This window comes from Castanea sativa, chromosome 4 (assembly GCF_040712315.1).
Source record: "Castanea sativa cultivar Marrone di Chiusa Pesio chromosome 4, ASM4071231v1".
NCBI lineage: Eukaryota > Viridiplantae > Streptophyta > Magnoliopsida > Fagales > Fagaceae > Castanea > Castanea sativa.
In genome coordinates, this window is record NC_134016.1 from 29,788,762 (window position 1) to 29,860,850 (window position 72,089).

At 35.4% G+C, this 72,089-nt stretch overlaps 5 protein-coding genes across 6 annotated transcripts; 2 read left to right on the plus strand and 3 right to left on the minus strand.

Annotated features, from left to right (window-relative positions):
• Positions 1-773: 773 nt before the first annotated feature.
• On the minus strand, positions 774-2,386 carry LOC142632079 (uncharacterized). Its single transcript, XM_075806501.1, has 3 exons — positions 2,240-2,386; positions 1,893-2,067; positions 774-1,499 (listed from the first exon to the last, which is right to left on the minus strand). Exon 3 carries the CDS (start codon positions 1,483-1,485, stop codon positions 892-894), a length of 594 nt encoding a protein of 197 aa, XP_075662616.1. The 5' UTR covers positions 1,486-1,499; positions 1,893-2,067; positions 2,240-2,386; the 3' UTR covers positions 774-891.
• Positions 2,387-9,653: 7,267 nt separating this feature from the next.
• On the minus strand, positions 9,654-10,157 carry LOC142632691 (uncharacterized). The gene has a single exon (XM_075807056.1). The coding sequence runs from the start codon at positions 10,155-10,157 to the stop codon at positions 9,654-9,656; it is 504 nt and encodes a 167-aa protein (XP_075663171.1).
• A 17,185-nt stretch (positions 10,158-27,342) lies between these two features.
• Positions 27,343-29,950, minus strand: LOC142632063 (uncharacterized). Of its 2 annotated transcripts, none has more exons than XM_075806487.1 (3): positions 29,758-29,950; positions 29,399-29,583; positions 27,343-28,647 (listed from the first exon to the last, which is right to left on the minus strand). In XM_075806487.1, the coding sequence occupies exon 3, from the start codon at positions 28,631-28,633 to the stop codon at positions 27,662-27,664; it is 972 nt and encodes a 323-aa protein (XP_075662602.1). In that variant the 5' UTR covers positions 28,634-28,647; positions 29,399-29,583; positions 29,758-29,950; the 3' UTR covers positions 27,343-27,661. The 2 variants fall into 2 exon arrangements, with proteins under 2 accessions (XP_075662602.1, XP_075662601.1); XM_075806486.1 differs by having other exon boundaries at positions 27,343-28,655.
• A 12,535-nt stretch (positions 29,951-42,485) lies between these two features.
• LOC142632692 (uncharacterized) lies at positions 42,486-44,347 on the plus strand. Its single transcript, XM_075807057.1, has 4 exons — positions 42,486-42,651; positions 42,748-43,421; positions 43,764-43,997; positions 44,081-44,347. The coding sequence occupies exons 1-4, from the start codon at positions 42,486-42,488 to the stop codon at positions 44,345-44,347; spliced, it is 1,341 nt and encodes a 446-aa protein (XP_075663172.1).
• Positions 44,348-59,987: 15,640 nt separating this feature from the next.
• LOC142631049 (uncharacterized) lies at positions 59,988-60,941 on the plus strand. Its single transcript, XM_075805125.1, has one exon. It carries the CDS (start codon positions 60,203-60,205, stop codon positions 60,593-60,595), a length of 393 nt encoding a protein of 130 aa, XP_075661240.1. The 5' UTR covers positions 59,988-60,202; the 3' UTR covers positions 60,596-60,941.
• The last annotated feature ends 11,148 nt before the right edge of the window (positions 60,942-72,089 follow it).

Below are 72,089 nucleotides of genomic sequence, written 5' to 3' on the forward strand. Positions count from 1 at the left end.
CTTGTATATGAACTGGATTTTGAAAATAATGTCAAAGGGACATGAATACTTCTGCTTCTAAATCAATCCCTACGGGGATTGTACTCTGGAGCTCTTTGTTCTTTGGAGCTACAAAGGTTTTGCTGAACTGGCTTCTTTGCCATGTCTTAAAGGTAGGATGTAATTATTATATATTAGGCATTGTTTATTTGGTCTTGCAAAGGTAGTTTTAGCTTGTTTAACTTGAGGTACTTAGTATTTACGAGCATCCCAATAGTTCTGAACGGTATGCGTTTTAAAATCAATGTAACAATAAAATCTTACATTCTTTCATTGTAGAATATCCCAATATGGTCTTCACACCTGCTGTAAAAGTGTTTATAAGCATGCATTATCGGGTAACACTCAACAAACCCAAATCATAGATGTTTATGTGCTCGAATTTGTTGGATCAAGTTTGTCTATAGTTAAGAACCCGTTTACAAATTTTCAGATGCACAGAACTAGACCATTAGAGGAATTATCTGACCAGTTTAATCTTGATGTGATTGCATGGTGCTAAAATGAGATGTTCTGTTTGGCTTTGAGCTTGCCTGTGACACCGATTTTGGTTTTGCAGTCTTGTTGAAACATTCACTTCTGTGGGGATAGGTGATAATCATAGTTACAAACAACTGATATATGGAAATGGGAGCAGTGGTTGAGAGTTGAGACTACTTGAGAGCTTAAAAAACTTGGGACGGCTATAAAAGCACAGGGAAAAACCCAAGAACTCTCTTGCTCCCTAACAAAGATGGCTAAAACCTCCAAAACTCTGCAAAATGAAGATATTTACTAAAATACAAAGAATACTAACTGCTACTTCCTAACTGCAAAATGTTTGGGAAAAAAGTTAGGAAAGAACTGCAGAAATTATAGTCCTGAAAGATCTAGGACCTCATCAATCCAAGAAAAATCCTCAACAGCAAATTCAATATCGAAAGGAGGAAGAGCATATTCCTCTCCACATTCATCCCCAAGCGTAGGATAAGCATCAATGTCATCCATGAAATCCAAAAACGATTGTTCTTCTTCAAGATTTGGATCCACACTGCCTTCTTCTTTGTTTGAATTTCCAATTCGATTACCAACAAGAGCTAAATTAGAGCTGTATAGAACTGGTTCCAAATTGTCTTCTTCTTTGATTGAATTTCCAATTCCATTACCAAGTAGAGCTGGAGTAGAGGCCTCAAGCACAGATGATGGGGAGGATGGATGAGAAAACAAATCTTTACACTCTTTGGACATGGCACTCACATCAGTCGATAACGAATTCTTATTTGGAATCAAAATCTCCTTGACATTGCGCTTACCACCCATTGGCTTGAACTCATTTTTTTCTTCATCATCACTTGAAGATTCAGTGGCATAAGGATCAGAGTATATAATACGAATTTTCCTCATTGAGTTTTTCTTCAATGTGTCACAATTGTTGTCTTTGTTTATACATTTTTTGCGGTTAGCCATGTAAAGTCAAACCCCTAAAAATCCCAAAAAGGAAATACAATTAACAGGTACCCAAAAGCCCAAATTGAAAAAAATAGCAATGATTTCCGAGATTAGTGCCATAGAACTTAACTACAAAACATGTCCAGCACCCAAACAATATTTATTTATTTTTATTAAAAATAAAACAAAATACTGAAAATAGAATAAATAATCCTAAAACAAATTGAAACTCATGCCATTAATCACAAGTTAAACACGAAAACTATATTTGTTCCTACATTGAATAAGCAAAAATAAAACAAAATAGAATAAAAATCCTAAAACCCATTGAAACCCAAGCCAAGAATCATAAATTAAAAACAGAAATATTATTCGTTCCTACATTGAAAAAGCATCAACAAATAAATGGACGAAAACCCACATACCGTTTTGATCTTTATAGCATGGAAAAGGTTGGGAAAGTCTGTTTCAAGGTCTGACCATGGCACCAAGAAGTCAGGAACAAGAGGAACGTGATAAAGGCAGAGGCTGATTTAGAGCTCCATAATTATGTCCTCTGTTTCACACTCCTCTCTCTTTGTCTCTCTTGGGAAGCCTTCACTGTCTTGCCGGAGAGAGAGAGAGATACATGTTAGAGAAAAATAACAAAAAGAGAAACTCAAACATATATTCCAGAAAATTTGAATTTACTTTTTCTTTTCCGAAAAAGAAAAGGCAACATAGAAAAATCAAGAAAGCAAATTTTAACTTTCAAGTTTTGGTGCTCACGTACCCAAGTCTGTGAGTGATTTCTCTTTTTAGTAGCGTTCTTTTCTCTCTCACAATCTGTCTCTCTCTCTGTTCTCTTTCACTTTTCCTTTTGAGGAAAGGTACAAATACAAAGAGAGAACTATGAAGCCATTAAGCGAAGCCACAAAGCGCTTTGGGAGACCACTGTCCTAATCCTAGTTATACCATACCCATTTTAAATTTGATTGTTGTGTGTTACGAGAACTTTTATTTGTACAGGTAAAGTGAGTTCGATAAAACCGTAAAAAAGGTAAAGTTTGAGTCGTCGTATGTATGTATGATAGAAGTGGTGTGGTGATTGACCTCAATGCTATATGCTAATGGTTATCCCAAAGGTTCAACACAAATATACGAGAGTATTGGATCAGTTTTGCTTTAGAACACAAGAATTTTCTTTTCTAACTAATTTTAGTATGACTTGGATTGTTTCTTTTAAAAATAAAAAGTCTGAGTTGGATTTATAATTGATAAACATTTTTAGTAAAATCATTTTAGGTATTTTGTGTAATATGTAAAATTTTTCAAGCACAATCTATCAAAATTGATAGCTTAGCCATTGAAGCTATTGGCATCGGACACATGTGGACATATATGATATATCATATTTTTTATGGGCCCAGTGTAGTTGGACACTTGGACCCAAATCAAGTCTCTACTATTTTGGGCAACTAAAAATTATAACTTAAGGGGAGTTTGAAAGAGTAGTTTGAGTTATGTTGTTTGGGTGTTTTTGATATGAGAATACATTAGGTCCAGCGTTGATGTAAAGCAACTCTTTTACGCCACCAATAATAATGTGCCACGTCAGCTAATAACTTTAAACTTAATACACCTTATTACACACGATTATAACCCATAAAATATCCCAAAACTCAAGATCCCTCTCATCTTTGTTGCTCTCTCCCTCTCTCATCAAAACCCAGCGCCGATCTGCCAGAGCTTCTTTAACCAAAGCATTTAAGCTTTATATTTCAAATTCTGACATATCATTTGTGAGCACTGGAAGGCCAAGTACAGATTGCATGTTTCCTTCTTTTTTTGACAATATAGAATCCGGATTGAGCCAGCAAACACAATCAACAAAACCCCCTAATCATTCTGTGCATCTAGCAACAAAAACCCCAACAACCCAACCAACAAAAAACCCAGCAAATCCAACAAGTTTTAGCAAAAAAGAAGAAGAAACGAAGCCCAAATAATGAAACAAAACATAAAACAGCCCCACCCACACACACACACACACACACACACACACACACACACACACACACACACTCATTCATCACTTATTATTGGAGGACTGTTTATTGTTAAAATCACTCATCTTCTTCTTCTTCTTGTTGGTGGCAGATCTAGTAAGTTGGTGACGATGGTAGTGAATGAGAGGCCGATGAAGAGGAGGATCTTTGCCGATCTCCATGACTTCCATACCTTCCCCACCACTACCACCACCAATACCTAGGACAAGCAGCCCTTCAGAGTAAAGATGAGAGCTTTTCTGGAAAAACACACTCACCGCACGCTCTCGCACTCCGCCGCCGTGCTTCCCGATTTTTTGGACTCAGTTGTTGGAGCATCATCATTGGGTGATGGTAGATCAGCGCTGGGTTTTGATGAGAGGGAGAGAGCAACAGAGATGAGAGGGATCTTGAGTTTTGGGATATTTTGTAGGTTATAATCGTGTGTAATAAGGTGTATTAATTTTATAGTTATTGGCTGATGTGGCGCATTATTATTGGTGGCGTAAAAGAGCTGCTTTACGCCAACTCCGAACCTAATGTATTCTCTTTTGATATATGTGTTGGTGAAAAAGTGTGTAATATTGTTTAAAATGTGAAAAAGGTTGTTAGAACTAATGTACCAAACAAGCTATTAATAATTAAAAAAGTGTTGTATGCAATATACAAGAAAGATTAAACTAACCATAAAAAAGAAGGTTATATTACAAATTACAACTTCTAAATTTGACCAATATTTAATTTAATTCTCTATCTTCATTTTGGTTCGATCGAGTCTTTAAATTTTAAGTTTATTTAATTAAGGCCTCCACTTATACTAAGTGGGTTGCGCCAAAAACGAAATAGTTTTTTTTTTATCAAATTTTTAAATAAAAAATCCAACAAAACTAAAACAAAAATTAATTTTTAAATGAAACAAAAAGGCATATATATATATATATATTTTTTTTTTTTTTCAAATAGGGAATAAGATAAACACAGTTCATACATATTCAAACAACAAATTTCAATTTCTTAACAAATTACTGTATAAAGCCAAAAGTTTTATAGTAAAAAAGAAGTCAAATCTCACTCTCCACTATCATATACAAAACAAACAATGATGAAGCTCCACTATCAAATCGAAGAAAAACAAGCACAAAATGGAAGGAAGGTAAGGATGAAAAGGAACGGACTGAAACGACAACATTTCTGTCTAGATCTGGGTCGTCGTTAACCAGATATAGGTTGGCATAAGGAACTATGGTTGTGATGCTCTCGTCAACGAAGGAGGAAGTATCCCATAGTGCTATGGCAGTGGAATCTAATGTTGAATTGGTTGCAGTGATATTGGGGGTTAAGACTCAGTACACAAACCAACAATTTGATTCGTTGTGCTCTGAGACTAAGCAACGAGTCCCGATGGCTAAAATGATCATCTTCTTTAAGAGCTTTGCTTCAAGAAGCCTCTTTGCAGGCCCATTCTTGTGCACGGGAATGATGGTGGCGACTCCAAGTCCAAGGTTGGTTTTGGTTTTGGTTTTGGTTCCATTACTATGGCTATATTGTTATTATTTAAAGGGCATTTAATTAGATGTTTCAAAAGAGATCAAAGAGAGAGGGAGAGTTTATATTCTTTTAGATAAATCCTATTTTTTTATTAATCATTCAGATATTATTTTAGGTGAGAATTTCTATTTTTTATTTTCTTCAAAAGAAAAAAAAAATTATTAGTTAGTTGGAATTTTTAATTTAAAACATTCAAAGAAAACTAAAACGGCGCCATTTTGGTCAATCCTCTGACTGAAATAGATGAGAGAACTTAATTGAATAGTGTTAAAACTTAAAAAGACTAGATTGAATAAAAGTGACGTTGGGGAATTGAATTGAATTTTAGTCAAACACATATAATCGGACCCGCATCAATTTTCTAGCTTTTGTTGCCATAAAAGATTTCACAATTTAGAAGGTAGATAATAAAGTGATGTAATGATAAGTTAATATAAAAACCAATATTCCTCTGAAAAAAATAGAGCATAACCAATGAAAATCTCTCAATTTAACTATTATGAAAAAAAATCGAGGCTATTATTGTGTCTATGCCAATACTCTTTGGTTAAACCATAAGACCTCACAAGCTTGCGTTTGTAATCAATTAGTGGGGGCACCCAAAAAAAACAAAAAACAAGAAGAAGAAGAAGACAAAGTAGCATAACAAACCTGTGTTTTATCTAGGTAAAATGGAGTTATTCAGTAACTCTTGTTTAACTTAGTTTTAAGCTTTTGCATCGTACATTTTCATTATTTTTAATGTCATTCATTGTTTTTTATATAACTCATTTTGCCATTCATAGTTTGGGGTGGGGCAGCATGGGTTTTATGAAAAGATAGTAATAAAAGCATAATATGGGTGGTCACATCTACAATTCTTTCTTTGATTTTTTTTTTTCTTTTGGTTTTTTTTTTCTTGTTTTTATCAGATAGAAATTCACCATTTTTTATTGACAGTAGGTGTTGCTTTATTGATATATAAAATATACTAGTTGTTAACAAAATTAAAAATTAAACTTTGTGAAAAAAATTCAAATAAATGTATATGTAATTACTAGTTAATAAACATAACATCTTAAGAAAGATTGATTGAATTAACTATATTGTCAATTTAAAATGAGATGTTAGATAATTTGAATACAAAATTTTAATTAGTAGTTTTGCATCTAATCAAGCAAGTAGAATAAATTGTATATAAAAAATTAGTATTTAAATATATAAAAGTCATCAATTTAGTTCTCGCTTTAGGCCCCAAAATACATGGAGCCAGCCCTCATACCTTCAGAATATCCACAATGCAAGTAAACCCTTCAAAATGATCATAATGCCCTTAAAACTTCTAAAACCTCTAAAATAACTAAAATACCCCTAAAACATATAAAATGACAAAAATAGAGTAAAATATTTAAAGTGGCCAAAATAACCTTAAAAGCTCTAATATGATTAAAATATGCACTCTAAAACCTCCAAAATATCTAAATACCTTTAAAATCTCTAATAGAATTGAAATACCTTTAAAAAAATACACAAAAATAAATAAATAAATATATCAAAAACCCATTGAAATAACAAAAAGAATAAAGTTAGAGATACAAATTATTTTACAAAATTTTTTACAAACTGCTGATGTGGTAAGTGATTATTTATTTATTTATTTTTTTGAGAAGGTGGTAAGTGATTATTGGTAAATGAAAAAATGATATTAATAATGGACCTAGATTAAAACCAATAAGAGGTTGGTTACATCAACATTTTGTAAAAATGTTGTAAAATAGCTTGTGACTATAGTATTACTCTAACAAAAATACCTTCAAAAAATTTTACTTGACCAAACTATGCCTCAAATATTCAAGAATCATTCCCAAACTTTTCAAAGTGCAACAAAAGCTACTTTTGAGTGCCATTTTGAAAGTTTCAAATGTATGTAATTATACTTGTGAAACTAAGTTTAGCAGATAGTTTTTGTCAAGTTTATTACTAGTTTTTTTTTTTTTTTGGGTTTCGTTGTACACTTATTTTGATTTGCCTATTAATGAATTTTTCAATAAATTTATTTTGATTTTTCTTAGTTTTAACTTTTAAAGTTGTTTTAATTGTTATGTATTAATATTTTAAAGTATTGAGTTAAGATTTTTAATTATCATCTATAAAATAATATAGGAAAATTTGTGATTTTCGTATGAATTCGAAATCTAAAAATATTTCAAGAGCACTTTAAGATTTACACGTTTTCCCGTTAATATTACGTATTATGAATTACTAATAAAACCAAAATAGCATTGAAATTATTTAATTAGAATTCATATTACTAGGGAATTAATTCTTAAATCTTGAGAATTCTAATAATGAGAGGTTCAATATATATATATATATATATTTGGGAACATGACAACAGCTTTATGCATGGAGAAAACAAAGGGTTCAATTTTTATTTATTTAACTATTTTCTACTTATGTAGAGTAACTCACATAACCAGATGAGATGGAATGGATCCTGCAGCCTAGGTAACTCCATCACTTTAAGTAACACAACTAGCTAGTTGAGTTACAACCAACAAGATCAATTATATATATATACACACACACACCCAATCCTTGCATGCATGTAATGCTATCCATATCAAGTGCACAAATCAAGGGTGAATAAATGGCTATACAATCTTATGTAAATTAGTTTCCTTTGAATACCACTCAGTACCAATCAGTCCAACAAAGAGTTAGTTCCCAACAATTTACTATTAGAGGAGATGCAATGTGGATACTAGAGGGAAAGGTGAATAGGAAACAAGCAATGACTTGAATCCTATTGTGAGTGATATATTAATCTTTAGAATTTTTTTATTTTTAAAAAAGGTAAATTACAACTCACACACCTGTGGTTTGGTTGAAATTTAAGTTACCTGGCTTGTAGTTTGAAATTTGACACTTTACCCACCTAAAGTTAGTACAGTTAGAGTTCCATAACATACCTTTGTTAAAAACATGGTTAAATATGTAATTTTGCTCTACGTTTATGTCTCTCTCCCCCAAAAACATAAAATAAAAAAATAAAAAAACATAAAAGTAAAATATCAGATAAGATTAAAAAGGGTCAAATGGAACACTTTGATCATGGGATTTCATACCACATGTAAGCAATTTAAATTTTGGTCAAACCTTAAGTGGGTAAAGCGTCAAATTTCAAACCACATGTAGGCAACTTAAATTTCGGCTAAACCACAGGTGGGTAAGTTGTAATTTCCCCACCACCCCCCCCCCCCCCCCAAAAAAAAGAAAGATTTGTCTTACCTCCAATGTTCTTATGTGTTGGAAATGATACGTGCACTACATGTATTTTAAAATAGTCATGTGTTGACCTTATATCCTATCCAATGCACAATAATATTGACAGAAGTATTATCCCACTGAATAAGAAACCTTAATTTTAGATTTGTGAGACAAATTATTTCTATATATTGATTGAGTATACTTTCTTAATTCAACAGCAAAATGAAGATTTATTTAATGTTAACATTCACGTAGTACAAAATTGCTAAATAGAATTCAATTTACTATTTAAATTGGATGGAGAAGGAGCATTTCAAATATGCCGAGCAACCAAAGCACACTTATGCCATATTTGGTTGCCCTTGGGAATTGCCTTGGAAGCCCTTGATGAGTACTCTGGTAAGTGAACAATTGCCTTATCTAGATCATCGTGACAAGTTTTTCCCATTTTCTTAATAAGTTGCAGGCAGCATTTGTTAGACACTGGTAATTTCTCAAACATTCCAAGGAATATTTCTTTCCCACACTCAGGTTCAACTCTTCTAGCGCAATGTAGCAAGTGCAAGGGGAACCCTGGAACATGCTTTGGTGGGCTTATCTTTTTTTTAGCAAGTGAGGCCATGACTCCGCTTGCTAAGATCAAAGCCACCATGATGAAGATGTTGTTGAACTTTGCCATGGTGCAAAACTAGTACTAGCTTGCTAGAGATTCCTTAATTTCCTGTTTGATTAGATTGAGATTTTTAGGATGGTTTTCAAGAGTGAGTGATTGGTATTTTTATATGGGTGAGGAGAGGTCGTGAGATGATCTTGGATTTAGAAAACGGTTTTAAACTTTAATTTTGCATGAGTTACTTTCATTCATATTGTCCAAAATTTGGTGGGAGTTTCTATACTGCAATAAATACATAGATAAACACGTTTCTTTCATTTACTTTGTTTTAGAGTTACAAAAAAGCTAATAATATTGTATTTTCAAGTGTTTTGATACAAATTCCGAAATAACAATTTGTTTTATATTCAAAAGTTAATTTGTTTTCTATTTTATTTCAAATACTCTCAATTACTAATTAAAAAATATCTTAGGAGTATAATATAGTACCTAAAAACATGATAGAAATAAAAAAGAATTTCAAAGTCGAAAAAAAAATAATAATGGTTCATTAAAAGGAAAAAAAAAATGCACTCTTACAAACAACTCAGGTATTGGGATGGCTATTAAAGCACAAAGAAAAACCCAAGAACTCACTTGCTCCCTAACAAAGATGGCGAAATCCTCCAAAATATGAAGAAAAACTACTACTACTTCCTAACTACAAAATGTTTGGAAAAAAATACAAAGGAGGAAAGAAACTGCAAAACTTATGAGGTTGTAAAATTTAGGACATCATCAATCCAGGAGAAATTCTCAGTAGCAAATTCAGTATCAAAAGGAGAAAGAGCGTATTTCTCGTCACATTCATTCTGAAGGATAGGATAAGCATCAATGTCATTAATACCATTGAAATTTTGATTGTAAAACTGCAGAAACAACTCTAGAATATTTGGTGACATTATTGGGACTTCCCAGAAATCCAAAACCAATTGTTCTTCTTCAAGAATTGGTAACATACTTTCTTCTTCTATGATTGTATTACCAACTCTATTACCAACTACAGCTGAAGTAGAGTAGTATAGATATGGTTCCACATTGTCTTCTTCTTTGATTGAATTTCCAATGCCATTACCAAGTAGTGTTGGAGTAGAGAATTCTAGCACAGATGATGGGGATGGATGAGAAAACAAATCTTTGGTCTTTTCTGTCACATTCCCATCAATTGATAATGAATTCAGAGCTCCATATAGCATATCAAACTCAATCGACATAATCATGTACTCTGCTTCACTCTCCTCTGTCTCTCTTGGAAAGCCTTCACTGTCTTGTCGGAGAGAGAGAGAGAGAGAGAGAGAGAGAAAGAGAGAGAGAGAGAGAGAACAGAAAGAGAATCTTATATATATAAGCACATGGAAAACATCCCAGAAAATTTGAATGCCTTTTCTTTTGGAAAAGGAAACAAAGAATAATCACAAAAGCAATCTGATTTTCAAGTTTTAGTGCTAAACCAAGTCGGAGAGTGATTTCTCTTTTCAATAGCACTTCTTATCTCTCTCTCTCTCTCTCTTCACCTTTCCTATTTGGCCTTGGTTTGATTCTGGTTCTTCCTTTCCTGTAAAAACATGGAAACCGTCTCAATTTTCAACCTTAATTTTTCTCTTTGGCAGACAAAACTCTCTCTTGTAGAAGGTCTATTGGATATAGTTCTCACAGTAGCAGTTATTGAGCTCAATGACAGCATTTGCAATAGCTTTTCCCAGTTTCTTAATAATGTCAAGCATATGTATTTATTTAGAGACTGGCATTTTATGATGGAAATGTTGATACAGAGCTTATTTTCTTTAGGTTGACTCAATACCTGCAAGAAGTACATATCAATGTATAAAATATGATAGTTAACTTAGTTCTTTTATTTTTGGGATTTAGGAGTACTATTACTTAGTTATTGCTGAATGAATATTGTAGGATACCTAATGTGTTAATTTGTAAATATAATGTATTATTTTGATATGTTGGTTTGTCCACTGATATATTTAGTACTAACTGTTCTAGACATATATAAATAGGCTAATCAAATTGCCTACACATTAGGTAGGTAATAAACAGGAAAAAAACAGGAATTTGTGATTTGCACAAAAAAAAAAAAAACCTATAGCCGTGTTCTTGAAATGAGGTTGTAGGTCCCCTATGGCCAGCCACATTTCTATAAATGCGGCTAAAACAAGGTCTATAGCCTCATTTTTACAAACATGGCTAAAATAAGGTCTATAACCGCGTTTTATAAGCGCAGCTATAGCCAAATTTAAAAAAAAAAAAACCTATAGTCGTGTTTTTGAAATGCGACTGTAGGTCCCCTATGGCCGTGTTTTTACAAACGCGGCTAAAATAAGGTCTATAGCAACATTTTTACAAGGTTTATAGTTGCGTTTTTACAAACATGGTTATAGTTCTATAACCTATATTTGCATTTGAAAAACGCGGCAATAGACCTGGCCGTTTATTGCCACGGTCGTGTTTTTGGAGTCACAGTCGTGTTTTAAAAAAATGGCTATAGGCTGCGTTTTTAGTAGTGAGGCGATAGTGACAATGGAGGAGTCTCACAAAGACTGCTTGATTTGCTTGGAACAATTTGAGGTTGGTGGTGAGGCTAGAGAGATGCCATGCAAACACAGGTTCCATTCCGCTTGTATCGAGAACTAGCTTCGAGTTCGCAGGTCCTGTCTGTTTTGCCAATTCGTTATACCTCTAGAGGAGGAGGAAGAAGAAGAAGGAAGTCTGAATATTCAATATGCTATGGGCTATCAACAAGAAGGAAGAGAGAGTATTGATGTTGTGCTTCATCGACATGTAATGGTGGTCAAGCCCATATGAGTCCTTGCCCATCGGTCTATTTGGTATTTCGACTCATATCGTTTTCAAGTTAATTCAGATGGGGATTTGGGTTCGAATCATTTTCAACATTTGGGTTCGAATTGTGATTCAGTTATAGATATGGATTTGGATTTAGATAATTTTGAAGATGATTCAGTTATGGATATGGATTTGGGTTAGGATTGTTTTGAAGTTAATGATGGGCCAACGCAATACATGGTGTTTTGAAGACATGATTAGAAATTAGTTAGTATTTAACTTACTTTATGAAAAAAGAAAATTACAATTAGTGGCTTGTAGCTTGTATTAGTAAAAAATTAATCAAAAATTTTCTTTTTCCTGCCCAAAGAATTTATGTTTGTTTATTCATTTTAGTTCTCTTCTATTATTTAAAACTAATTTTGGTTTTTTTTTCAATGATTTTTTTTAATAACAAAACAGAAACTATGGCCTATTTCTTTAAAAAACAAAAACAAAAACAAAAAAACAAACAGAAACTTCATTAAATAAATAAAAAAATCCATAAATACATTATGGAGAAAAACTTGTTCTATAAAATAAGGACTTTCTTCAATCCAAACACAATAATCAATAAGGCCATAAGTATGTTTAGCTAAAAGATGAGTAGGTTTAATAGGTCTACTCAATGACTTTTGATTGTTCATTCATTCGTAGCAAATTCATACAGTTACTTTTGATCTAATGCTTATGTGGATATGATCTTTAGGTAGGTTGCTAAGCTTGGATATTACGCATATGAGTAGCCAGGTAGGTTAATGAGTGTTTCATAACATGGGCTGAAGAAACCTAAATAAACCATAAACTTTCAAATAAAACTATGCCATAATCAAATAAATTTTCTTCAAATAAGGAAGAAAATAAACCCAGTACATACAGATTCAAACAATAAATTTCAATTTCTAATCAGATTACTGATTCAACACAAAATTTTTATCTAAAACAACAAAAAAGTGAAATCTCACTCTCCTCTATCATAAACAAAACAATGATAAAACTCACAACCAAGGCTCTAAGGCCCCACTGTCAAATGAAATAAAAACAAGCACAAAACAGAGGAGGAAGGTACCAATCTAAATGGATGGCTGGAACTGGAACAACAACATTTCTCTCTAGATCTTGACTTTTACCCAGATATAGGTTGGCATCAAGAACTATGGTTGTGACAGAGGAGGAAGTATCCCTTACTGCTACGGCAGCGAAATTTAGTGCTAAATTGGTTGCGATAGTAATGGGGTTAAGACTCGGTACAAAAATGATTTGATTTGCTGTGTTCAAAGGAAGAGCAACAAGTCCCAATGGATAATGGTTGTCTTTTCTAGAGCTTTGCTCCAAGAAGCAGCTTTGCAGGCCCATTCTTGTGCATGGGAATGATGGCGGTGACTCCAAGGTTGGTTTTGGGTCCATTATTATGGCTAGATTGCTATTATTTGAAGGGAATGTAGATTTTTTTCGAGAGAGATCAAAAAGAGAGAGAGAGAGAGTTTATATTTTTTGAGATGAATCCTAATATATTTTTTTAATCATTCAGAATTTTTTACGGTGAGAAATTATATTCTTGACTTTCTTCAAAAAAAATTATTAATTAGTTGGTATTGAAGCACACCAATCTGATAAGGACTCAAACACTACAGTAGATCAAATTAATTCAAATTCAAATATTGTAGTAGATAAAAACTGTTCAAGATAAGCCAGAGCAATTTCATATCTCATCTGTAATTTGTATTTCAAATGTATTCTTTTGTATTCAAACATGTTATCCTATGTAACTAATCTGATTATATATATGAAAGCAACTCCCAATGTTGAGGGTGTGGGAGCATAAGATTCACTAATCTGATTGTATCAGAGCTTTTACGGCTAACGTCATGAGTTTCTAATTCCAGCTCCTCCACAAATCAAACCAACTCCCCCATTGTCACCACACTCTCTCTTCTTGTTCAAACACAACCAAATCATCCAATTCGCCTTACCCTCACCAAAGACAACTATCTTCTTTGGAAATACCAAGTTGTTAATCATCTCAATGCTCAAAACTTATTTGGCTATATTGATGGATCTAAAACAACACATTCTTCCACTATTTCTAATCCTGTCACCGAATCAAATCAACCTATTCTTATTCCAAAACCTGAATATGTTACTTGGCAACAACAAGATCAACTTATTCTCAGCACATTGATTGCATCCCTCTCAAAGTCCATTTTATCTCAGATTCTTGGCTGCAATACCTCTCGCACTCTATGGGTGGGTCTTGAACATATGTTTATCTCCTAATCTCAGGCTCGTGTGATGCAAATCCAATACCAATTAGCTACCTCAAAGAAAGGTAACTCAAATGTGACTGATTATTTTCAGAGAATGCGTAGTCTTGGAGACACACTCGCTACAGTTGGACAAGCTCTCTCAGATACTGAAATGAGCTCCTATATTCTTGCTGGTTAGGAACTGAATACGACCCATATGTCACTTTTGTCACCACTCGGGTGGACCCTTTTTCTCTTGCCGAATTATATGGGCATCTCCTTGCTCATGAGTAGTGCTTGGAACATCATCAATCAAGTGTTGAGTTAGCATTCTCAATTACCAATATGGCAACTCGGAATACCAAAAATCGTGGTCGTGGTGGTCATAGTTCCTATGGGCGTGGATCTTCTTCAACTCAAAATGGTCGAGGCACAAGAGGACGTGGTCATGGCTCCTCAAAGTCATCCAACAATCCCTTTTCCTCTAGGACACCACTTGTTGTCTGCCAAGTTTGCAACAAACCTGATCACGCTGCTATAAGTTTCTACCACAGATTTGATCATTCTTATCAGCTGATCCACCTGCAACTGCCCAAGCTTTTTACTCCTCCCCATCTGCCATTCAGGATGATAACTGGTATCCTGATACTGGTGCCTCACACCATCTTACACCAGATTTCTCTAATCTCAATGTGAGCTCTAAAGCATATTTTGGCACTGATCAGATCACGATCAGAAATGGTCAAGGTTTGCCTATTTCACATACTGGAAACACATCTATCTCTACACCTAATCACTCATTTTTTTTAAAACATGTGTCATATGTTCCCAATGCTTGCAAAAATCTTCTCTCTGTTAGTCAATTTGCTAAGGACAATTCTATATTTTTTGAGTTCTATGCTAACTTCTTGATTAAGGATCTCACGACTGGGAGAATCCTCCACTACGAACCTCTTAGGCATGGGCTATATCCTCTCTTTTCACATTCATCTCCAACCACTTCACCACATGCTCTGCTTGGAGAAAGAACATTTGCTACAAATTAACATCATCGTTTAGGACATCCCAACTTTCGTATTGTTTGTCAAGTGTTATCCAAGTTTCAACTTCCAGTTTTGGCAAATAAAACTTTGGCAATGTGTTTAGCATGCTCTCAAGCCAAAAGTCATCAGTTATCTTTTAATTCTTCTACCTTTGTTGCATCTAGGCCTTTAGAATTGCTATTTTCAAATGTATGGGGTCCATCCCTAACTGTTTCCTTTTCAGGCAATAAATATTATGTCTCTTTTGTTGATGTCTATAGTCGATTCACCTGGTTGTATCCCATTCCAGCAAAATTTGATGTTTTTCATGTTTTTAAGCAATTTCAAAGTCAAGTTGAACGTCACTTTAATGCTAAAATTCTCAGTGTTCAAACTGATTGGGGAGGTGAATTTAGATCTTTAAACACTTTGTTTAAACAAATTGGCATCACTCACCGTGTTTCATGCCCACATACTCATCAACAAAATGGTTGTGTTGAAAGAAATCATCGTCATATTATTGAAACTGCCCTTGTTTTACTTGCACACAGTTCTCTTCCTACCTCATTTTAGGATGATGCTTGTCTTACAACTTGTTATCTCATTAATCGCATGCCCACTCCTAATCTGGGCCATCAATCACCTTTTCACAAATTGTTTCGTCAAGACCCTAACTACAAATTTTTAAAGGTTTTTGGGTGTGCATGTTACCCTCATTGTCGTCCTTACAATAATAACAAGCAACAATTTCATTCTCTTCAATGCATTTTTCTTGGCTATAGTTCACATCATAAAGGATTTAAATGTCTACATCTACCCACTGGTCACATTTATATATCACATGATGTGCTCTTTGATGAATTTATATTTCCCTTTGCCAATAAAATACTGTCACCTACTTCTTTACAGCCCATCACTTCTAATGTTATTCCACTTTCTATTACTGTGCCACTAACATCTTTGTAGGTTACTAACACATCTCATACTTCACATCTTAACTCTCAAACCAATAATACCAGTCCGTCATGTTCTGATCGTGCCAGAATTAGTGATGCTTCTCCAACCAACAGCTCATCAAATCACACTGCATCTCCATCAGTTCAGTCCTCTATTTCAGCTCCACTTCGTACTCATCCAATGGTGACTCAGTCACAGAATTTGATCACCAAGCTGATGTTAGGATTAGTGCCCTTAAATCCTATTGTATGATGCTATGTATGTTATTATGTATGACATTATATATGACTGAATGTTGTAATTAATAAAATTGTTTTATTATAATCTAAAATAATGGTAACATGAATATTCAGACATTATCATATAGTCCATGATATGCATAGTATGTGATTTATATGATTTAGTCACAGAAGATATAAGTCAGAAGTTCTTTGTAAACTCAAAATTATAATTCGTAGTCGGTGATGAAATTGGGTGTTTCATCTATAAAGACTATAACATATCAACTAAGATAATTTGTCTTGATCATGGAAGTGGAGACTTCTAGTTGATGTGTTGATATGTTTTAAGAGTTAAGACATATTAAACTGGACTACTGTGAGATTTATTATTCTCTTAACGGCTGTGTCATGCCCCGAGCCCAACTATAAAGATAGGCACGTGACAACTGCCGCACGCTTATAAAGTAAGCACCCTACAAGTGTGCAAGGCCTTCTTAGAAACTAAAATTTATTCTCAAAAATTAATTCAAATAAATTCAAAACACCTCAACAATTTCTTTATGAATAGATCTCCAATAATTTAATATGAACAAAATTCAAACCTCATGTACATAAAGCCAATTGGCCAATAAATATAAAACTATTAGAAGACCATCCAATCCCAAAATCACTAAGCTTCTTTTCCTGCTCACAACACAATATCAAAACTCTCAAAACTTGCTATTCTTCACAATCTGAAACTGGAGGGGAAAAAGGGGTGAGCTGACAAATCAATAAGTAACCAATGTCCTAATTAGTTCTATCAAGCAATAGATCTATAAAATAATAAGATGTAATATGAGTTTTCAAAAGTTATAATATACTATGGGTTTTTCAAAAATAACTAAGAAGTTTCATAGTCTTAAAATAATAAGTTACAAATAGATCACATACTTTAATCTTACAAATATATGATAGATGGTTAGAAAGTAGTCAGTTTTTCATATATCAAAAACTATAACTTACAATAGGTTCCAAAAATACATAAGCAGTTTTAATGACTCAAAATAGTTCAAATACTCAAACATTTTCAAATTCACATATGTAGTTTTAAGGACTTAAATGGTTCAAATATTCAAACTTAATTCATATTGTTAACAATCTTATGACTATGGTCACGCTATATCCCCGTGACTGGACATCAGAGTACCAATGAATAATCCTCATTGGTTGGGTATCAGAGTACCAATAAATAACCCCAATTGGTTTGGGTATCAAAATACCAATGAATAACCCCCACTGGCTGGGTATCAGAGTACCAATGAATAACCTCCATTGGTTTAGGTATCAGAACCAATTCATAATCAGACTATCCATAATCATATCTATGAAATCATAATTTCTAACAAAAATATATCTTATTCAAATGCATATACATATAATCCTATATTCAATATTTCAATACATTTGTGATATTTCTATATTCCTTAATTTAAATCAATATAGCTAAAAAAAAATTAAATAAAATAAATCTTATATTCAATACTCATATATATTTGTGGAAATTATTTATTCTTTATTTTGAATTAGTATAGCTAAAAACAATTAAAAAAAACACATCATATATTCAATAACCAGATATATTTGTGATAATTCTTTACTTGAAATTAGTGATATAATAGAAATAAAATTGTAACAATTATAAACAATTTTTTGGTACTTAAAAATACATTAATATAAGCAAAATAAAACCCAATTAGGATAAGGTTACTTACCTCCAAAAGCTATTCCAAAAGAAGCTTTTCCTTAACAAATCCTCTAAAATTCTTAGATATCGCCTAAAATAATTTTCAAATATTTTTACTCAATAATTAAATAATTTAAGAAGAACTTATAATGGTACCCAGCCAGATAGAGAGACTACTAAAAATATCTCATAACTATCCATTATTATCTCATACCAAAAAAATCCACCTATTCATATCATATATTTTCTTTACTTTCTGCTACAAATAGTTTCCTGGGGATATAGACTATAGAATACCTATAAAGTCAAAAGCCAATTTATAAATAAATAAAAAAACACCACCAGAACACAATTACGTTTATTCCTTTCCTTCTTTTCTTTTCTTTTTTTCTTTTTTTCTTTTTCTCTGCCACCTGCCACCATTATCATCTCAAAATCTCATGCCACCTGCCAACTCCAAGTACAGTTAGGCACATGGCCTTACAGGAAAAACAACATTTTTCTTTTTTTTTCATCAAATCCACTACTTCGGCACTGTTATTGAAAGAAAGTCTGCGCAAAACACCTAACATTTTAAGAAAATATGCGGCTTCTCTCTATGCTTAACGCACGAAGGTATAGAAAGAGATTAAGTTACTGAACATAGAAAAATCTGTAGTAACAGCGTCTAATTTACCGAAAAATAAATCCAAACTTTTGTTTGTTTCATCATTAAAACTCTCAAGTAATTAAATAGTTTCACTACTAGCCAAAATACCCACATAAGAAAATATTCTAATACCACATAAAATCTCAATTTGACAAAAGAACAAGATTTCTTAAGCTCTTACCTCAAGGATGTAGTCAATCCTTCTCTACTTCAGTCATTTGGGTAGTCTCCTCTCTCAAAATATCTCTCCTTATACGTTGTCCTTTAATAAGCTTATATATAGTTAGGGTTTCAACCTTATTTTCTAAAAACTCCCTTATAATTAGAAATTATAAAATTGGCCCCACAAAGAAAATTACTTAAATACCCCTCCTTTTAAATCGTTTTTTTTTTTTTTGGTATTACAGGCTGTCAATTGAATAATAAATCTCACGACTTCTATTTGCATGAACTCTAAATCCTGAGAGGATAATTGACCTAATTATAAAATGTAGGTTGCTTTGATATATTAGGAGTAAGATCTAAGGTAACGGTCAAAACCTCGGTATGTTGGACAGCCACATTTAGTGTTGATGGAATATGTATTCTCAAGATGGAATTCATAGTCTCTTAACAAAGATATAAAATATTCCCTTAAGATAAGTTTAATGGGTTCAGTTATTCAAAGAGTTAAACCTAACGACTTTGGTAAGAAGTTACTAAAGTATATATTTATGAGATTGGATTTCATAAATATATGTTGAATAACTTTAAAGGATTAAACCGGGTACTCAAGGATAAGATGTAGTAATTTACAAAGTGGCAGTCTATATTCATGACTTTGTATTACTACGAATATATTATGAAGGGGTTGCACGTACAATAAAGTCTTGGGATATAATTTATAAATAAGACCTAGAGTGTAATTATATTTATATAGTGGTATTAAATATAATTAATGGTAATTTTGGACTTGTCAAGAGTTGACAGAAAAGCCCAAGGCCCATAGGTGCTATTGTTTTATTGGTCTCTTTTAGTCCCACTCCAAGCCACACACTTAAACCCAATTGGAAAGACTCAAAAGGCCAGCCCAATTAAATAGTCAATTAGATACAAAGAGAGAAACATACAGAATTTTCTATAGAAATTTTTTGAATGAGACATATGTAAGAGTGAGATACTCTACCATTCTCCCTTTGAAACTGATTGAGAGACCACACATCTTGGGCGTAAAGTGGAATTGGAGTGAAGATCAAAAGTATTTCCAAGTGCTTCCGATCTTTGTTTTGAAATTCACCACACCAAGGTACGCTCTCTTGTTCTTGAATTCTGAAACTTACATAGTGCATGTTATCGATTGCGAATAAAGTAGATCCATTAAATTTCCGCTGAATATATTTTGTATGAGATGCAAACCATGTTTAATCCTACAGCTAAAACAATTTCATGATGGGATTATACAGTACTCAGTTCCTCAAGCTTTAATGTCTTTGATGTCTCCATCCAAGCCCACCAATTATTCTACAATAGTGAAATTTCCAGAGTGGCGCACTGCTATGGAAGTAGAGTTTAATGCCTTGTTAAAAAATAACAGTTGGAGCCCTGTTCCTCCTTCAAGAGCTCGTAATATAGTGGGTTGTAAACGGGTTTTCCGAATCAAAAGGAGAGCTAATGGCACAAATGAGCGTCATAAGGCTCACCTTGTAGCCAAAGGATTTCACCAACAAGCTGGAATTGATTTTAGTGAAACTTTTAGTCACGTTGTCAAACCCACAACTATTCGGGTTGTTCTCTCACTTGTTGTCTCAACTGGTTAGTCTATAAGCCAACTTGACATTCAAAATGACTTTCTTCATGGCAACTTATCCAAAGAAGTATACATGTTCCAACCTCTGGGTTTTCATCAACCATCCCTGCCTAACCACATATGCAAGTTGAACAAGGCCATCTACGGTCTCAAACAAGCACCTTGTGCATGATTTTCGCGCTTAAGTGGCAAATTGTTGGAGCTTGGCTTTGCTGCCTCTAGAGCTGATTCATCCCGCTTCACTTTCCTCTCAAATTCCCTCACTATGTATGTACTCATATACGAGGATGATATCATTATCACCAGCTCAAATCATTTGGCAATTGATGATCTTCAGAATCTACTCTGGCAAGATTTTGCTGTTAAAGATCTTGGTGAGTTAAAAAAAAAATTTCTTGGCATTGAAGTTCCTAAGCATCCAGATGGTGTTTTGTTATCTCAACACCGTTATATCATTGATCTTCCTAACCACACAAATATGTTGCATGCCAAGCCAATTTCCTCTCCGATGTCGCTAAGCCACTTTCTGTGTTTGATGGTGCTATCTTTCCTGATCTTACTCTGTTTCACAGCACTATTGGCTCTCTACAATACCTTTCAATCACTCGACCAGATTTGTCATTTGCAATTAATCGTGTTTGTCAATTTATGCACAAACCAACTACCACTCACTGGCAAGCAGTAAAGATAATTTTGAGATATCTTAAGCATACTATCTCTCATGGTCTCTTACTAAAATGCTCTTCATCCACTCGCCTTGGTGCCTTTTCTGATGCCGATTAGGCTGGATGTCCAGATGATAGGCGGTCCACTAGTGGCTTTTTGTGTTTATCTTGGTGACAACTTGATTTCTTGGAGCTCTAAGAAGCAGCCTACTGTGGCCCAATCGAGCACAAAGGCTTAATACAAGGCTATTGTTAATACCACTGTTGAATTGCTCTGGCTCCTGTTTCTGTTGCGTGATCTTGGTCTCCATCAATCCCATCCTCTTCGGTTGTGGTGTGACAATATCAATGCAACGTATCTCACTGCTAATCCAATCTTTCATGCAAGAACCAAGCATGTGGAAATTGATTTCCATTTTGTTCAAGATAAAGTTGCTACTAAGGCCTTGGATATCTGGTTTATTTTTGGCAAGGTTCAATTAGCAGATGTCTTCACCAAACCGCTTGTTTCATCCCGTTTCCACTGGCTTGTTTCCAAGCTCCACGTGTGTCCTTCCCCATTGAGTTTGCAAGGGGATATTGAAGCACACCAATCTGATAAAGACTCAAACACTATAGCAGATTATATTAATTCAAATTCAAATATTGCAGTAGATAAGAACAGTTCAAAATAAGCTAGAGCAGTTTCATATCTCATCTAAATTTCTATCTCATCTGCAATTTGTATTTCAAATGTATTCTTTTGTATTCAAACATATTATCCTATGTAATTAATCTGATTATATATATGAAAGCAACTCCCAACGTTAAGGGTGTGGGAGCATAAGATTCCCTTCATAAAATACCTCTATTCTTATAGTTGGAATTTTTAATTTTAAAAATTCAAAGAAAAGTAATTAACATCACTTTGGTACACTTATTGCCAATCCTCTAACTGAATTAGACGAAAGGACTTAATTGATAGAATTTGAAACTTAAAGAACTGAATTGAATGAAAGTGACATTAGAGGATTAAATTGAATTTTAGGCAAACAAAGAGGGTGAAATTTGTAACTTAGCCACCCCAAAAAACACACATGCAAATCAACACATGTAATCGAACCCCACATTAATTTTGCAACTTTTGTTGCCATAAAAGATTTCACAATTTCCAAGGTTGATAATAAAGTGATGTTAATGACAAGTGATAAAAACCAATACTCCTTTAAAAAGCATATGAGAACCAATACTCATTAGTTCAAGGCCGGCCCTAAACATTTTGGGGTCTAAGATGAGAACTAAAATGGAGCCTTTTTTATATTTATGTATTAATTAAATTAATATTTATTTAATATTTTATATTATAATTGTTAGCACATATGTTGAATATGTTATGAACATATGTTATTTAGAATTGGCTAATCCTTTGACAAAACGCACTTTACTTATAATTTGGTAGATTTAGGATGTGTTTAATACTTCAAAGAATAAGAGTTCAAGTCTAGTATTGAAGCCATGGAAATCTGTCCAAGAAACAAGTGAAGAAATGCTGTTCATTAAAGCTGGACAGATTCCCGACAAATAGCTCAACAGATGTATCTATCGAGGTCTCGACAGTTGTCAACAGATAAAGCATCTATCGAGAATTACGAAATTTAAATTTCCAAACTGATTTTCGGCCCATATTGACATGTATGTGTAGGGTTTCTTTTCTCACAACCCTAGACATATATAAGGCTTATTTTAAAAGCCGTCACAATTGGTGTGCACATAGAGAACATATGAAAAAGTGACTGAGTGCCTTATTCTCTCTGTAAGAAGTTACGGTATCTTTTGTGCTTTAGGGTTTTATAACCAAGGGCTTCTTAATCTTCATTGTTGATGAAGTAAAGAACTTTGCAACTAACCTCTTCTTCAAGTTAATGGTGTTAGTCACGTACAGGGATTCGTACAAAAGGGTGGTGTTCATATATTGGAGAGTTCAGAGGTTCTGAAGCGGTAGAAGGTTTCTACTGTAAGTTTATCTACGGGGATTGTAGAGTTTAGGGACAAAGATTTTGTATTAGATCTGATACTTCTTTTTATTATAGTGGATTACTTTTCAGGAAGGTTTCCCTTCAGGTTTTTTACTATGAAACTAGTTTGTTTCATTGGTTTTCCTGGGTCATCATATCTTGTCTTATTTACTACTTCTCTATGCATGATATTGATATTTATTTGTTTTAACAAAGTTTAATCATAATAAATCTAATTAACAACTTGAGTTTAAAACTTGTTAATTCTATCAACCGGGGTCTAAATTTCCCATCAATAATAAATTGCACTCAAAATCTATTTTTCTTAGCTTTTAAGATGCAAATTGACTAATTAAATTTTTGTATTCAAGTTCTTCTAACATCTTATTTTCAAAATATAACTAATTCACTTAATCTTTCTTGGGACATTATCAATCTTAGATATGATATTATTAATTTTAAGTTTTTCATATCCAGATACATATTTTCTAGTAGACATTTCTAATTAAACAATATATTTATAATGATTTGAATAAAAAATAACTTTCAAGTGTAGAGCAATAGAACCAAGGCCCAACACCCAGCAACTCAAGTAGAATATAAAAAAACTCGAGGGCAGTCTTATACAAATAAGAAGTATACCTCAATGACTCAGTCCTCAATTTAGAGTCTTCAGATGTGATCGGTAATTCAGATCGGAGGGCCTAAGCCAGCAACAGAAGGATTTAAGATTAGGATTTAGGACCAGTGGAGAGAAAGAATGAGAGAGGCAGAGAACAAGAATGAGAAAGAGAAACAGTAATAATTTTAGGGATTTGAGATTTTTTATTTGTTTTGGTTTGTGATTGTTTTGTGGTTAATTTCTTAGATTGGATTTGTAGTTTATCTTGTTGAATTTTGGTTTTTCTAGAGCATAATGATATTATTTTTGGGACAATTGATTTTGTTTAGACCAAAGAATTTTTTGTGGTACCAATGTTTAACCAGATATATTAGAATTTTTGTTCTTTGGTCACAAGGATATGCCAGATTTTTTTGGATTCATCTGAAACTATTTTTTTCTTCTACTACCCATTCTTTTCCAAAATTTTAAGACCCCCTTCCACTTGGAGGCCTTAGACAATTGCCTAATTGGCCTAAGGGAAGGGTCTGCGTTAGTTAAACCATAAATCTTGCAAGCTTGTGGGGGGGGGGGGGGGTTTGGTTTCTATATTTTAGGGTTACAATTTATTTTATCCCTATATTTTGGCAGCAGTCAATTTGGTCCTATTATTTTCAATTTGTAGTCAATTTGGTTCCTACGTTAACTTACTAATAGAAAATGCTGACGTGACAAATAGTTTGTACAATTAGCACATTTGAAGCTTACGTGGCAATAAAATACTATTAAAAAAATTTAATTCGTATTTATAATTTTTTTTTTTTTAAACACCTCAATATCACAAAAAAATCCACATAGAAAATTTTTACAAATTTTTTAGCATTTTATATATATAATTCATAATTTTAAAGAAAAGAAAAATTGAATAAAAAAATTTTTAAATCTCAACCTCCCATTTATTTTTTCTTGTTTCAGTTTCTCAACAACCAAACACATTTAAAATTTAGTAATTTACGGTTCCCTTCCCAAATGTTCAATCCGACACCCAACACCTACCGATCTAATCCTCTCTTTCCTTTTCCTTTTCCTTTTTCTTTTTCTTTATTTTATTTCTTAAAAGAATAATGCAAAAAGGAAAGAAAGAAAACAACACCAAGCTTGAAAGAAAGCAAAAGATACCCATTGATTGACTTTGACAATCTTGATTATCAAGCCTAGAAAACCAATTTCCCAGGTTTTCTCAGCCACCAAATAGAGCATCAACCAACCCACATCTCAAAATTACTAAGGCTTCTCTTGATAGAAACAAAAGCGGCATCTCAATGGGAGAATGGCATGGTCATCTACTACTTGGGTGGTAGTGGTTCTCAGCTAATGATGGCTTCTGGGTTAGGAGAAAATGAGCATTTGCCTCTTTTGCCAAAACTTTTCAGCAGAATGCCCCAAATCTGAATCTAATTAGGGAAATGACTCTGTTTTGAAACTCGATTTTCTAAAAATCAAGTTTCAATTTAAAACTCGATTTTTGGACAATCGAGTTTTAATTTAAAACTCAATTTTTGGACAATCGAGTTATAGCAAACTGAAAAATTTAAATAAATAAAAAAAAATTTGGTACTCGAGTTGGAATTCAAGTACCATGTGAAGTACTTGAGTTCATGGAACTCGAATTCCTTGAAAAATTCAAGTGGAACTCGAGTTCCATGAACTCGAGTACTTTACATGGTACTCGAGTTAATGGAACTAGAGTACCCAAAAAAAAAAAAAATTCTTAAGTCCACGTTTGCTATAACTTGATATTCCAAAAATCGAGTTTTACATTTGGAACTTGATTTTTAGAAAATCGAGTTTCAAAACAGGGGCATTTCCTAATTAGTTTCAGAGGTGGGGCATTTTGCTGGACTTTTAAAAAAGAAAGGGCAAAAGCCCATTTTGGCCTTCTGGGTTATGAATTGATTCAGTAGTGGGAGTTTTGTGGGATTTATGAGATTTGGGTTATTTGCTTCGGCAGAGGTAGGACTAAAAAACTTTAATATAATTTTTTTTATACAAGATAAAAATTCTATTTTAACCTAATCTAAGTGTATATGTGTGTGAAGCTCCTTCTTGGAGACTTGAATCCCGACCCTTGCCCCCCACATCCTATAAACATTTATACTTGTGGAGTGACTACTGCACCAAAGGTTTGGTGCACGGTGGTTGCCACGTAAGCTATAAGTGTTCAAATTGTACAAACTATTCGACATGTAAACATTTTTTGTTGGCAATAAACAATTAAGACCAAATTGACTGTAAATTGAAAATAACATTGACTAAATTGATTGCTATCAGAATATAGGAACCAACTTGATTATGATCCCATTTCTCCACCAAAAAAAAAAAACTTGTTTATGATCCCAAAATATATTGACCAAAATGGTTTTTTTTTTTTTCTCCAAAAAATAAAAAAAGACAAGGTGGCGTATCATTCCTTGCTTCTTCAACTGACTTCATTCAATATCCATTACCGTTGTACAAACTTGGCTAAGCTGGGAATGAGAAAGATCAAATGGTCGTTCATTAGCCCTACTAGTAAAGGCCTCCTCGACTTTCTTTAAAGCCTTGTGATTCATCTTGAAGGCTAGTTTTGTAATAATTCAAATCCTCATATTATTACAGAACTAAATAATAATAATAATATAAGGATTATTATTGTTGGGTAGATTCGAGTTTTACTTGGAACTTGAGTTCGAAAAAAGTGCTACATAATTAAATAAGTTTAGTCAGATGCAATTTTACTAATTTTTTCAAAAATTATACTATTTAGCAAAATTTTCCTGTGTTTGAATAACAAAAATTTGCTCAAACCAACATCATTTTTCCGCTGACTAAGAAAACAACTTTTTGGGGTTGAAAAATGTTTTGATAAAAAAAACATTTTAGCATTAAGAGGAAAAAAAAAATCCTCTAATTAATATATCTGTTCCAAAAATCTACAAAAATGACTAAATTACCTTTAAAAAAGCAAGTAAACTCATCAAAATGATCATAATACCCTCAACACTTCTAAAACCTCTAAAAGGATCAAAATAACCCTAAAGCATATAAAATGACTCTCATCAATATATATATATATATATAAAATGACAAATATAACGTTAAACATTTAAAGTGGCCAAAATAATCTTAAAACCTCTAATACGATTGAAATACCTCTAAAACTATACCCAAAAAATAAAATGTTCTCTAAAACCACCAAAATAACAAACAGAAAATTTTCCAATTAAAATTTTTTTTAAAAAAAAATTTTCTAAAATCTACATGGCCACAGTATGCCTCAAATATTCAAGAATCACCCCCAAACTTTTAAGAGTCCCACAAAAGCTACTTTTGAACGTCATTTTTTAGGTTTTAAATGTATGTAATTATACATGTGAATGTATATGTTTAGCTGATATTTTTTTTCAAGTTTATAATTAGTTTTTTTTTTTTTTTTTTGGGTTGGGGGGGGGGGGGTGGCGGCTTATTATACAGTTATTTTGATTTTGCTTATATTTTAGGTTGATTTTAATTTTTATGTATTAATTTTTTTAAGTGGTGAGTTGAGATTTTTAATTAATATCAATACAATAATATATAGGAAAATTTGTGATTTTTCATTCGAATCAAAAACCTGAAAATGTTTTCGAGAGCACTTTTTTAGGAATATAACCAAAGACCTAAAAACATGAAGAAAAAAAAAATTATAAGTCGCAAAAAAATAACAAAATTGCTCATAAAAGAAAAAAGTTGCACTCTTACAAACAGCTCGTGTGGGAGCAAGAGAGTTTTAAAAACTTGGGACGGCTATTAAAGCACAGAGAAAACCCAAGAACTCCTTTGCTCCTAAACAAAGACGGCAAAAAAACTCCAAAACTCTGCAAAATGTTTTGGGAACTCTCTTGGAATAACTACTACTACTACTACTTCCTAACAACAAAATGTTCGGCAAAAAAAAAAAAAAGTAGGAAAGAGTTGCAAAACTTATGAGCTTGTAAAATTTAGGTCCTCATCCAAGAAAATTCCTCAGTTGCAAATTCAATATCGACTGGAGGAAGATCATAGTCCTTGCCCCATTCATCTTCAAGCATAGGATAAGCATCAATGTCTTTGATATAGATAGCATTGAAGTTTTGATTGTCAAACTGTGGAAACAACTCTAGAATAGATGGTGATATTATTGGGGCTTCCCAGAAATCCAAAATCGATTGTTCTTCTTCAAGAATTGGAAACACACTGCCTTCTTCTATGATTGTATTACCAAGTAGAGCTGAAATAGAGTTGTGTAGAAATTGTTCCACATTGTCTTCTTCTTTGTTTGAATTTCCAATTCCATTACCAAGTAGAGCTGGTGTAGAGACCTCAAGCACAGATGATGGGGAGGATGGATGAGAAAACAAACCTTTGGTCTCTTCCTTGTCATTCCCATCAGTTGATGACGAGGAATTCTTATTCTTCTGTAACCATAGCAATCTGTCAATCTCATAAGTCCTTTTCCGATAAGCTGCAGCTGCCTCGAGTTCAGTATCAAAAGTACCAAGCCACACCCGACGGCCTAAAATTGGGTCACGTATCTCCGCGCTATACTTCCCCCATGGCCTACGCCGAACACCCTTGTATATCGATGATCTTCCACCTATACTTTTGTAACGAAACCTACTACTCTCACCATCGTCCTTATCATCCCAAACCTGATTATCATTAGTACTAATTTCCTGTTTGCCTTTATCTGAATTGTGTTGTGGACAAGTATCTGTATATGAATCATGTTGGAGTCCCGGAAGCAAAATCTCCTTGACAGTGCGCTTAACAGACTTTGACTCATCTTTAAGCTCATATTCTTCATCGTCATCGCTTGAAGAATCAGTGGCATAAGGATCAAGGTATATAATACGAACTTTCCTCATAGAGTTTTTCTTGGATGTGTCACAACTGTTGTCTTGGTTTAACCTTTGCCTTTTGCGTTCAGGCATGTAGAGTCAAACCCCTAAAAATCTTCAAAATGAAATAAAATTAAACTATACCTCTAAAACCCAAATTGAAAAAACAACAATCTTTTCTGAGATGTAGTTCGAAAGAACTTAACTACAAAACAGGCCCATCACCAAAATAATTAAAATCAAGATATATTAAATACAAAACAAAATAGAATAAATAATCCTAAAACTGATTGAAACCAATGCCTATCATAAGTGTTTATTGACTTATTTTCTTTTGTACAATTTTTTATACATCTTCCATTATTATAACTATCAAATTATTTTTAAGAATAACAATAATATTATACTTTAACCAATTTTTTATCAAATAAGTAAATAAGCTTTTGATAAAGAGCTACATTGAAGCACAGTTCCAATTTTTTGCTTTTTCCTTTTTGTGAAAGTTAAAATTTGATTGTACTTAAAAAATTGAGACCGTAAAAGTCTACATAAAAATTAAACTAAAAGCTGAATAGACACAAAAGCAATATTTGTTCCAACATTGAATAAGTAAAAATAAATAAAACAAAATAGAACAAAAATCCTAAAACCCATTAACAACCTTGCCATGAATCATAAATTAAACACCGAATAATATGTGTTCTGTCATTGAATAAGCAAAGATAAATAACTAAAACAGAATAGAATAAAAATCCTAAAACCCTTGCCATGAATCATAAATTAAACACAGAAGTCATATTTGTTCCTACATTGAATAAGCAACAATAAATAAATAGACAAAAAAAAAAACCCACCTACCTTTTTGATCTTTGATAGCATGGAAAAGGTTGGGGAAGTTTGTTTCAGGGTCTGACAATGACACCAAGATTGCATGCAGAAGGTGATCAAGAACAAGAGGAACGTGATAAAGGGAGAGACTAACAGAGCTTCTTCAGATAAGTCCTCTGCTTCACACTCCTCTCTGTGTCTCTTGGGAAGCCTCACTGTCTTGTCGGGGAGAGAGATACAGTTACAAGGTAGTGAGAAAGAACAAAAAGAGAATGTTATATATATATATATGTACTCCAGAATTTGAATGCCTTTTTCAATTCCGAAAAGGAAAAGGAAACACAAAGAAAACCAAGAAAGCAATGTAACTATTAAATTTTGGTGCTTACCCAACCCAAGTTGATGAGTGATTTTCTCTTTTCAATATAATTTCTCTTCTTGAATTCTCTCTTACACACACTCTGTCTCTCTGTTCTCTTCGAACCATGAAAGACCACTGTACTAATCCTATTCGGCCTTGGTTTGGTTCTGCTTCCACTAGGACCACTACTACAAGCTTTGAATTTGAATTATATATATGTGTGTGTGTGAGCCTTTATTTTTTGTATTAGTATTAATAACATTAGTATTATATATATGGGTAAAATATAAACTGCCCATAAATAAAAATTTTAAATAAAGAAAACTCTCACAGTCACGCAGAGGAGACGTGTCATGCTGATCCAGGATCCTTTGTCAAGTTTGCAACTTTTGTCAAGCTGGCCAGTTGTTTAGATAATTAAGTGATGTTTAGGATTAGTCAGGATATGAAGGTAGATAAGAGAGTGATGTGTACAATAAGCCATCATGTGAATTAATTAAAATCAGTTAATTCAATTATTTTGTGAAAGAGAAATGATATGTCCACAACATTTTCACAACATTTTTACAACAAATCCTAAGTGGCAGGATGTTACTGGTTGTTATTGTTGGGGCAAAAAAGTAATCTTAGTGTTAGGTTCAAATTTGAACCAATAACAACTAACCACCTATAATTTGTTGTAAAAATGTTGTGGTTGCAGCAATTATTATGTATGTCGCATTAATTGTTAGTTAAACTGTGAAATATCACCCGTACAAAAAAAAAAAGTGAAAAATCACAAGGTGGTGTTTGTAATCAAATAAGCAGCGAATAAAAAATAAATAATAATAATAATGTTATGTTTGGTAACATTTTTTGTTTTTTATTTTCAAAAAAAAAAAATTGGGAATATAAAGATAAAACAATTTTCTTGTATTTTTGAAATCAAAAACATATTTGGTTAGCTGAAACTAAAAAGAATGGTTTTTTGAAAAAAAAAATAGAAAATACTAAAAAATGTTGTTACTAGGCTTTGAACTGTAATGCTAACTTATTAAATGAGACAGATTTATTAATATAAATGCGTGTTTTCATTGACCTTTGAAAGTTAGAAATTTAAAACAGTCTTTTGTATGTTTTCAGTTTCCTTCACAAATTGAGTTTTGAGAACAATTTTTGTTTTTTGTCCATTTTGAGTTGCCAAACAAGTTTTTTAGTCTCAAAAATAGAAAATAGATTTTAGAAACAGAAAATAAGAGGAAAAAATAGTTACCAAAAACATAACTTAAGTTTTTTTTTTATCTATTTTAACACATCACCCCCCAAACTTCTAAAAGTCCCACAAAAGCTACTTTTGAACTTCATTTTTTAGGTTTTAAATGTATGTAATTATACATGTGAATGTATATGTTTAGCTGATAGTTTTTTTCAAGTTTATAATTAGTTTTTTTTTTTTTTTTGGGTTGGGGTGGGGGGTGGTTTCTTACACAGTTATTTTGATTTTGCTTATTTTTTAGGTTGATTTTAATTTTTATGTATTAATTTTTTTAAGTGGTGAGTTGAGATTTTTAATTAATATCAATACAATAATATATAGGAAAATTTGTGATTTTTCATTCGAATCAAAAATCTGAAAATGTTTTCAAGAGCACTTTTTTAGGAATATAACCAAAGACCTAAAAACATGAAGAAAAAAAAATTCAAAGTCCCAAAAAAATAACAAAATTGCTCATAAAAGAAAAAAGTTGCACTCTTACAAACAGCTCATACGTGGGAGCTAGAGTTAAAAAACTTGGGACGGCTATTATAGCACAGAGAAAAAACCCAAGAACTCTTTTGCTCCCTAACAATGACGGCAAAAAACTCCAAAACTCTGCAAAATGTTTTGGGAACTCTCTTGGAATAACTACTACTACTACTTCCTAATTACAAAATGTTTGGCAAAAAAAAAAAAAAAAGGTAGGACTACTTGATTAAAGTAGAAGCTATCCCAAGAGGAAAGAAGATAGTTGAGGACAATTAATAGAATTTGAGTCAAGGTGAAGATTGTTAGGAAATTGCCTCAAATTCCAATTGTGATTTGGAAAGTCAATTAAGTTTCCTAGTTGAAGAAGGAAAAATTAATTTGGATTTCTTTGTTAAAGAGGTAATATATTCCTAATCCAAGATGGAATAGCAAAAGAGTCTTATAAATAGATAATGTTACAAAGAATTTGATGGTTTTGGCTCAAGGGTCCTCTCTATGGGGAGAAGGAAAATAGAGCGTGAAACCAAGAGAAAGAAAAAAGATTTTCGCTTGGGAGGAACGCAAGATGAATGAGAGAGCAAGGTATTGCCACCTTCAAGAATGAATTCTTGAGCAACAATTCCATTGATTTCATGTGGCAGAAAGACAAATGAAATAACTTCTTTTTGAAGATCAAACACATACATGTGCAATCTAAAATCAAAAGATGATAAAGGATGATTTAGGAACCTCCAAACATTTTGCCATGTAGTTTGCATTCAAGATTGCTGTCTTTGTGGTACATAGCACAGGCATCCAAGAGCAGACTGGGTCAGAAACTTCATGGAAGGACTAATGGCTTAGAAGAAAGTGCACTAACTAATCACTGCCCTTGAAGATCATAGCCAAGTAAGCAAATAGTTTCTCATATAGGAAAACCCAAGATCTATTTTCTTTTGACTAATTAATTAAACTTCTACTTAATTTTTGCCACTAAATTTGTCACAAACGTAGCTGCTGCAGATAGGCTGGCCTAACATGAAATTAATGTCTCGATTCAGATACTTCATGCTGCACCACAGAACTTGACGAGTGTTAAGGACAATATGGGCAACAAATTAAAATAAAATCAGATGCTCTAAAACATAGTTGTTAGACTTGTTTCCAACACAAAGTTATTAGGTTACTTAATTTAGCCTAATAAAATAACATATTCATAAGTTTTTTTTTTTCCCTCTCTTTCTCCTATAAAATTTGGACTACATAGCACACATTTATACTTCACTTTAATATTTACAATTTATTTTATATACTATGAATAAGATATTAATTGACAATATAGTTATTTTTTATTTTTGTCATTATTGCTATAAGTCAAAGAAACTAGAATGCCAAGAATAATTTTTTTTAATTTATTAAAATAAAAAGAATAAGAAGAGATAGTAAATGTTAATGAAAATGAAGAATTGCAAAATGATAATTGTAATGATAGCATTGACTTAGATGGAGTTGATTAGGAAATATAATGAATATGATGAAAATAAATTATTATTTTCAGCTCATTTATAATATATTATCACTTTTGAATTTAAGCAATTTGAATGTGTATGTTATAAATACATGCCAATTTGATTTATTTAGTTAGTTTATTAAATATTATTAAATAGGTGACGAATAAATTAGTCATTATTTGAATATATTTATAATAAATATATCATTTATATATGTATATCTATATTTTTTTTTATAAATTTTATTAAGTATGTGTGTATCTTACTATTCAATACACAATAAAAAATGATACACTATACGATGGGCATAGATATTGTACAATGATGACCTAATCCCAAGATCCATTATTGTAGCCCGTGAAACTAACAAAAGTTAGCCCATAACATTAGCCAACTCATACCCACAAAATCCAGCACAATCCAAAATTAAGGGCCTGGATCCAAGCTATTTTCTATTACTGTGTGGAACAAGCCCAACACAAAAAGTTTTCTATTACTGTGTGGAACAAGCCCAACACAAAAAGGATGCCAGCAAAAAGAAATTTAGAAGAAAAAAAAAAAAAACAAAGTATTGGAGGTCTAAGAAAGACATTTCACACCAAATTGGGCCCAATTAAAAGTGAGAAAATTAAATGTAAAAAAAAAAAAAAACAAAACAAAAAAAAATTTCATAACATTTTCACATCACTTTTGTTTTTAATTGTGGTAGGTCCTATTGTGAAAATATTATAATAGGAAAAAGTTAATTGAACCCGCACCAATTTATGAAATATTTTTAGAAACTTTTATAAGAGAAGAAAAAAGAAATTGAATTTTTTTGGAGAAATGTTATATTTACAAAATAAATTCAACATTTTCACAATAAATTTTAAGTGATAGGTTGTTGTGAAAATATTATGAATATTGCATTTTTTATTAAAAGAAAACTTTTTAATTTTTCTACAAAAATGGTATCAATAATTTTCAATTAATAAATGCTCTAAAAGTACTGAACCATTATAATAATTTAATATATATGTGGTACAACTCATTAAAAATCTCTTAAATGGGCTTGGAGCATGTATCAAAACGAGATCTTGTTGAGTGCAATGAGTAATGCTTACGTACCCACCCACCATAAAAATAAAAAAATTTAAAAAACTCTCAAATCTTTGGCCATCTTTTTCACCGCGTTACATCTCTTACTCTTAGTGGTTAAATCAAGTAGTGGTTAAATCAAAACCAATGAAAACGCTATCAAATTGTTCTAACATGTGAAAGAAGGAAGATGTTGGGTTTCTTAGAAAAAGAGGAGAAGAAAATATGCTTTGTATATAGTATCTTTTTTTTTTCTTCTTTAAATTTTTTTTACCCCAAGGTATTGCTTTTTTTTTTCCTTTAACTTTTGATTTATAATAAGGTCAAGAGCACCTTTCCCCAATGTGCTGGAATCCAATTGGTCCATACCCCATTAAATTCCTGCAATTGTTGGTCAAACCATGCTTTTATTGATGGCCCCATTATTTTTTGAAAACTAAAGCCCAATAAGTGTGTGGTGGGTCATATGTCGTATCTTTAGCCCTCAAAATTAGAGTCATGCTGACCCCTCCCCACTTGTTCGTCAGTGGCTGAAATTTGAGTGCCCCATGTATCCCATCTTTAGTCGAATCCGAATCCCATAACAATTTTGAAACCATTGGAATTACCGACTTTGGGTGTTTGGTACATGTATTTAAAAATAGGTATTTTGTTATTTGAAAATATATATGAAAATATATGTAGGTAAAAAAATATGTAAAAATACGTGTAATTTTATTTAAAAATTAAAAATTATTGTTTCAAATAGTGTACCAAATATCCCCTAAATTTTTGAACCGTGACTTAAAGTTACATAAATTTTCATTTTTGTCTAAAATAAAATAGTGTAAAACTGTGAGAACAAAGTTTTTCTCTAAATAGAGAGAAACTCTTCAAAGTTCTCATATTTTTTTTTTTTTGGTATAAATTTTGAGAATCTAACCGTTGAATTTTATGTTCTTTATGTTCTTAATATACGTATCAAATTTCGTTCAAATTGGATATTATTTACTATTTGATCAATTAACTATTTTTTATATACAACTTTAAATTACAAAAACTTGAAATTATAACATTTATTTGATGACATAGCAATTGATCTTTGGCCTTCTTGAAATTTTGTAAACATTAAGAATGTAATAAAAACATGCAATCTAACGGTTAGATTTTCAAAATTTACACTCAATATAAAGATATATAATGAAGTTATAAGGTTTCTTTCTAAACTAGTTTGTAAAAATAAATACCACAACTTCAAACTCTGAATCACAAAAATTCAAATAAATAATCAACTCAAGTGGACCCAACCTTACAGTACCAGATTTAAAGAATATTTCGAATCGGATCCCACGAACTTTACTGATTCCACAGCTACAAAGAATGCCACACGTACAGCCTGATAGTAGGTAGGTGTAAGAGCTTTTAGGTGCTTTAGTGTCCTGAGCTACACAGAATAGAAACCCAGTTTCATCGATTAAACTGTTGACTAATCAACAAGTCGTCCTGTTCAGCAAAAAACAAAAAGAACCAACAAGTCGTCCTTTTGGTCTACTGGGAATCATCGGGGAAGGGACATCACCATATGCTTTTTACTCATCACCCAAGGCAACATACTCAGGCGCGCGTAACTTCCCTCGCCATTCCATCAATATGGGTTATTTTATTTTTGAGCAAATTACAATAAACTCTCACACACACAAACGAGCGAAACTAGGCTTATTTTCACTTTACTTACTCATGGTTCAGACCTTGACAAACTCATATGAGATAGTTTTGTTTATCTCTCGTAACTCACATTTGTTAAAAACATAGATATATATATATATATATATATATATATATTTACACTTTTTTTATGTTTATCTTCTCCTAAGACCAAAAAAACAAACATTAAAAAAACAAGAGAAAATAAGATCCAAAAGTTAGGGTTTTGTAAAAACTAAGAACAAACATAATATATATCTCATTTCCATCTTCTCTCCCTGATGTCGTGGAAGCCTAAAGAAAGCACACTCGATGCCCTCTTTGATGGACAAAAACTAAATTGTTAGTTTCTAAGTAGTAAACCTCGAATCCATGAAGGGTTCATTGAATTCACAAGGCGATAAAACTAGAATACATCAAAGAAGAAAACTGACAAAACGTATGTATTTTTATTGATAATAATTTGATTTGCCTTTGATGGCTACAAAACATATAAATACTGAAAAAGTAAAACCCTAAGACGAGTAGGAAACGTCTGAAACCCTAATTCGCACTAATTACGCAACTAGGTGACAAAATACCAAAATTTACCAAAAATGGCAAAATGCAGAACCATAAACTACTAACCTTAAAGGTCATCCCAAAACAATCAGGACCTTATTCTGACTTTTGAATAAAAGTTATTAAGGAAACAAAAATTACTATACTCGGTGAAATCGTAGTTTTCGGGGCCTAAATGGAGGAGTTCGACATTTTCAAGGGGTACACCATGGCAAAGTGACGACTATTGCTCAGAATGCTATATCGCTTCAACCTACCAAATTTTATGTGATTCTGACTCCAAGGCCCATGATTTCTACTATTGCCTTTTTGTCTTGTGCATGAGAATTTAAGAAGGCCATGGTAGTCTATTTTACATCACCCCTACAACCCATTTCAAATTTTTATATCCAAACTTTTCAATCAACCTTGTTAACTTCATTTTCTTCTCATCATTACCACAATAAATAAAAAATTCCATGACCAAACCTACGATTCAAGTTACAAAAACTTTTAAAATGAAGGACCAAACTCCAGTTTCAAGAGGCAAGTTCCTCACAAACCCCACAAATAGAAAAACTCATAAATTAAATTAATAAATCAATTCAAAACAATCAACAAAAGCAAGTGTAAAGGTAGCATGCAATACACACAAACACAAAAAGTCTAACAATACATGGTAAACACAAACCTAGTAGATCCATAAAATTCGAGCAAAAAAAATAGTAAAATTGAACACCCAACAAAAATTCCAACAAACCCATCATTTCCCTCATTTTCGTGACTAATCATAACACTACAACATACCCACCCAACATAGTCCAAAAGGCAAACCCACCCAACAAAATCCCAACATACCCACCCTCTACCTTATCATCGTGACTTATCAAAGCACTAAACCTAAATCCAAAGATAGCCCCAACCTCCCTTTCAAGTCAAAGCAAGCAATGGAGAAGCCAAGGTGGTTCAGTCGAACAACAAGGTGGAAGTAGCAGCTAACGCCAAATGAGCTAGAAGTCATAGTGATGGGATTGGACAACCTCTAGCTTTACTGATAAAGCTCAACTCTCTCTTATCTCCAAGCTCTCCATCTACGAATCTCTCTCTCTCTTATCTCCAAGCTCTCCATCTACGACTCTCTCTCTCTCTCTCTCTCTCTCTCTCTCTCTCTCTCTCTCTCTCTCTCTCTCTCTCTCTCTCTCTCTCTCTCTCTCTCTCTCGGTGTGTGTGTGTTTTGAGTTTGATGAATGCTCTGTTAATTAAACCAAGGGGTAATATACTAATATAGAACATTTTGATTCTAAGCACTAGTTTGTAAATCCTTTTATTTCTTGCTCAAAACCTCTAAGGATCTTGCATAAAAAAACTTAATAAATTTACTTTTTTATCCTTTTTTTTTTTTTTTTGAGGGAGACATAATAAGGAAGAAAAATACATACATACATACATACATATATATATATATATATATATATATATATATATATATATATATATATATATATATCCCTGTTTTTAATAGGGTAGGTTACTAGAGATAAGCAAAACTAATCTCATATGGGCAAAATATCAAGTTTTAAACCACTGATAAGTAAGGTGAGAATGGACCCTAAAACAAGTGGGTTTATGATAATTTGCCCTTTTTTTTGCTAAATCTATCAAAAGACATTATGTTATAGCATTCTTAATCTCACCCTTATTTATTTATTTTTTATTTCTTAACATCTTTTGTTAAAATAGAGAGAATGTTGTAAACCAAAGGATAATAAGGGAATAAATTCTTGGGATTTGACTGACTTAATTGAGTATTATTCAATAGAATGGGATGGTGATCATTGCATAATATGAGTTATCTAATATATCAAGTATTTAAAGTAGAATATTTCCCTCAAAACTATTTAATGGATACCAAGGTAAAAAGGATTTCTTCCAATGCTTAGAGAATTATATCCTTGAAAAGAGATGTTCCGACGCATGCAACTGTGAGTTCTTTATTTTATTGGAATAGGGGAGGGGATGGAATTAGAAGTTGGTTCTTGCACTTTTTGATCCTTGGGTGGCTAAAAAGATTCTTAGCATTCATTTATGCTCACAAGTCAATTCATGGTGAAGAGTGCATACTTTCTATATAAACAATAATAACATTAGTAGCAATAAGTGATGAAGCCAAAAATGATCGTCAATTGATAACCTTATTGGAGCTTATGACGAGGTAACGTGCCCTGCAAATATGAGAGAGAAAGACACCAAAGTGTCTAGGTAAATGACGAGTAAGCCAACAATTCTCCGATGATTAATGATGAGTATCAAGATGAGATCGTCTAGGTAAAAGAAAATCTTATCCACACCCAAGTTGGGGACGAGAGTTAGCATCAAATCTCGGCGTCATATGTCGTCCTTTGAGGTGAGCCAGACCGGCACTCATTGAAGGCGCAAATAAACACAATCAAGACAGCTAATAAGAAATGACTGCACTGGACCAGTTACAAGAGCAATGATGGTTCAACGGTCACCCGTTATACCTTAAATGGAATCATCATTGTCAATCAATGCCATGTTCCTCTTAGGAGAAAAACGCTTAAAGCAGCATTAATAGACATAAACTGCACCGACCCAAAGCAAACTATAAAAAGGAAATGAAACTCAAGTAAATGGACATGAGAAATTATAGAGATAGAACTGTGAGTAACTTCTTTTGAGAATTGAGAAGCTGACTTTAGCATCGGAGCGTTCTCAGCTGGTTCAATGCTAGCGAAAATATCCTTTGCCTTTCTTTTCTTAGCAGCAGGTATCGAAGATCGTCCATCGGTATAAACGAGGAGTATACTAACGAGGTCAGGATTCAACTTCATTAGTTTGGCGTCATCTGTGGGGACATGACGAGTTGATCCTTTCTCAAACCATTGTGCTCCTACCGATAAAGCTCCTATCACTTGATGGATTCTACATCGGCACCACCTCCAGATCCTGTGGTGATGGCTCAACAAATTCAAGCTCTAACAATGAATGTACAAGAGCTAATGAAGCAGAATGAAGAGTTGAAGCACCGAGCCCGCCCAGATGGCAGCAACGCCTCGCATCATCGATGCAGCCGTAGCAGACATGACGAGGAGGCTAGCAGCCCTAAAAACAGTAAGGGAAAAGATGCAACCGAATACACAGGGCAGTCCATGCATGACAACAATCACATAATGAAGAGCTTAAGAAGGGAACTTGATGAAGTAAAGAATGCAATGAAAGGGAGGACGACGATGAACCTTGACGGCATGCTCAAACGAACAGATTCACCTTTCACAGCCAGTGTATTAGAGTGCTCTTTGCCTCTGAAGTTTCATTTGCCCGTAGTTGGAGTTTTATGATGGCACAAAGGACCCTCTTGACCATCTAGGGGCCTTCAAGACTATCCTGAACCTTCAACAGACCCCAGATGAAGTTATCTACAGATCTATCCTTGCCACCCTCAGAGGGGCTGCTAGGGTTTGGTTTAGTAAGTTGCCAGCATCTATCATAGCGAATTTTGAACAGCTCAACGACTCATTTGTTCGTCATTTCATTGGAGGATAGCGTCATAAGAGGCCAACCTCTTACTTACTAACAGTGAGGCAGCAAGAAGGGGAAAGCCTAAAAGATTATGTAAAATGTTTCAATAAGGCTATGTTGGAGATTGACGAAGCTGACGACCAGGTGATAATGACGACCTTCCAGGCTGGGCTAAATAACCCCGATCTCATCTTTTCGTTGGGAAAGATGTCGGCAACCTTCATGACGGATCTCCTGTTTAAAGCCCAAAAGTATATGAATGGAGAGGACACCCTTACTGCGAAGGGGCTAACAAGAAAATGGAAGAAGGAAGAACCTGGTGATTCTCATGGTAAGAAGAAAGATCGTAAGGATTTGTATTCAAAGACTAAGACCGGCAAGAGCAGTTATGAGACTCCGAAGAAGAAGATGAACTTCACCCTATTAGTGATGCCTGTAGACAAAATCCTGATGCAAATTAAGGATGAACCAGGACTAAAATGGCCCAAGCCGTTGAGCACGTCCTCTAGGAAACATAACCTGAAGAAATACTATCATTTTCATAAGGATTACAACCATTACACTGATGAATGTCGTGATCTGAAAGAACAAATAGAAGAGTTGATCCAATAGGGAAAGCTACAGAAGTTCGTCAAGAGGGACCACCACCCTCGAGCCAGCGCTGAGGACAAACCCCTTGACGATGTCAAGGATGATAGGTAAGATCATCCAAAGCAAGTTGTGGGTGAGATACAGACGATAACAAGGGGACCCATCTCAAGAGGGTCGTACAAGTCCTTAAAGAAGACTTATTATAGGAAGATCAACAGTGTTCACATGAAGCATCTGTCCCCAAAAGTATCGACGATCAGAGAATAACGATATTATGTTCTCTGAATGGGATGCAAATGGGATTAAGCAACCTCATGATGATCCACTCGTTATTGTATTGGAAATTGAAGGTTTCAACACAAGGAGAGTGTTAGTTGATAATAGGAGCTTTGAGGATATAATGTACATGACGGCCTACTAACGGTTGAGGTTGAATCCAAAAAGGCTTAGACCTTTCAAGTCCCCGTTGGTTAGCTTTAGTGGAGATCGAATTTGTCCAAAAGGCATCATCACATTGTCAGTCACAACTGGTACACATCTAGCTCGGGTAACAAGACAGGTTGATTTTTTAATCATCGATTGCCCATCATCCTATAGTATCATCTTGGCACGACCTACACTAAATCAGCTCAAAGCTGTAACTTCGACTTATTGCCTAAAAGTGAAGTTTCCTACCCCAAATGGAATAAATCAATTATACGGGGATCAACTTTTGGCTAGAGAATGTTCCCAAGCGGTGTTGGCTTCAAGAGAGAACCATGCATGGATGGTGGAAGAAGAATCAAAGAAACCTACTCAAGAGCTGGAGGATGTAAGCCTAGTAGAAGGAGATGCTACCAAAGTAACAAAGGTGGGAGCAGGACTTGACCCAAACCTGAAGGGCAGGATTGTGGAGTTCCTGAAGTAGAATCTGGATATCTTCTCCTGGGCTCAGGAAGACATGCCAGTAATAGATAACAAAGTGATAGAGCACAGGTTGAATGTCAATCCTACCAGAAAGCCCGTCAATTAGAAACGACGAGTTTTTGCTCCTGAGAGAAACGAAGTTGTTATGGAAGAAGTAGAAAAGCGTTTGACTGCTGGATTCATTAGAGAAGTCTATTACCCCGAGTGGTTGGCCAACATCATCATGGTGAAGAAGCCCAACGGAAAATGGTGCATGTGTGTAGACTTCACAGATCTCAACCATGCCTGCCCAAAAGACAACTTTCCACTTCCCAGGATTAATCAGCTGGTAGATTCAACAGCCAGCCATGAGCTGTTGACCTTTATAGACGCATTCTCAAGTTACAACTAGATCCCCATGAACGAAGAAGACCAAGAGAAAATAGCTTTTGTTACTAGCCAGGGGTTGTACGGCTATAGGGTTATGTCATTTGGCCTGAAAAATGCAAGGGCTACTTATCAGAGATTAGTAAATCAGATGTTTAGTAGGCAGATCAGATGGAATATGGAGGTCTATGTGGATGACATGCTTGTGAAGTGCAAGAAAGCAGAATTACACTTGGACAACCTCAGAGGAACTTTCGATACGTTAAAGAAGTACCAAATGAGGTTAAACCCGACGAAATGTATATTTGGGGTCTCGTCGGGCAAGTTTTTAGGCTTCATGGTCTCACAACGAGGCATAGAGGCTAACCCTGAGAAAGTCAAGGCCATATTAGATATGACATCCCCAAGGAGTGTGAAGGAAGTTCAGAGACTGACGGAGCGTATAGCAGCCTTGAATAGGTTTGTCTCCAGAGCTATGGATAAATGCCTCCCGTTCTTCAAAACATTAAAGCAGACTTTCCAATGGACATACGAGTGTGAAGAAGCCTTCCAAGCACTCAAGGATTACCTGTCCAAACCCCCACTACTAAGTCCATCCGTTAAAGGAGAAGATTTGTTCATGTATTTAACTGTCTCCTAGACGGCTATAAGCTCAGCATTGATCCGTGAAGAGCTCCAAATTCATAAACCAGTTTACTACACAAGTTAGGCCTTCCAGGGCGCAAAAGGAAAATACCCAAGGATAGAAAAAAATTTCTTCGCTTTAATCGTCGCATCAAGAAAGCTCTGTCACTACTTCCAAGCACACACGATATTAGTCATGACGAACCAAGGAGAATGGTCCAATGGGCGGTGGAATTAAGCCAATTTGATACCGATTACAAGCCTAGAACAGCAATTAAAGCCCAGGCACTGGCAGACTTTGTCGTTGAATTTACTGTAGCCGATCAAGATCCAGAATCAGATTACTGGACGGTGTATACAGACGGCTCATTGGCATCAGGCATGGACGGAGTAGGAGTGATTCTCTTATCCCCAGAGAAGGACGTCCTCAGATATGGAATCCAGTTTTAGTTCCTAGCAACAAATAATGAAGCAGAATATGAAGCAGTCATAACGGGCTTGAGGGTTGCAAAAGCCCTGGGTGTGAGAAACTTGAAATTGAACTCTGATTCAAAGCTCTTGACAGGGCAGATGAACAATGAATACGAGGCCAAGGAGGACAGGATGAAGAGGTACTTAGCATTGACCAATCAGTTAATTTCTAACTTTGATGATGTCAAGATTAGTCAGGCACCCCAGGAGGAAAATTCTGAAGCAAACGAAGTTGCTAAGCTGGCATCGTTGGACATAAATGAACAACAACCTAGATTGTACATGGAGGTGCAGTATCTACCGAGCATTAAGGGGTTTGATGTGAACTATGTTCAGTCAGTAGCAAGCTGGATGGATCCAATAATCAAATACATCAAGAATGGTAACCTCCCTACAGATCCCGCAAAAACCAGAAAAGTCAAAGTTAGGTCGTCCATATTTACAGTCTTGAATGACGAGCTTTACAAAAGGGGATTCTCACAACCCTTCTTGAAGTGCCTAGATCCAGAGGATGCTAAGTATGTATTAAGGGAGATCCACGAAGGGGTATGTGAAAATCACTCTGGACCACGATCACTCGTTGGGCAAGTTGTTCATGCAGGGTATTTTTGGCCAGCCATGCAGAATGATGTAGCTCAGATCGTTCAAAAGTACGATAAGTGCCAACGATTTGGAAATGTATAGCATGTCCCAGCAGAGCACTTGATGAGCATCACCTCACCATGGCCATTCTCCATATGGGGAATCGACATAATGGGCCCCCTACCCCCTGGTAAGAAGTAGGTAAAATTCTTAGTCGTCGCTATTGATTATTTCACAAAGTGTGTGGAAGCAGAGTCTTTGGCAATTATAACAGAGGCCAAGATACAACACTTTGTATGGAAGAACCTTGTATGTTGATTTGGAATTCCTCGAGTCATCATTTCCAACAATGGACGACAGTTCGACAGCCACAAGTTTAGGGATTTCTGCAAGAAGCTGGGGATAAGGAACCACTATTCTTCACTTGGTCATCCACAGGCCAATGGTCAGATAGGAGTCACAAATTGGACTTTGCTCAAATTGATCAAAACCCGACTTGAGGGGGCAAAAGGGATGTGGCCTGACAAGCTCCCAGGAGTGTTGTGGGCTTACAGAACGATGGTGAGGACTCCAACAAGCAAGACGCCCTTCAAGATGGTGTTTGGAACTGAGGCAGTGGTTCTTGTGGAAGTTGGAGTGTCAAGCCTTAGAAGGTATGTTATGACGAGCAAGGTAATGACAAGGGCCTCAAGCTAGCTCTGGATTTTTTACCCGAGATTAAAGATGACGCAGCCCAGAGAATGGCCTTGTATCAGGAGAGGATGACGAAGTACTACCATCAAAGGGTCAAGTTGAAGTGCTTTAATCCTGGAGATACGGTTCTGCAAAAAGTTTCACAGGCTACCAAAGATCCAAACGAAGGGAAACTGGGCCCCAACTGGGAAGGCCCATACAAGGTCATCCATTATTCAAGGAGAGGAAGCTACCATTTAGAAGACGCAAATGGGAAACCTTTGCCTCGTCCATGGAATGCAGAGCACCTTAAAAGTATTATCAATGAGGGTGCGGATTCTCAGCCCTAATAAGTTCCAGGGTTTGGAACATCTCATTTATTCATTCACAAATAAGCAGGACACCAATTTCATTGTTTTTATGCATTCAACCTTTGCTTTTTTAGTACTTTACTTTCGGCACCTTTTGTGTTTGCATGAAGTATTACCCTTGTAACCCCCTTTTATAAACAAGGATGAATAAAACAGAAGAAATGTAAGCAGAAGCTATTTCTCTTCATGACAGACACTCCAAGGAAAGATTTTACTTTATTCAAAAAGAAAAGCTCAAAAAGCAAAGGTTGTGATAGAAACCCTAATGTGTCTAAATCATGATCAAGTGATAAAAACGTTAAGTTTAAATCACAAACAATGATAAAGGTTTAGTCAATACAAATGACGAGGCTAAAATCCATTTTTAGTGATAAAAACGCTAAGTTTAAATCACAAGCAAGGATAAAGGTTTCGTCAATACAAATGACAAGGCTAAAATCCATTTTTAGTGATAAAAACGCTAAGTTTAAATCACAAGCAAGGATAAAGGCTTCGTCAATACAAATGACGAGGCTAAAATCCATTTTTAGTGATAAAAATGCTAAGTTTAAATCACAAGCAAGGATAAAGGCTTCGTCAATACAAATGACAAGGCTAAAATCCATTTTTAGTGATAAAAACGCTATGTTTAAATCACAAGCAAGGATAAAGGCTTCGTCGATACAAATGACGAGGCTAAAATCCATTTTTAGTGATAAAAACGCTAAGTTTAAATCACAAGCAAGGATAAAGGCTTCGTCGATACAAATGACGAGGCTAAAATCCATTTTTAGTGATAAAAACACTAAGTTTAAATCACAACCAAAGATAAAGGCTTCGTCGATACAAATGACGAGGCTAAAATCCATTTTTTGTGATAAAACGCTAAGTTTAAATCACAAGCAAGGATAAAGGCCTCGTCAATACAAATGACAAGGCTAAAATCCATTTTTAGTGATAAAAAGGTTAAACGCCTCATTCTTCTCGTTCATGACGGCAATCAGATCTTTCTTCAGCTGGGAGCATTCAACCTCAACAGATTCTGTTTTTGACGTAGCCACCACAACCTTCTCCTCCATGCTCAAATAATCAGTTGCGGTATGCAATGACTCTCCAAGGACCTAATAAGATAAGGGAGGAAATTATGCACACCTACACATACAGACAAATCCAAAAAGAGATGTTGGAAGAACAGAATTTCATACCTGCACCAACTTATAGATATGTTGACTAACGATCTCATAGGAGGGAATGGACGATAAACCCGTCTGATGGGATTGACGAAATCAACCATAGACGAGGTCAATAAGACAGACAAGACTGCTCTCTCAGAGACGAGCCTAAACAAGTGCCTGTGTCACCGACGAGGACACCAGGCTCATTCAATGCCGCCAATAATGTCCCGGACGGTTACAAAACCAGTTGAATAGACCGTTGAAGGCATATTAAACCCCATTACTAGCAGGAAGCGTTATCAAGAAAGGCATTAACATCACAATATCAACCACAACGGCTAGAATCCAGAGCAACATATATATAAAGCCCTCACATCGCCAACACAAGGTACGAATACAATTACAAGATACATTCTAACCTATTATTATAGACTCCCTTGTGCTGACTTTGGCACAGAAAATTGTGGCAGGCACCACACCGGTGACCATTTTAGGGAGCTCTTACTTTCACGGTGACGCAAGCGAGCACCCAGCCCCATCTGGACGACCTCACTACAACTGACAAACCTTTGCTTCATCATTTTGGTGCCATCAGTGGGAACGAAATTTTTCGTACTACGGTTCGAAAACATAGTTTCTACTAATTTCAATATTCAGATGGAGTCCAATCAGGATTCAGCGGCTTTGGCTCAGCAAGTCCAAGCTCTTGTGGCCACTGTTGAAGAACTCACTAGGCAGAATCAGGAGATGAGACAAAGGCTTCAGCAGGAGAAGGATCGGTCCAAAGCTGTCCAGGAGGATGAAGGAGACAGCCATGGGAGAAGCGACCGAAGAAGGACCACTACTCCAGACGAACAAAATTCTGATCTTCTTCAAGAAATGAGGAAGGAGATGGACGAGCTAAGAAATGCCATTAAGGAGAAGACAGATCAGAGCCTGGATAGAATGGTCAGGGCAACAAATTCTCCTTTCACCATGGCAGTCATGGAACGACCATTGCCGACAAAGTTCCGGTTGCCTCAGCTTGAGCCTTTTGACGGGCTTAAGGACCCCCAAGATCACCTTAATACCTTCAAAATGACATTGGGCCTCCAACAGCCCCTAGATGAAATAATGTGTCATTCCTTCCCTACCACACTTAAGAGAGTTGCAAGAGAGTGGTTCACAAGATTGCCCACCTCATCCATTGATAGCTTCGAACAGTTAAGTAGCGTCTTTCTAAGCCAGCGGACCACCTACTCACTATTAAGCAAGGGGAGAAAGAGACCTTGCAATCGTACGTGAAACGCTTTACTCGAGAAACCTTGGAAGTGGACGATACTGACGACCTTTAAAGCAGGGCTGAAGTCTAGAGAGTTTGTGGTTTCACTGGCAAAGAATCTGCCTAAGACGATGGCAAATATGCTCCTAAAGGCGCAAAAGTACATGAACGCAGAAGATGCATTAGCAGCCATAGTGGATGAAGGAAAGCCAGGAAAAGAGGGAAGGAAGAGGGGAGAAAGAGACCTTGCAATCGTACGTGAAACACTTTAGTCGAGAAACCCTGGAAGTGGACGATACTGACGACCTTTAAAGCAAGGCTGAAGTCTAGAGAATTTGTGGTTTCGCTAGCAAAGAATCCACCTAAGACGATGGCAAATATGCTCCTAAAGGCGCAAAAGTACATGAACGCAGAAGATGCATTAGCAGCCATAGTGGACGAAGGAAAGCCAGGAAGAGAGGGAAGGAAGGAGGACGAACGCAAGGGTCAAAAGAGGGAACGTCCAGGTTGTCAAGGCAGTGACGGAGACAAACGGAGGGACAAAAAAGCTCCACGAATGGTAAAATTCACACCTCTAATTATGCCTGTTGACAAAATTTTGACACAGATTAAGGATGAACACTACCTCCAGTGGCCGAGACCTTACATTCGTTCCCTAATGTGCGTGACAAGAACAAATACTGCCGGTTCCACAAAGATCACGGCCACTACACGGAGGATTGCTGGGACCTAAAAGGACAAATAGAGGAGCTGATACAGAAAGAAAAACTACAGAAGTATGTGAAGAAGGGAGAGTCCAGCAGGTTCAAAGATGGCAATAGAACCCAGCACGAATCCTCGTCCAAGAATGAGGATCGTCCGTCCCAACCACCCTAGAATGTGATCGGGGAGATAAGTACGATCGCAGGGGGGGATTCGCGAGAGGATCATTCAAATCACTTAAGAAAGCATGGCAGAGGCAAGTGAATAGCGTCCATATGATACTCCCATTCAAGCAGAGACGGACAAACCAGGACATGTCTTTCAACGAGGAGGATGCTAGGGGAGTGAAGCAGCCACATAATGACCCTTTGGTTATAATGCTCACAATTGAAGGGTTCAATACCAAGAGGACCCTCGTAGACAATGGTAGCTCCGCAGACATCATCTACTTACTGGCCTTCCAGCAGCTGAAGCTAGATCCTGGAAGGTTGCGCCCATTTGACTCCCCCCTCGTCAGCTTCAGTGTGGACAAGGTATACCCTAAGGGCATAATGACGTTGAACGTCACAGTAGGGACCCACCCGAGGCAGCTGACCCGTCATTTGGACTACTTGGTGGTAGATTGCCCCTCCTCTTATAATGTAATTATTGGAAGGCCTACGCTTAACTGGTGGAAGGCAGCTACGTCCACCTACTGCCTAAAAGTGAAATTTCCAACTGAGGACGGTGTTGGTGAGGTGAAAGGAGATCAGGTCTTAGCCAGGGAATGCTACCAGGCTGTGCTGGCTGCAAAGGAAAACCATACATAAACAATTGAGGAGAAAAAAGAAGATAAAGTAGAAGCTTTGGAAGCAGTAGAACTGGTTGAAGGAGAAGCAGCCAAGATGACGAGGATAGGGACAACCTTAAGCCCCAAGATGAGGACAAAACTCGTTCAATTCCTCAGGGAAAACATGGATGTCTTCGCATGGAGTCACGAGGATATGCCCGGTATATCCCCTAAAGTTGTCCAGCACAAGCTGAACGTGGACCCTAAGAAAAAGCCCGTCCAACAAAGATGACGAGTCTTTGCCCTTAAACGAAACCAAGCGATCACCGACGAAGTTAACAAGCTCTTGCTAGCAGGCTTCATTCGGGAGGTTTACTATCCCGAATGGCTGGCCAACGTCGTACTGGTGAAAAAAGCAAATGGGAAATGGAGAATGTGTGTGGATTTCACGAACCTGAACAAGGCTTGCCCAAAGGATAGTTTCCCACTACCGAGGATAGACCAGCTGGTGGATTCTACGACCGAACATAAGTTACTGACGTTCATGGATGCTTTTTCAGGATACAACCAGATAAAGATGGCAGAGGAAGATCAAGAAAAAACTTCTTTCATCACAAGTCAAGGGCTCTATTACTATAGGGTGATGCCCTTCAGACCGAAGAATGCAGGGGCAACGTACCAAAGGTTAGTAAACAAGATGTTTAGTAAGCAGATTGGCGAGAACATAGAGGTGTATGTGGACGATATGCTCGTCAAGAGTAAGGAGGAACTGACGCATCTGAAGGACTTGAAAGAGACATTTTCCACCCTCAGAGAATACCAAATGAAGTTGAATCCTAGCAAGTGTGTCTTCGGCATAGCCTCGGGGAAGTTCTTAGGATTCATGGTGTCCCAAAGAGGGATAGAGGCCAACCCGGAGAAAGTGAGGGCCATCCTAGACATGACGTCGCCCAAGACCGTCAAAGAGGTCTAAAACTCACGGGAAGAATCGCAGCCCTCAACAGGTTTGTCTCTAAAGCAACGGATAAATGTCTACCCTTCTTCAAGACATTGAAAAAAGCTTTTGCCTGGACTGAAGAATGTGAAGCAGCATTTCAAGAACTCAAACGTTACCTGAGCAATCCACCCCTCTTGAGTCCATCCAAGGAGGGAGAAAATCTATATTTATACCTAGCAGCGTCAACCTCGGCCATAAGCCCAGCCCTAATTCGAAAAGAGGACAAGAAACAACTCCCGGTTTATTACATCAGCCAAGCTCTCCAAAGAGTAGAAGCCCGATACCCCAGGATTAAAAAGATTGTGTTCGCCTTGATAATAGCTTCGCGCAAGCGGCGTCCGTATTTCGAGGAGAACCCCATCGTGATAATGACGGACCAACCCATCAAGAAGTCCATGAACAAGCCTGAGGCAGCAGGGAGGATGGTCTAGTGGGCAATTGAGCTCAGTCAGTTCGACATCAAGTACCACCCCAGAACAGCCATCAAGACACAAGCTCAGGCAGACTTCATTGCTGAGTTCACCCTCCCTAAAGATGACAACCCTAACAATGAGACAAAACTGTGGACGATCCAGACTAATGGTTCGTCAGCTCAAAAAATGGGGGGTGTAGGAATTATCATAAACACCCTCGACGGAGAAATGCTTAGATACAGAGTTCAACTGAAGTTTCTAGCCACCAATAACGAGGCCGAGTACGAAGGAATACTGACGGGGTTAAGACAAGGGAAAGCACTCGGGGCCAAGAACCTGCTCATCTAGAGCCACTCAAAATTAGTAATAGGGCAGATCAAAGAGGAGTATGAAGCAAAGGAGGAAAGTATGCAGAAATACCTCAAGCTGACGAAATATCTAACCCAGGAATTTGATAAATTGGAGTTCGTTCAGATCCCAAAAGGCCAAAATATGGCAACTGGCGAGATCGCGAAAATGGCCTCGTCAGAGGAAGGGTCAACGAGCGTGGAGTTAGAAATGGAGATTCAGAAACGACCCAGCATCGAAGAAGTTCCAGCATTTGCAATCTAGAGCATAAACTGCTGGATGACACTGATCGTGTCTTTTCTCCAAGACGGGCACCTCCCTCATGACGCCATGGAGGCCAAGAAGATCAAGAAGAGGGCAGCCAGATTTACAATCCTAAATGACACTTTATACAAGAGGAGTTTCTCAATGCCTTACTTGAAGTGTGTCGACGAAGAAGAAGCCAAATACATCATGGAAGAGATCCACGAAGGAATTTGTGGAGACCATGTCGGCCCTAGATCCCTGGTAAGCAAGGTCGTTTGAACGGGTTATTTTTGGCCAACCATGCAGGTGGACGCGGTGGAGCTCGTCAAGAACTGTGATAAGTGTTAGAGGTTCGGGGATGTCCAGCGACTTCCAGCAGAGAAACTGACGACGATAGCATCCCCGTGGCCATTTGCACAAAGGTTAGGTAAAATTCCTACTAGTTGCTATTGATTACTTCACAAAATGGGTCGAAGAAGAGGCCATAGCGACGATCACAGAAGCACGAATCCGTAGCTTTGTGTGGAAGAATATAATCTGCATGTTCGGGATTCCAAGGACGATCATATCAGATAATGGGCAGCAATTCGACAGCCAAGGCTTCAAGGACTTCTGCTCGGGCCTAGGCATCAAAAACCAGTTCTCGTCCCCAGGGCATCCACAAGCGAATAGGCAGACGAAGGTGACGAATCAAACACTGCTCAAGATTATCAAGTCCAGGCTGGACGACGCGAAGGGTGCCTGGCCAGAAGAATTGCCCAATGTCTTGTGGGCCTACAGAACCACGGCTAGAACCCCAACAGGAGAAACCCCTTTTCGGCTTACTTATGATACTGAGGCGGTAATCCCGGTCGAGGTAGGAGTGGCCAGCATCAGGCGAGAAGTATTCCACAAAGAAAACAACGACGACCAACTACGAATCAATCTGGACTGCTTGGACGAAATAAGAGACAAAGCTTCTGAAAAGATGACGAAGTATCAACAGAAGATGGCCAAATACTACAACAAGAGGGTAAAACTCAGACGACTTGACATAGGCGATCTCGTCCTGCACAAGGTCACCATGGCGACTAGAGACTCTGCCCAAGGAAAGCTCAGCCCCACATAGGAAGGACCCTATCGAGTCGCCCACTACTCCAAGCAAGGCAGCTATCACCTGGAAACCCAGGACAGGTAGAGGCTCCCACGACCATGGAACATTGAGCACTTGAAGAATTACCATCAACAGATGTAACAAATAAATGTACTCATTCCTGAAATTAATAAAATAATTGTTCAGCCAATATCTTCGTGCAAACAAGTTTGGTCAACTGTAAGTCATAGAAACCAAATATGGCTAAGTAATAAGATTTTGCCTAGATGGATGTACATTACTAACAAAGCCAAAAGATTATCTCAAAAATAGCTAAGCAAATGGCTAAGTAATAAGATTCCGCCTAGACGGATGTACATTACTGACGAAGCTAAAAGATTGTCTAAAAAAAAGCCTAAGTAATAAGATTCCGCCTAGAAGGATGTACATTACTGACGAAGGCAAAAGCTAATCTCAAAAATGGCTAAGTAATAAGATTTCGCCTAGACGGATGTACATTACTGACAAAGCCAAAAGATTATCTCAAAAGGGAAAAGTAATAAGATTTCGCCTAGACGGATGTAAATTACTGACGAATCAAAGAAGTTGACAAATCCCTGAAAAAATGTAAGTCACAACAGGAAGACAACAAGCAAAACTCTCGGGAGCAATCGCGAGGAAAAAGAAAAGCCACTGCTAAAAATACGGACGAATGCAAAATACCACAAGTATAACACATGCAAGTAAGTACGTTGCTATAAAAGCCCAAAAACAACGGGCAATTACCTTTGTTTTTACGTCTAAAATCTCATAAACACTGGGCTAAAAATATTGTTCTCAAAGCAAATTAAAATAAAACTGTTCCGAAATTTGAGCCCAAGACACAACGGGCACCCAAAAAAAAAAAAAGAGAAATTTTTCACAAGTATCAGGTTCAAACGTCCGTAGCAGCATCGTCATCAGCGGGGGCATCAATGGCATGGGCATCTACGACTAGGGCTTCAATGGCAGGGGCATACCCAAGGGCGTCAGTCTCGGTGGTCAAAGATTGAGCAGCCTCGTCAGTAGCTATCTCCTTGTCCACCTCTTCCATGTCCAGCGTCTCCAAGTCTACTCTAGAGGGGTGCTTGATATAGTATCTTCTCAAAAGCTTAAACCCCTTGAAGTACCAGCTGAAGAGCACAGAGTTGTACTCAGTTTGCTGAAAGCCCTCAATGGCCCTGGCAACAACAACTTTGATTTTCTCCCTGGCGTCCGCAAGCTACTCGTCCTTCTCCAAAACCAACTGCAGCTCAACTTTGAGGTCGTCACTTAATTTCTTGACCTCCTCCTTGGCATGATTAACATCGCCCATTGAAGCTATCAAATCTTTCTTCAACTTTGAGTTTTTCGCCTCTAGGGCCTTTATCTGAGAGAGTGCAGACTCGACCTTAGCCCCCTGAGCTAGATACTCTGAGGAAAGATGAATGCTCTCCCCCAACACCTAAAAAAAAACGCACAAGGAAATCGAACCTCAGAACACCTAAAAAAAAAAAAAAGGAAGAGAGAAGAGATAAACTTGCACAAATGCGTTACTTGGACAAGCTTATGAAGGTGACGACCCACCAGCTCATTTGGAGACGAACCCGAGAATACCTTTAGATCTTCCTCATTCACAACCCCATGAGCCCTGTCCACCGCCAGTCTCTCGTCGTCCCAGATAGTAGACGAGAAAGCACCAACTTTCCCCCTATCTGACGTGCGCGGCCTTTTAGAAGCGGGGGTAGGGATCTCTTCAATCGAGGTGGCAAGAGAGGCTGTCCTCGTTGTCTCGGTGCCAGAAATAATTGGAGTGGTGGAAGCAGTCGGAGTGACGGAGGAAACCTTCCCTTTGACGCGTACCACCTTTTTTCCAATGTTGGACAATGGCTCGTCCTTCTTGGACCGCATCTTCTCGTACATATCTTTGTTGAACTTGGTCGTCATCCCTACAAGAAGACAACCCTTAAAAAAAAAAAAATCAAGCGCCGATAAAGGGGTCAATACTGACGACCTTAACACTTACTCTTCTTTCCTTTAATGTCGATACTCCGCAGGACGTAGGGGGATGGGTCAGGACCAAGGTTGTAGAAGGCAAGCGTCCGCGGATCCACCAAATCGTCCCAACTTTCGATCATCTGAGCATATTCAATTGCTTTTTCAACACGATCCTGGTGCCTACTTTTGAGCTTAGGTCGTCTCTTAACTGCACAGGACAGTAAGCAAAGGAGTTAGTGACAATAACAGCAGAGTCCACGAAATTAAAAATGACGGGAAGAAATACTGACGCACCTAAAGTCAGGGTCCCCCACTGACGGAGCAATCTCGGGATATCACCCCAATCCCTGCTAGAGGGAGTCTCAAAATCGTCCCCGGACACAAAGAAAAATCTGGATTTCCAATACCTGAAGGACGAAGGTAAACCCCTAACAATCCTTATTCTCTTCTCCCATGGTACTAACTCATAGTATCCACACTCTCTAGACTATTTCAAACAGTACAGATAGACGAGTTCGCTCACCTTAATCATATCTCCGTTAGTGGCCAACCATATTTCCATACAATTAACTATTATCCTCCATGAATTGGCCATAAGTTGCCCGGGAGCGATACCAAAGTAATCTAAAAGCTCCATCACGAACGGATGGACAGGGAGCCTAAGTCCACAAGTAAAAGCGGCCTCGTAGAAGCACACTTCACCAGGAAAAAAGTGACAAGCCCTTTCCTCGTCATTGGGCCGACGAACACGAACCCGCTCCGGAAATTGAAACATATCTCTAAACCTACCCACAGTGTCAGCGTCCAGCCCGCACGCCTCCACGAGGGCGTGAAAAGCCCTAACCTCAGGGTTGAAACAGAAGTATCTCCCTCTACCAGGTCACCACTAGATAATAACCCAGTCTCGAGTTCGCTGGACCTAACCTCAGACATCAACCCCTGCTCCTTCACCAAACCCTCGAACCAATCAATTGATTGACAAAGCAAAGGAAACAACTCAGCCAAGACAACGCCTAAGCTATTACCCTAAAAAACAAATCTCTCAAGGTTTGGGAAAACACCTAAAGAACCTCCCAAACACGCAAAAAGGAAGGAGACCGAGGGGCAAGCTATCCTAACCTCAAAGTTACTAATCATGGACACCCAAGAAAGACAGAAAAGAATGCTAAAATTCCTAAAAACCAAGAAACAGAAGCCAAAAAAAAAAAAAAATCAGATGTTCGCTACCACCAAAGAAAGGAAACAAGAAGAAAAAGAGAAAGAAAAACGTACCTCAGAAAAGAGAAGCCAAACACGCACCGGCTCGGAAGGGAGTAGCAAAGGAAAATTAATGGAGAAAATGCTCGGAGAAGTAATTGGGGAAAAACGAAAAGTAAAATAAGGAGAAGAGAAGTTTAAAAATCTAGGCAAAAACTGAAAATCAGCGGGAAACCCAATAGTCATGAGAACATTAGCTCCCTTCAACCAGAACACGCCACGTGGCCAAAAACAGTATGGCGCCGCCACTACGCATTTAATGCGGCGCAAAATCCCAAGGGTCACCTGCAATTAAAAAAAAAAGAAAAAAAAAAAACCTTTCATCTTCTATGGTCGTCGTGACACGTCATGACGATCACAGAATCCCGGGACAGCTGATGGGACTGACGAAATCAACCATAGACAAGATCAATAAGACAGACGAGACTGCTCTCAGAGACGAGCCTAAACAAGTGCCCACATCACCGACGAGGACACCAGGCTCATTCAATGCCGCCAATAATGTCCTGGGCGGTTACAAAACCAGCTGGACAGACCGTTGAGGGCATATTAAACCCCATTACTCAGTATGAAGCGTTATCAGGAAATGCATTAACATCACAATATCAACCATAACGGCTAGAATCCGGAGCAACATATATATAAAGCCCTCACATTGCCAACACAAGGTACGGATACAATTACAAGATACACAAAAATTATTCTGACCTATTATTATAGACTCCCTTGTGCTGACTTTGGCATCGAAGGCGTTGTGGTAGGCACCACACCGGTGACCATTTTAGGGAGCTCATACTTTCACGGTGACGCAAGCGAGCACCCAACCCCATCTGGACGACCTCACTGCAACTGACAAACCTTTGCTTCATCACCTTCAGTTCATCGTTGGTAATCACATTATGTGCACGACCCAAAGCTGTAGCAGGGTCGTCCCATACGCTCATCCCAATCTTGGTTTTACCCTTTGCACGAGTAAGTAGAGGGGTAGCGGCAGTCACTTCCAGCAACGGGGTTGGAGAGGGAGGGGCAACATAAACGGGTGGAAGAGCAGCGGCATCAACTTTCTTGTCACTTAGCTTTCTTTTCTTCGAATCAGAAGTCAAGTTGGCTAGAGGTTCGTTCTTCAAGTCTTTAATGCGAGCATAGTTGTCCCTGCTGTATCTAGTGGCCATCTTTGTGTGTGTGTGTGTATATATATATAATTAAAAATTAAAAAAAAGAGGGCGATGCCCAATTAGACAATAAATGGAATTAAGGAAGAATGAAGCAAGGGACAGGCGATCTTACTTTTCTCTTCCCGACAGATTTTCTCTAAAACGTACTTTGAAGGTTCGGGGCCTAAGCAACAGTCATACAAATGACGAGGATCAACAAGGTCGTCGAAATCCTCTATTTCACGAGCGTAGGCAAGGGCGGCACAAACTCAGTGGCAGTACTTATCTTCCAAGTCAGGACAATTAAGAGCTGTGAAAAATCAAAGGACGAACTTTGTTAGACGAGTAATCAAGATATGGAGAAAAAAAGAAGAAGAAGATAATGGAAATACGCACCTAGCGCCAGAACTTCCCATTTTCGTAGTAATCTTGGGACTTCCCCCCAGAAATTGTCAGACAAGGTTTCCCAACCCATTCTAGAATTGAAAAAATATCGTGATTTCCAATCACGAAAAGACGACGGAAAACTCCTAATAATCCTAGATTTCCTATCCGAAGGCAAAAGTTCAAAATACCCAAAGTGGGTAGAAGCCTTCAAATGATACAAAAACATAAATTCATTCAGAGTGATCATCTTTCTGTCATAAGCAGACACCCAAATGGGCATACAGCTTATTATCGTAAATGGAAGATAAATGAGTGAACGGGGAAGCGAAGGCCATATAGAAAGTTAGCCTCGTAAAAGCACACCTCTCCGTGAGCAAAGTTGCAAGCTTTCTCACCCAGGCGAGGTAGTCTAACAGAGGTCCTTTTGGGAAACTTAAACCTCATCCTAAAACCCCTTAGATGACTCTCTTTCAAGGAACAAGATTCGGAAAGAGCATGCAAGGGGCGTGAAGAAGAAGACAAGGGTAATTTTGAGGCAGCGGTTTCCACTACCCTACTCAAAAAGTCTGCGTTGGAAGATAACCTAGTCTCCAATTCGCTAGATTGAACATCATCTGCCCTATACTGGATGGCGGCCATCTCCAAATGGTGCCTTATCAGAGATTGGCAGATTAAAGGATAAAGGAAAAGTAAAACGGGACTAAGGGTAGAGGAACGAGGAACAAACAAGCCTACTTGAGGACGTCGACCTGAGGAATATTCTAAGAAAACTCCCAATTGAGCAAAGAAAAATGAGACTAAGGGGCACTCTTGACTAAGGAAATCAAAACCGACCATCAAAGCATAGAGAAAAGAAGCCTTACAAGGAAAATACGAAGAATGAAGGTTTCCTAAGCGCGCTAAAGTTCAAACCAAATAAGGCAGAGGGAAAGGAACATTTTCTTTTTTCTAAAAGGAAAACTAAGAATTAAGGCGTGCTAGAATCAAGGAAATTCCACACGTACCACAAATTGAAGAACGACACGTGTTTGCTTCCGAAAAAGCAGTCGTTTTGCATTCAAAACAAAGAGCCGAGTTTCAAGAATCAAGAAGATACAGAACGTCGCGTCCAATCATATTCCTGAGGTCTTCCAATTTCTTAACGACCTAGGAATGGGGGCAACTGACAAGTATCAAGATGAGATCGTCTAGGTAAAAGACGATCATATCCACACCCAAGTTGGGGACGAGAGTAAGCATAAAATCCCGGTGTCGTATGTCGTCCTTTGAGGCGAGCCAGGCCGGCACTCATTGAAGGCGCAAATAAATGCAATTCGGACAGCTAATAAGCAATGACTGCGCCGGACTAGTTACAAGAGCAATGATGGTTCAACGGTCACTCGTTACACCTTAAATGAAATCATCATTGTCAATTAATGCCGCGTTCCTCTCAAGAGAAAAACGCTTAAAGCATCATTAACAGACATAAACTGCACCAACCCAAAGCAAACTATAAAAAGGAAATGGAACTCAGGTTAATGGACATGAGAGATTGAGAGATAGAACTGTGAGTAACTTCTTTTGAGAACCGAGAAGCTGACTTTAGCATCAGAGCGTTCTCGGCTGGTTCCACGTCAGCGAAAATCTCCTTTGCCTTTCTTTTCTTAGTAGCAGGTACCGGAGATCGTCCATCGATATAGACGAAGAGCATACTGACGAGGTCAGGATTCGGCTTCATCAATTAAGTCAGTAGAATTCTCAATATCTCTCAAAGAATCAAAATGTATTTCTGTAGATTTGAATTTGTGTACCTTTCCCCTAGTGCTTGGTAGCTTATTTATAGCCTTAGTACAGCTATTGGAAGGCTCATTATGAGTGTAATTGATGGCAGCCTCTTAATGGCTCTCTTGGCTGTCTTTTGTAATGTACGCCTGAGCTTAAATGAGGTTTAATTAGCTCATGGTTGACCTTTCTGATTGTTGGAACTCGTTGGTTACACAACCATTAATGATTGTGCCGTAAATGTTGTATGGTCGACCTATCATGTGATCTTGTGGATTGTATGCTCGCCATCTGTATGGACGAGCCCATAGATTGAATGCTCGTCAACTATATGATGAGTCTGTCAATAAGTGTCAATCATCACTTGCCCCCCCTTCTCTCTCTCTCTCTCTCTCTCTCTCTCTCTCTCTCTCTCTCTCTCTCTCTCTCTCTCTCTCTCTCTCCGTGTTGCTGACAATCGAGCTAGAGTAATGAACTCTAGGCATCCCTCATTTTCGTCTAGATACTAGCCCTCTCTCTTATCCTCTTCATCTTCCCCATTGTCGTTTTAGAAGGTCTATCAATCAAAGTGAAGGATAGAAGAGGATAACACCTTGAGAAGGATGGCCTTCGCCAAGGATTTGGACATGGGCTTTGAGATCGATGACAGGATTGTTGGTGCCTATGGTCCACATTTTAGTTATTTGGGCCACGTAGGCATAGCCTTTTCTATGACTCCTAGGTTCAAATCTCTATAGGCAGTTTGATATGAGATTTTGAGTAACAATTTTCAGTTTTTAAATAACATTATAAGTATTTTCACACACTTTTTCACCCACAGGTATTTTCAAAAAATACAAACAGCGTTACTAGAACAACGTTATCAAACGGACCCCTAGTGATTTGAAGTTTGTTTCACTTTAATTTTTATTTTGTTATATTTTAAATTATTTATTTGATTGTGGAGATAAACTATGGAAAGGAAGTGAAAAGAATAGGGAAAGAATAGTTTTATGGAATATCAGGAAGATACAGAGTTAGATGTGCAGTGTATTTGTAGATATCTAAAAAAAATTGGCTTTTTCTTACTCTCATCAACCTCAACAAAACAATATTTATACAAAAAATTGACTAAACTCAATCGAAACCATTATGTATCACGCTCAACAATTTTTTTTTTTTTTTTCTATTCCTCTCCTTCTCCCTCTCTTTGAGGTCCTTTGGCGATGAGAAGTTGCCTTGTTGTGAAATCAACAATGTTCGCCACAAATTGGCTAGAAGGTTATTATGTCGTCCTTCAACAATGAGAAGTTGCTGGGACGTAGATCAGCAAAGAACGGAGCTGCACCACAGATCTGCAAAGCACGAAGGTAGGAGGTAGGTCGAAGTGAAGCTAAAAAATAAATGTTTTATTTGGGCATTTGGGTTGATTTGGGTTGGTGGTTGGGACGTTGATTGCTGTGTGCAGTAGTGTTTGAATTTTTTAAGGTAATTCGTAGATTTTTGGTTCGAGTGAAGAACGGAATTTTGTGATGATCTAGATCCTTTGGTTGATATAATGGAAAGACACTTGTTTAGAATATAGTTGTAGAAACTTTTTATAAAAAAAGAAAAAAATAATTAATTTTTAACAGATTTTTATATTCCCTACAAAAATGATATTAAAAATTTTCTAAAATAATTTATTAATAATTGTTGGAACGTTTGAGACCCCCTAAGTTGGTGAATGCTCCTCCTTAAAAAACACAAGTTGGTGAATGGTCATGGTTATTATTATCACTTATTATGTTAAACCGAGGGGCAGTCACACCACATGATGAGAAGCGCGTCACAACTCAAAGGATGGTCGCGTGAACTTGACGATTTCGTCGTTTGCTCGGGTATCGCACAATTGCAAAAGAAGGGCCATGCAATTGCAAGCACCAACGTCACCGTACCCATATCGCATGACGTTATTCTGCTTATGCCCACAGCCACAGGGGTCCAATCTTAGTCATCCAACGGCTAAAAAACCAAGAACAATAACGACATCACACACAGAAACAGAAAGTCTTCACCACTAGTACTATAACCATCAACAAGCAAAGAATATTAAACCATCGACTCAACTAAGCCAATGACAACAACCCCGAATCAAAAACCAAACCAAACCAAACCTAACCTAACAACCCCTTTTGGTTTCTTTAAGCAGTGGCATGTCACATGTGCCTCAATTCTCAGACCCATAAAACTCTCACGTATAAGATCAAGTTGCAATAACCCCCATCTCTATTAATTAGTACGTGTACAGTTATTGTGTACATGTTATAGAGAGAGGTATGGAAGTGGAGAAAAGAAAGAGAGATGGAGATAAAGAAGAAGAAGAAGGGGAGGAAAGAAAGGAGGTGAGAGATCAGGAAGTGGAGGTGCCAACGGAGGAGGAGGTGGAGGAGTTTTTTGCTATACTAAGGAGGATGAAGGTGGCGGTGAAGTACTTTGAGTCGAATGGGGAGGGGTGGAGGGCGGCGTTGGAGAACGAAGAAGTAATGGAGGAGGAAGAGGTTGTTGATGAAGATGATCAAGATCATAAACTTGAGCTCATGAAATTGAAGAAGAAGAAGAAGAAGAAGAACAGCAACAACAACAACAGGCTTGTGGGTGAGGAGGAAATTGGGGTTCTGGATTTGAACGCAGCTGCTCCGGAAGAAGCAGAGAGTGATATCGGTTTATAGAAGTGAGCATGTAGACGAAGTTAGGTGGCGCCGCCGTGGATGGTGGACGAACTGCCATACGCCGGCCTGGCTGTACAACGGGAATTAAGGTTTTCCTTTTTTTTTTTTTTTAATTTGTTTTTGGGTTATTCTCTTTTGCTTTTATATTTTTTTTTTCTTTCAAACTCTCTTTCTTTTGTTTTGTATTTATTCTGTTTTTGAATAATTAATTAATTTTTAATTGTTCACACTGAATTGTGAGGGTGCGAGTGATTCTCTCTACATATGTATAAATTGTTTATTTATGACCCTTCAGCGTCTTTTTTAATTTCTTGGGGTCAAGCGAAAGAAAGAAATTTTAATTACATGTCTCGGTGTATAACGCTCTTTTTTGTTTTTGGTCTTTGGTAGGATTTTAACCAAAAAATAAAATTATTACAAGTTTTATGTATTTATTTTATTGATTCCTTCCACTTTCCATCTATGATATCCAGTTATAATTACTCTTTATTATTGGGCCCAAGAAATTATTTGATTTTTGGTGTGAACGGATTTTAAACCCTAGGAAACTTTAAATTTCCTATTTGATAGAGGAGATTTTATCAATTAAACTAAATTAAATTAATTCACTAAAAAAAATTTACAATTATTTTCAAAAATTAATGTTTTATCTTTTGTTTTTTAAAACTACATTTTTTTCAACACTTTACCTAGGAGTGTTCGCGTGGTGCGGTTTTGGGTTATTTTTATCACCGTACTTTGCGGTGTGGTTTAAATTATTATTGCACCGCACTTTATTTTTGCAATCACATATGTGGTGCGGTGTGGTTTAGAGTCTAGCCAAAACCATAATCACATCGCACCTCATTTTTGCAATCACATATGCAGTGCGGTGTATAAAATGCAGTTTGAAAGGTTTGAAGTTGATATATTTTTCAAATTTTGGGTTTTTCCTGCCTAATCCAAAACTAGTTTTTCCTTTTATTTTAAGTCAAGTTTTAAACTATTAGGCTAATTTTTCTTTATTTTGGGCTGGCTTTCCCAATTAACACTTGTTGGAGTTATCATACTATTTTTTTTTTTTTAAACTAAGGTTATTAAACTATTAATAATTTATTTAATATTAAAAATAAATAAATATATTAATATATGGAAATGGTGCGGTGCAGTGCGCTGCAATTATGCCATTTTGCAGGTAGTTTTGATGCGGTTTGGTGAACACCCCTAACTTTACCTCCTATTTTTTTAACGGAATTAATAATAAAATACCATGCCCTCACTTGTCTATTTTGTAGAGACAAGTAAATTAGTTTTTTTATATAAAATCCCCTTAGACTTAACACCAAAACAAATAGTAGGGAAATATTAAAGTAAAGTTATAACTTTGAGGGTCAATAGTTCATTTTGATAATTCAATAGTTAAGTGTAATTGGGGTAGTACTTTAGGGTGAAAACATAATTTAAATTTTATTTTTATTGGTAAATAAAAATATATTTAAATTATATATATATAGAGAGAGTAATATTGATCAAAGGTTTCTTGGGAAGAATGCAATACATTAGTTGGTTTATAACCAAATAACCACCATTTTTAAACCCATCTTCCGTTTGTTGAAGAATGGAGAACCAAAGGTGTGGAATGAATATCGGTAGAAAGCAAACCATTTAGGAATACATACATCCATAACCCACCAATCCTTTTTCCACCCAAACCAGGAAGACCTTTATTGTTGTATCTGTCAGTCATAGAAAATACTCAAGTAAGTATGTTGGTCCAATAAGATAAAGGAAGAAAACAAGTTAGCCATCTACTATTTGAGTAAGAAGCTACATGATTATGAAACAAGGAACATACCTCTATAGATAAGGACATAATTATGTCCAGGTTAACTTTAAATTTTATCAAATTCCAAGGGATAGCCGGATAGCACAGAAATTTTACTAGTTCAATTTTACTAAGCACATATATTAATTAATAGTGGGCCTTGGCCTTGTTAGAATAAATAGATCAATTAGGTTATACCAAAACATGAACGAAGCCCCACCTTGCTAAGAAAACATTGGGCTTTCCCAACTTTCAATTGAAAAAGAAAATAATTCTACCACAAGAAACATGCTTTTAGAACGAACAAATCAGACCAAAGAAACAAGTCCTCAAAAGACTGAAGTCCAACCCCTTTAAAACTCTAACCCATTAACTATCCTTGATGTTGGACAACAAGTTGGTCCAAAAAAAAAACCTGGATTAAAGAAAAACGTATCCAAAGTCTCAGACCCATTTCTCAAAACAAAAAAAAAAAAAAAAGGTCTTAGATCCATTTATATAAAGTTCATGGTTATCAAAAAATCTATATAAAGTTCATGAATACACTAGCAGCAAATGAGGATTGGGTATCTCTCAAATTAATTCTTAATATGATTATAAAAAAATTATAATAATTCTTAAGATTTACTATTAACCTTGAATATAATGAAAAATGAAAGGGGGAATAAAGAAAAAAAAAATTGCTTAATTCATATAGCATTATTCCTATGGTCTACTGGGCATGATTAATTAAAAACAATCACTTGCAATCTTAATAAAAAAAATTGCTATAAAAAATTACTATAATATTGAATTTGAATAATAAAATGGATGCTAAAATTTAAAGAAAAAAAAAATTAAACAACATGGTGAAACTTTCACCATGTTATTTAATTTTTTTTCAAGTCATGACCGTGAAAGCATATTGCGTAAGCCCAAGTTTCTATCGAAATAAAAATTAGAATAAATTATTAAAATAATTTAAAATACATATTGAAACTTCTATTAAATTTCTTAAACTTTTGAAAACTAGGGTTAGACATAATGTAAATTATATTTTTAATGTAAATATAGTGAGTCACATTGCCAATGGCGAATCCAAACTATTTTTTTAGGAGGGGCCAATGTGCAAAAACAAATATAATTTTTTTTTTCATAAAAAATACAAGGAGGGGGAGGGGTTTTTCAAAACCGAAGGGGGCCATGGCTATAAGGGTTTATGTCCTAAAATCTAATTTATTGGCATGTCATAAATAATTAAATTGTTTAATTATATGAAACTATTTGTATATGAACTTTTTGGACATTATCATATAGTCCTTGAGATGTATTTTATGTGATTTAATTACAGAAGATATAAATCACAAGTTCGTTATAAACTCAAAAATGTAATTTGTAATCGGTGATGAAATTGGACATTTCATCTGCAAAAACTATAACATGTCAACTATGATTATTTGTTTTGATCATGGAAGTGGGGACTTCTAATTGATGTGTTGGTGTGTCTTAAATGTGTAAAACACATTGAACTGGACCGCTATGAGATTTCCTAAATAATAAATCTCACAATTTCTACTTTCATAGTCTCTCAATCCTAAGAGGATTGTGAACCTGATCATAAAATGTAAGCTGCTTTGATATATTACAAATGAGATCTAATTTAACGGTCAAAACTTCATTATCTTGGGTAACTGCATGTTGTGTTGAGGGAACACATGTTCTCAAGATGATATCCATAAGCTTTTTCTATAAAGACATGAAATGTCCCATTGAGATAAGTTTAGTGCGAACTAGTTATTCAAGATGCTGGGCCTAGCCATTTTAGTCAAGAATTACTAAAGCTTATATTTAATGAAGTTAGATCTCATAAAATATATGAATAACTAAAATATTAAATCAGGGTTTCAAGGAATAAAGTAGTGATTTACAAAGTAACAGTTTGTTATGACTTTGTTCACTATGAATGTTTCATAAAGTGGTCAAATGATATATTATATTATAGTCTTAGGATATAATTTATTAGTAAGGCGTAGAGTGAAACTATATTTTCATAGTGATACTTAAAATATAATTAATTGGGCTTGTCAAAAGTTGATAGAAGCTTGAAACCTATTGGAGTTAGAGTCTTATTTGTCCTTTTGGCTTTACCCCAAGCCACACACTAAAGTCCAATTGAACAGGCCCAAAAGGCCAATCCAATTAGATAATCAATTATTTATTTATAATAAAAGTTATTAAATAAAGTAACAAGGCTCTTGGCAATTAAAACGTGAGTTGGGATAAAGATTGAATATCTTTTCAAGTCTTGTTTTTTTAATTTTACTTCATCAAAGTACTATTTTTGTTATTTGTTCTAGAATTTAAAGTTATATGTTATCTCTCATGAATGAAGAAGATCTTTGTGTTGCTTCTGCTGCATGTTTTGTATGAGATGTAAAACTGAATTTTCCAACAAATTAGTATTACAACCTACTTCAATATCATGTTTGTATGACATGTTGATTGAGTTCTACTGTAAAAGAAAATCGTTTTCTTGATGATCTATTTTCCTGCAGTATTTTTTGTACATAATTTTGTTTTAGAACTTTTGTTCAATAAACCCGTGTGCTGTGATTAATATACGTGATATATTAATTGCTGTTTTGTTTCGGATACTGTGGCCTGACATTTGATTCTTTTACGGGTACGGACTTGATTCGTAAGAGCCATGGTTATCCATTTGTTACGGTGCCTTGTGTTGCTAGTCTATATATTAGAGATGCACGGCGCCAACAGGATTGCTAGGTTTATTTAGTTATGATATAACCACATTGTTTTATCCTTTACAAGGTGGATAAATTATCATTTAGGAGTTGAAGCTAATTATTCTGAGATATATATATATATATATATATATATATATCTACGGATTCATGTGCCTGACATCATTCGGATGAACTTATATCCTTGGATTGATTAATAATTTAATATATATACATATATTAACGGGTGAATATTCAAAACTTTTATATTAGAGCATCTCCATCAGATGCTCTATCTCTATTTCTTGGAGATAAAATGCTACTGTTCACACTCCAACAGGTTCTCTAAGCACAAAACTTTTTCAAATTTTTTTTGAAGTTGCTACAGTGCTTCTCTAGATACAGAGAACACTCTAGCAATTCCAAATAAATTTTTGTACTTAAAAAATGCATACATCTCAATAATAAAAAAAAATTCTTTCTCTCTCCTCTCACATCCAAATAAATTTTTATACTTAAAAAATGCATACATCTCAATAAAAAAAAATTATTTCTCTCTTCTCTCACAGCTACAAACACAACAATCTTTCTCTCAAAAATCTCTAAACTCAAGCATAATTAGATTATCAGAATATATACTCAAAAACACAATTTTAAAATTAATCAAATCATAACAAAAAAAAAATAGACAGAAGACAAAAGCCATCTGACCCATCTGGACTGCGTTGGGGACGAAGATGAGCGACGGCTCCAAGCTAGGCCAACTGCTTTGGGATGAAGATGACCCATCTGGACTGCATTGGGGACGAATGTTCTAGAATCAAGTTAAAAAAGGGGGAAAAAAAAGCGAGAGAGCTGGAGAAAAAAAAGAGAGAAGAGCTGCTGGAATGTTCTTGATGAATGAGGGAGAAAAGGAAAATAATATAGGGAGGCCGGATAGAGATAGGAAAACATGTGTGGAGGAGAAAAACAAGGAAAAAAAGAAAGAAAAAAGGAAAAAAAAAATGTAAGGATGAAATGAAATGAGAGAAAGGAGAAATAATATAAAAAAATAAAAAATCATAATTGAGAAATGTTATTACAATATTTTCATAATAAATTTTAAGTAATAGATTGTAATTAGTTATGTACGGGACGTTATTCCTCTAAAAGCCCAATACATGTGAAACTCATCATAATAATGCCACATGTACAAGGCCCAAAACTTGTTAGGCCTCAAGTCCTAAAGTATCATGCGCGAACACATACTCTATCGGATCCACGAACATGGTACTGGTGATCCTTGGCACCCAACTCAGCCGGAAAACGCTATGAAACTAGTTGTAATATCAACCGCGAAGATAGGATCCCGCTTGTTCGGGGAATGCAATTTCCCGAGGGGATGATTCCCAGTACGCTCGGTGAAACCTAGGGAGTATCGTTGCCGGGCAGTTCATCCAGCGGTGGAACCAATTCCAATGTCACTCTCACCACCTTTCACTCTCAACTAAACACTCACTTAAAAATAATAGTATTGGACCTCTCCTCCCACTCACCATGAGAACAATCATAACTCTTCCACTAACCTAAGGCTATAAATAAGAGATGGGAATATGAGAATGAGGTTGGCAATTTGGGAGAGAAAAGAGAGAAAAAGGGTGATCAACCTGGAAAAATAGGGAGAGCAATTCTGAGAGCATAGGGAACAAAGGTATTAGGGCTACCGAACATAGGACCACCCGTTGTAAGAAATCCAAAAGCCCATACAACAAATAAATTGTGAGCCCAAATAGAGGTTAAGTCCAACAACCCTATCTTGGGTACGTCACAAGTTAATATTGGTGAGTAAAAAAATAATTTCAGTGGTGGGTTCAAATTAGAACTAGTAACAACTTTTTACATAAATTTTGTTGTGAAAGTATTGCAAAAAATATTGTGAATATAATACTTTTCATTGAAAAATATAATTGTTGGGAATGAATATAGGAAGAATAAATGATGATAAAAAAAAATAAAGAATGAATGAAGAAATAATATTAAAATGAGATAGAGAATGAAATAGAGAATCTGTTGGAAAGTATATTTGAAAAAGTGGGTAACTAAAATGTAAAAGTCACTATTTATTTTCCAAACAGTACACAAATTTGGAAAATCTGCTGGAGATGCTCTTAGGATTTTTTGATTTATAGTGTTCCTAGCAATTTTAGGGTTCTTGATCTTGAAACCTTTAATGCTTGATCTATAAATCTTGTTTTATTAAATCAAAAAGTGCTTTTGGTGGAAAATAATAAAACATTAAAATCCTAATTTTTTTCCACATAGAAAAATGAATTCTAATGTGATTAGGGTTGTTTTCTAGGTTGGAATCCTAAATAGTTTAGGAATCCACGTGGATTAAAGTTCTAAGGTGAGTTAAAGAGGTTTAAAGTTTGTACTGTATATTTAAAAGTTAGGTCATTTTGAATATACACTACTGTCAATTTCTTTAAAATCTTCGCCCTTCTCCCTTCTCCCATGTGTTATAAAATACTTGGTATTTTTATAATAAAAATTATAAGGTGATTAATGTTTAAACAAGTCAATAACTTATTAAAAGAGTCATATAACAAAACTACACATGCATGGTCTCTTCAATTACCATACAGTGACTTGAAGAAAGATAACTCTGAATCAGTTTAATGCTGAAATAGTTTCCACATGATTACCATCCTGGCCGGTGGTCAAGCATGCCTTCGCTTAAAGGGTCCTTAAATTTTCTCTAATTTTGAACATGGAAAAGTTTTTCTCCAAATTAGTTTAAAGAAAAATCTTTCAAATTCATCAAATAACTTCTTATTGAATGTGAATTTAATTTGAAAATCTAATCGTTATATTGTATTTTATTTATGCTCTTAGCATGCATTTCAAATTTCGTTCAAATTGGATTTTATTTACTATTTAATCAATAAACTTATTTTTATGCATAATTTTATACCACAAAAACTTGAAATTTAAATATTTGATTGATGACATATATAACTATTGGTCTTTGATCTATTTAAAATTTTGCAAGTACTGAGGATATAATAAAAACATGCAACCCAATAATTAAATTTTCAAAATTCACATCCAATACAAAGATGTAAAAAGAGTTTAAATAATTTTTTTAAAATTAGTTTGGAGATAAACATTTTTCTTTTTGAACACACCTTCAAGAGGAAAATGTTTAGAACAATAGTATGTATGAGCCAGATTTAATGGTATGTTGGACACAGGGATGGCTAGGATGAGTCCAGAACCTTGCAAGGTGAAATGGCTATTCTGCCCACGTCATTAGGGTTCTAGTGTCCGTACACCATTATTTTTAGTTTTGAAAAAATGTTTGGTCTTACATTTTTTTTTAGAGATATATGTTTGGTCTTACATGAAACGCTTCAAAGTCGTATAATATTTGGTCTTACATTATACGTTTCAAAGTCACATAATTGAAGGAACTTTTTAAAATTAATTATTTAATTTTTATGCTATTTTCAATTATTGTTTTCTATTTTATATAAAAGAAATTTTAATTAATCTATGAATTGCAGCGGACATATCAGTAGTATTAAATGACTTTTATTGTAAACTAGATAGATTTAAGATAGCCGAAGGCTTGAGTGGTTATTTCTTGAAGCAATCATCAAACTATTGAGTTATTAGGGTTTAGAAAGTTGAGTACTTGAGCTTGACCCTTCTCGAATTTGAAATTGCAGCCCACTTTTAAAAGGCAAGTAAGGATTATATGCTTTATCAATAGTAATAAAATGCCTAGAAATTTAGAATGATTCTATGAAACTTGATTAACAAAATGCGTGTTAAAGCCGAGTAATGAGACAACCACTTTCATGCTGACAAAGAATAGGCATGAAGGCATCATCAATTGAGAAAACAAACCTAATATATTAACATGTAGATGGTCCATTTCATTACTAGTATCTAGAATATTTATTATGTGCTACTTGTCAAAATTCTAATCCGATTTACTCTAAGTTGGCTTTTGAGTTCTTCTAAAGACTTGAATGATCGATGCACCTGTTTTTTTTTTTTTTTTTCTTATTTGATTTAGTCAAGTAATCTTAACCACAAGATAAAGCACAAATATCCATTTTAATGTCTAAATTGATGGTGACAGTCTAATCTACTCTTTTTTTTTTTTTTTGGTAAAGAGGAAATTGCATCTAATCTACTCTAATCAAACATCAGACGTATAAATTAAGCAAAGTTTTTTATACACCCATTGAAAAATAGGATACAATACGTCAACAGTTGCAAGTTGCAAGTTGCAACCCTCATGGCCTACTCAATAGAAAAGTTGAGCATTGGGGTAGTTGGAATATTCCTCTGATAGCTCTTCAAGAACAAGTTAACCCACTTTTATCTTGGTATGGTGCTGACATGATAAATTTTTGAGGTGGAATAGGTCTTTCTGCTTTGCTGCTGAGGTCGATGGCCAAAAAGAGGAGGCGTGAGGACAAAAAAATTGAATAAATAAATTAAAGAAGGAAGCAAATGCAATCATTTTGCTGGTATTACTTATTAATTGTATTTCTTTAGGCCCTTGATTTTGAGCATTCTTGAGTCTTGCCAATGCCTGGTTGCTTCCCCAAGGATGATCAATAAGTATATGTTTGAAATATAACTGTGAAAAATTACTTCCAAAATCTTCGCATAATGATAAAAAACAATTATCATGGAGTAGACATTATTACTTCAAATCATATTTTAAGTGTCCCTACCACAACTACTATGAATTATAATTGTTGCAAGAAAACTATTGGTTTGTTCTGTAGTTTCATTTATATAAATAAAAATAGTCAATAGTCTTTGTAATTCTAGCGAAAATTACACAAAATATAATGAGTAATGCTATAAATTCAACAAAGTTTACTGTGTATACCTTACAAACCAATATGTCACCATTAATAATAATAATAATAATAATAATAATAATAATAATAAAACAATTCAAGCATTCATTTATTATATTGTTTAAGTGACACGGATCATATTCTTGCCACATCAGTTTGTAAGAGTTTATTTATTAATTTATTTTATAGATTCAATTTGTAAGTTTTTTGTTGTAAAATTTGTAATGCCTTTAGCATTTTCAAAATATAATCTTCTCTCGGATTTATTTTTTCTAAACATAAAGTTTGTTAATTATGATAGTTATTAATAAGTATTTATTACTATTTAAAAAATGTTTTTGTTATAATTGTGTTCTTATATGAAATTATTTAGAAATGTGCTACGTCCACAACATTTTTACAACAAATCATAGGTGGTTAATTGTTATTGGTTCAAATTTGAACCTAACACTAAGATTACTTTTTTGCCCCAACAATAACAACCAGTAACATCCTGCCACTTAGGATTTGTTGTAAAAATGTTGTAGACATATCATTTCTCAATTATTTATTCTACCATTTAAAGAAAATATGATGTGAAAATATTTTAATGGAAGATATAAATATAGAAGGTTTTATAAGAAATTCGTAATTAAAATATACATATTAGAATGACAACATGGAAAATTGGGTGGCCTCTAAAGCTTATTAAGACAATATTAATAGGTTGACCAAAATTTAAATATTTTTGGTTTTATATATTCTGGATTTTTTTTTAGGGATGTTTCAATATATGGTATCCGCTCCTGATAATAGCTTTTTATAATCAAACCAAGATATCAATCGGTTTTTGGTGTAGGCGGAGATTGAATCTCAAATATCTTATTTAACCATCGAAGACTTTACCAGTTAAACTAACTAGAACCTATTATATATTTTGGTTGACAACCCATGCAATGCACGAGAAATTTTAATATAATATGATATTCTCTCTCTCTCTCTCTCTCTCTCTCTCTCTATTAAAATATGTAATTTAAAAATGGACAAAATTTGACTACAAACTTAATGATAGCCTAAAGTTACAATTTCACTTAATATATTTTTATTGGATGCAAATTTTAACAAATTTACCATTAGATTATATCTTTTTCTTATATCCTTCATGCTTGCAAAATTTTCAAAAAATCAAAGATCAATAACTATATCATTAATCAATTGTTTAAATTGTAAATTTTTGTAGTCTAAAATTTTGGATAAAAAATAAGTTTATAAATCATATAGTAAATAGTATCCAACTGATACAAAATTTTACATGTATGTTAAAAGTATAAAGAAAATGCAATCCAGTGATTAAATTTTCAAAATATATAGTCACATTAATTGTTTTAAAGAAAATTGTATCTTTAGGCTAAAACTAAGTTGATAGCCAAATTATATCTTTTAGAAAATTGTATATGAAAATATATACACTGCGAGAATATCTAAATATTACTTATACAATTTACCTAAAGGAAAAAAAATGAAAAAAAAAATTGCTAAGACCAACCGAGTATTCTCCATATAAAAATCTAATATGATTTTTTATGTCCCCACTTTCTAAAGTTGTGGTCATTGTGGAAACATTTCTTGGAAAGTGCTTGGAAATTTAATATAGCCCTAAGAAGCATATATATATATATATATATATATATATATATATATATATATATATATATATATATATATATTTGTTGGTTTTTTTTGTTGTTGTTGAGAAAACATATGTACTTGTTAGGTAAATTGAACTATATATATGGAGGCCTATGTAGTGAAGGGTCCTTTCCATCATTGTCATGGTATAAGTTCAGCGTGACTTTTATGTTTCTTGCGTTTCTTGGTTATTTCTTATTATTCTTTACTTGTGTTAAATGATTCTTGCATTTTTTTTCTCCTTTCCAGACGTGCTCATTCAGTCATTCTTGCATGGTTTAGATTTTACAGGTATTGTCAACAGGTGATCATCACATTTTCGTCATGTAGTTTCTTAGAACACTCGTTTTTTTGGCCGTGTAGACTTATCCTTTTCTCTATTTGGGTACCTAAGTATCTTTGAAATATTTGTTGTTTATGTGAGATAGCTAAATAGG

Bases quoted from the DNA above. Each gene is read 5' to 3' on its own strand.
- LOC142632079 (XM_075806501.1), bottom strand. From the start codon at position 1,485: ATGGCTAACCGCAAAAAATGTATAAACAAAGACAACAATTGTGACACA.
- LOC142632691 (XM_075807056.1), bottom strand. From the start codon at position 10,157: ATGTCGATTGAGTTTGATATGCTATATGGAGCTCTGAATTCATTATCA.
- LOC142632063 (XM_075806487.1), bottom strand. From the start codon at position 28,633: ATGCCTGAACGCAAAAGGCAAAGGTTAAACCAAGACAACAGTTGTGAC.
- LOC142632692 (XM_075807057.1), top strand. From the start codon at position 42,486: ATGGTCCAATGGGCGGTGGAATTAAGCCAATTTGATACCGATTACAAG. The intron at 42,652-42,747 runs GCATGGACGGAG...ATAATGAAGCAG, and splicing joins AGACGGCTCATTGGCATCAG to AATATGAAGCAGTCATAACG. The intron at 43,998-44,080 runs GTAATGACAAGG...GCCTTGTATCAG, and splicing joins GGTATGTTATGACGAGCAAG to GAGAGGATGACGAAGTACTA.
- LOC142631049 (XM_075805125.1), top strand. From the start codon at position 60,203: ATGGAAGTGGAGAAAAGAAAGAGAGATGGAGATAAAGAAGAAGAAGAA.